This window comes from Micropterus salmoides, unplaced genomic scaffold, assembly GCF_014851395.1.
Source record: "Micropterus salmoides isolate LMB-PRFRI ecotype aquatic unplaced genomic scaffold, ASM1485139v1 Ms_hic_scaffold_1, whole genome shotgun sequence".
NCBI lineage: Eukaryota > Metazoa > Chordata > Actinopteri > Centrarchiformes > Centrarchidae > Micropterus > Micropterus salmoides.
The window spans coordinates 45,778,992-45,848,726 of record NW_024040040.1 but is presented as its reverse complement, the minus strand read 5'-3'; the positions used below and the strand labels follow the sequence as shown (position 1 = coordinate 45,848,726).

At 38.8% G+C, this 69,735-nt stretch overlaps 1 protein-coding gene and 1 long non-coding RNA gene across 3 annotated transcripts; one reads left to right on the top strand and one right to left on the bottom strand.

Annotated features, from left to right (window-relative positions):
* The first annotated feature begins 18,687 nt into the window (after positions 1-18,687).
* Positions 18,688-19,046, top strand: LOC119899826. The gene is made up of 2 exons (XR_005443923.1): positions 18,688-18,758; positions 18,868-19,046. It is a non-coding gene; the product is annotated as an uncharacterized LOC119899826 (long non-coding RNA).
* A 7,257-nt stretch (positions 19,047-26,303) lies between these two features.
* Positions 26,304-47,098, bottom strand: cdh19 (cadherin 19, type 2). 2 transcript variants are annotated; one of them, XM_038730961.1, is made up of 12 exons: positions 46,951-47,098; positions 42,404-42,775; positions 41,980-42,274; positions 40,612-40,731; positions 38,821-38,988; positions 37,510-37,700; positions 34,989-35,242; positions 33,514-33,650; positions 32,208-32,329; positions 31,300-31,417; positions 30,474-30,725; positions 26,304-28,337 (listed from the first exon to the last, which is right to left on the bottom strand). In XM_038730961.1, the coding sequence occupies exons 2-12, from the start codon at positions 42,647-42,649 to the stop codon at positions 27,823-27,825; spliced, it is 2,418 nt and encodes an 805-aa protein (XP_038586889.1). In that variant the 5' UTR covers positions 42,650-42,775; positions 46,951-47,098; the 3' UTR covers positions 26,304-27,822. The 2 variants fall into 2 exon arrangements, with proteins under 2 accessions (XP_038586889.1, XP_038586896.1); XM_038730968.1 differs by lacking the exon at positions 26,304-28,337 and adding an exon at positions 28,355-28,966.
* Positions 47,099-69,735: the final 22,637 nt, after the last annotated feature.

The window sequence follows — 69,735 nt, the reverse complement described above, 5'->3', positions numbered from 1 at the left end:
TCAAGGTTTAACAACTATTTTATACTCCAAATACTCCAGATTGATTGGCCTGGGGGTGATAGGCTTAATCAGCATTGTGCAGACCATCCTCGCAAGATTATTATATTGTTTATTACAACCCATATTTAAGTTTTTGAGTTTAGCTGTGACCTCTAGTGGCAGAAGATGTTGTAGAGCGACATAGTGCGTGAAAGGAGGGTCAAGTAAACTCAGAACTTTCACTAAGGAGAACGAGGTTCTCATTTGAAAGATAATCAAAGTTAACGTGTTTTGTCATGTGACTTACTACTTACAACACAAGGCTTATGTAATGATTAATTTCAACCTAAACCACAATCTTTTCTTAAACCTAACCAAGTAGTTCTGTTATGTAAACCTAAACAAAGTTACGGGACTTATGTAACGTACTGAAGATCCAGTAAGCCTGTTGCTGGACTAGTACTTACCAACACTTTTACATGCTGTTTTGGAAAACAGTTTTGGGACACTTTTTTTCATTTAGGAATGAGGCCAGGATGCATTGTATTAACTCATTTGACAAGGGCTTCAATGTAACGGATGGTCATTCATTTATAAAAGTCCATCTACTCTAGCTTTAAAAATCTTGTGCTGAAACTCCACTTTTGCTACTATAACAATACTTTAGGATTTTAGCTAATCACTGACCAATTGTTAGCCTTTAGCAATAACTGCCACGTGCAGCCACAGTAGTCGCTAATATTACATAATCTCGCTTTAAAACGTATATTCTACATATGTAGTGCTGAAACCATAGGCTGAAACTTTACTTGTGCTACTGTAACACTATGCTAGCATTTTTGCGAAAGACTGAAACGTTATTTAGCATTTAGCATTAACCCGTAACTGTTCAGCACTTTAAAACTTATAGTCAATACCTATATACTAAAAAAAATATTGTGAAATTCTCTTTTGTTTCCTCCAAAGCCATTTGTTTTCTGAGTTTTATGAAAAAGTTCGACTTGTAAACCCAATACATATTTTAATGATATTGTAGCAGCTGGTAGATCACATCTCTTATATCTAAGTAGATTGACAGTGGCTCGAACACAGGCATCTGATGTAAATTCCAACACTGATAACGGTTGCGACCAGATGATGATTTGGATTGACCAGCTGTCAATCAAAATCAGCAGAAAGTCTCTTAAATGCCTGATGCCTGGGGGTACTTATGAGCAATCAGGGACCATCTGCTATCAGGGGCTCTATCTGCACCTCGGCTGATTACACGTGTAGGCCCAGCGCCTTGGCTTAGGAGGCCCTGGGCAGTTACAGACTCTTCACTCAATTGTTATCATAACCAGGCATCATCAACAATTGCCCCGACAAAGAGGTGCCCATTTTCAGAGACTCTCCACTAGATGAGGAACATGCTTTTCCTCAGATTGTCTACTGGAACATTGCTAATAGAGTTTGACCTCTTGGCTGCCTGTTAAAGAAATAATTTTTTGCAGTAGCTTTTTTGGTTCCACGTGTAGCACAGGTGTCTGAGATCATTTATCATGCAATTACTCTCATCTATTTATAGTGTAGTGTGAATAGCAGCAATATTAACACCTTTATGTGATTAGCAGCATAATTTCTTTAATTATGTCTGTGTAGTTTTAAACCTTAAGGAAGAAAAGATTAGGAGCACGTGTGATGTTTGTGTTTGTGCCAGAATGTAACGTGTTAACTAAACAACCACAAACAGAAGCATTTTGATTTGTGGAAGTTAATCATGAGAAGAATACATTGTAGATATTAAGGTGAAAAAAATGTGCTTTAGGTACATCTTTCTGTCAGGGTTAAAGACGTTTACCTCAAGTATAAGTTGCCCTGCTCTCTAGCACAGAGGCTGAGAAATGAGATGAAATATAAGCTTAACTTTAAGCCAACTGGGGACTTAGTCCTCGCATATTTATTCATGCGGGTGAATATTTATTTCTGCGATTACCCAGCATGAAACAAAACTCCAAAGAAAGTCTGGCTCCGTTTTCTCACTCTCAGACAGAACAAAAATAAAAATAAATAATCCGCTGGCCGTCCATCCTGGGGTGCCTGTTGGTGGCAGAGCAATGGGGCCCCTGCTCAGGCATCAGCTGGACGACTCCTCACTGGTCCTTTGAAAAAGAGAAAAGGGGGGAAAGGAAGATCAAAGGCCATTGCAGCGCCATGTTTTATTCTCTGTCTTTCTCAGCAGCGCTCACAGTTCGCCTTGCCTTCAGCAAGAAAAAAAATGTCAGACCTGAGGTTTGTGTATTCTATAGTTCCACACAAATTAGACTGGTCCCAGACCTGGGCTATATAAATAATTCTCTTGGGAGGTATGTGTGTGAGTAGGAGTGCAACAGCTTGCTCCTTGAACGCCTGGGGAACGCAAGGAGCCGAGAAGTAGGTCAAAGTGGCAAGATTAGGGTAATAGGGTGTAAAAGAAGAGAAATTTAGGATAATAACTGGAAAATAACTCACGGTGGATCCATCATTCACACATTCATGTCCAACGGAATGCGCCAGAGGTATAGTATATAACTAGCCAGTGGAGCAAAATTTGACAGAGAAAATATGAACTATGATCATCAGGATGAGCAAATCGTCCAGCCTTCAAAGGCTGCCATTTTCCTCGCCTCAGAAAGGTCAAAACAACAACATAATTGTGAAAACAGGCAACTCATTCAAAATTCACTCATGTTAGAGGCAAGGTTTACTCAGCTTCATAAAAATGTAACTGCACGTTTAATAGCTTGACACACCATAGACATATGCTACAGTTCCAAGGATATGGATTGTGTTTGATCCTTGAAAAATAACATTTAGTTTAATCTAGTTTTCTTTCTCTCTTTTTGCTATCTGCCTCTCTGACTATTTTTTTTTTTTTTTTTTTACATTTTTAACCTTTGAAATCTCACCCTTGAAAGAAAGAAACCTCAAACTTATTACATCAGCAAATGTCTTTGGCTTGGATGCGTTGAAAGAAAATCTTTTAGCGCAATGTCTCATACAAAATACAATAAGAAAGAGAGGACAGTCAACTCTCTGCACAACACACAAGCCATGGTTTTCATTCATTTCGGGTCACTTTTTCCCTAATTCTCATTTAAACACATTTAAAATGTGACCACAGAGCCCATACGAACATGCTTAGAGCATCAGTACAATGATGAATTAAAGTAATTAGAAAATGATGCACAGGAGTCCTCTCCAGTGATGACTGGCAAAACATGTCAGGGCAACATCAGCATTAATGAGCCATAATCGAAATAGGCCTAATTAGCAGCACTTTGTACTTTTACATAGGTTTATCATCATTAGCCAAGCTTGATATAGCGCTGAATGTGTGGGTGGCATAAGTGTTTGTTTATCATGTAGACACAGAAAATAGTTACATGCTACAACAGCCTCAGTAGAGGGGAGGGGAAGGGTTGGTTTCTGTAGGACTACATCTGCCACCAGGAGGGGCTTCAGGGCTAATTAGATCTCAAAAAACTCTGGAAACTGTGGAAGGAACAGATCTACTGGAGGTGTTTGGGGGGGGCTTTTAGTCATCTTCAGCTGAATTATAAATTTAAATCAAGATGACTAATAAATCGTCTATCAGAGGGACCATTACAGCCCATCAACACAGGTTTAACACCACTTCTGTGCAGTTAAGTACTACCATTGTATTTAAATCTAGACTACCTTGAGCTGATATTTGTAAATTGTGAGTCCAAGACGTAAATGGTCACGAGTCTCAATCCTCTGTGGAAAGTTGCTTCCTGGCATGTCTCTCTCTGCTGATCTTACACTGTTTTTCTGACATAATTGATGAAAATATTCATCGATCATGTCTTCTGCCATCCACTAATTTACATATTTTTACATGAAGCAAATAAGCCAGGAGCCGACTCCTGATTAATAATTCACTGGCTGTTTTCCCCCTTTCTATTGTCATTTCAAGGTGTGAGCACGCCAGGTTTATTTTCCTAATAAAACCGAATGGCACAATGAGAGGATGGAATTATCCTGGTTGTATTTAATTGAGTTTGACCAGGTCCCTGCTCGGTGTCGGTCTAATCTCCCTGCAGCACAGTAGTCTCTCTCCCAGGGAGACAGGGGAGGCCGATAAACTTTGAAGCTTGCGCTGAGAACCTGCTCGCTGCACCCTCTGCATTATTCATGATGCAGGAACTAGAGCATCTTCAAATGGCCTGTCATTTCCTTTTACCCTCCATCACAATGGCCATATGCTGCACACACTAGAGGAGGGGATGGGGACACATTAGAGGAGGGGATGGGGAAAAGCAATCTCCAGCTAAGCCTAGCCAAACAGGAACACATACATACTAACAGATACATTCACAGGTAAACCCACAAAAAAAAGGGGATTGTACAAGTGGGAAAGCTTGGGAATTCAAAATCTGCTATGGCATGTTCAAATCTTGTGCCATTCAAAACTAACCTCCTCCCACTGCTTCCACCCCACGCAGCTACTGCTACTGAAGTAAACATAATGATATTCCCGTGTTCCTGCCAAACCCGAGTCTGCATCAGTGGCAGAAAAGTTACGAAAGGACAAACAAAGGGAATACTCAAAAGTTTCCTGCAATATTTTCAAAGAGCCCTCCAAGTTTTATGACATTTTTGGAAAGACAAAAAGTGCACCGTTTATAATTGTTCTCATAGAAGAGGAAGGGTGTAAATCTCTCATGATGAGGTGAAGTTAATTATTTCAATTTTTTCAGAGCAAAGGCGTAATCATTGTTGGAGTATAAGTTGCATGGTCTCCAGTTCCTCTATTCTTCTCTCAGATCAATGACATTTTGTCAACCACCCTTGAGTCCTTTCAGCCAATGTTCCGCACTTTATTTGTGTTTGCTGAGTTTGTTTGCGTGACAAAACCACACAAGGCATGTCCCTCCGAGGTAATTGGGACTGCCGTCATTTGGCTTCCCTAATGTCTGCCATTCAGCATTAACATATCATTAGCTCTTTCTGGGACCGTTCACTCAGAAAATTAGAGGTCTCTGTAGACCCCGTGGCTCCATCAATATGGCAAAACCAGTTGACACCTTCTCTTTGTAGTTCTCAGGAGAGAAAAGCGAAATGAAAATAAGCGCAGGAGTAATGATGGTGTTTCAGGTGGTTCTTTATTATATTCATTTGTAAAACTTTGTATTTGTGGCTGCAGTCGGTGGAACATAATTTGCTGTTCATAAAGAATATAACTGGCGCTTTTTTTCTGACCTTAACCTTGAAGTATAAAAGATGGTGCTGACAGATTGTGGAACGTGATAAAATTGCATATATGGTTCCCGAGGGCTGACATGGATTCTCCTAAAATAACATCAGCCTTAAAGTGATTCGTTAAATGCTATTGTAAAAACCCTGTCCTTGTTGAATGGTGAAGATGACTGCGCTGCCTTGATACCCTAATGACAAAACATCTGGTAGATTGTTCCTGCACTGTGATGGAATTGCTGTAGCTCCAGCATTTAGTCTTAGTAAATACCTTGTTTTGACATCTATAATGGCATGAAAGTTGTTTTTGTTGTTGTCTCACACCCTAAATAGGTAGCTTCTGTAAAGTGAAGCTGTTCTTCTCCAGGGTAATTAGAGGTTAACATTAAATCAAAATACAAATATGCAGCGCCACAAATTACTCTGTCTAACAGGAGAACGGTGGCTCAAAAAAAGTGCATTTGCCTGCAAGGTCACTGTTTGGTTGATGACCATCATCTTTTTTTCACATTTCTCATGCACATAATTATTTGTGTACATTATTGTACTAGTGAAAATAGTAAATAAACACATTAAAGAAGCCCATAAATAATCCTCACATCGTTTCATTTGGTTTTCACTTTATTGCAATGTATTATTTTGCATATGTAGTAAACTTGAAAGACCTTTTTGCTTCTGGCTGATAGATGGATATACTGGGGTTTCCCATAACACAGCAATTGTATTTTTGAAATACCAAGTAAGCATAACTTGGAATACAAAGGAGCATCCTAATGCTATGATGTATATATTATTATATGTTGTATTCATATATCATATAGCCTACTGTTTTTCACTGCACATATTGAGACATATGAGAATTAGATAGATTACATTTTAACCTTGAATCTCAATTAACAATGCCAGAAACACAAAAAAAAGAGTTGATAACATTATTTTTTATTTTTGTAATTTAGGTTCACATTTACCACTTGTATTGTAAAATCTGAACTTGACAGTCAAAACGTAAGACTGTAAACAAAATGTTTCCTCTCTGCCTTTTCTTCCACTCTGGGATAAATAGTTGAAGTGGGAAGGTAATAAAAGAAAAACATTTTGTGATTAGCATTAAAATGGTCATTTATAATTTTTTGTTGTTTTTTTAATAGAGAGTTTAGAGGAAGAGAAATGCTTTTTTATTTGTAGATATTTGTTATTTTTTGTAAGTGATATTAGAAAATGAATTCATTATTTAAAAATGCCAAACATTTGCTACTTCCAGCTTCTTACAGTAAATGCCAGGATTTACTTTGAATATATTTGGTGTTAGGGGGCTGTTGGCTAGTAATTTTCACTGTTTTCTACAATTTTTTTTAACTGAACCATTAATCAATTAACACTTGTGTTTTATGGATATTGGCTTTACTTACTCACTCATCCCACTGCTCTATGTGTAAAAATGATAATGAAAAAATCTGCTATATTGTCCCTTACAAAGTTGCACTGCTCTAACCTTATTAAATTACTATATGTAAGATAGTATTGAAGTGGTAATGCTACTATCTTGTACATTTGATGAAGGTGTCACTATATAGAAAGGACAATAAAGTTATGTAATGTGTTATGTAATATGTAAGAAAATATTTCATGTTTATGTAAGAAAGAAAATATATATATATATATGTTATCCTCCAAAGTGACGTTACTTATGTTTGGGGTCAATTAGACCTGACACACAGAAAGTCCTTGTTAGATTTCTTATAAATAAACTTTTACATATAAACAGACAAAATTGGGAGAGGTAGTACTGTATAAAAAGTACTGTCAACACCAATATAGACAGATATAAAACTATAGTATAGAACACATGAAAACTGATTGTATTTAACCATGTTTTACAGATGGAGTTGATGAAACTTCAAACACAAGCAACATCATCATGTTACTTTACATACTCATGTATAGTATCAAGGTGACAAAACAATGTTAAGCACGAGCCATTAAGCCAAATACAACATAGGGTAAATTGTACACTTAAGGAGTGGGCAATAAGGATAAACTTTGATCATTATAAATGTAAATTTATATTGTGACTGATGTGATTGGTCCGGAAAATAAATTGAAAAGTTGTTGTTTGTGGATAAAATAAACAGACAGGAAGGATAGTCCATGACAGTAATGCAAACATCTACATCTCCAATAAAAAAAGTCCTGCTCATTGATTGCAACATTGTCCATAATAGTCTAATGCACCCCCAAATAGAAGAAGATAAAATACCTCAGTCTAAACAATGTGATGATATGACTTCTCACACTGTATGTATCCTCATATCAACTAGCCTTAGTGAAAAGCATTGCCACATGCTACAGACCCAGTAGTATTATTTTTACATTGTACTGCCATTATCATAAACCAGATACCTAACACAGTCAGAAAGAAAAGTTTGGGCTGCTTGTATCAATCAAATAAGGGAAATATTGTCCAGGTTGCCACATAGCTGGCAGCTAAATAAAGCTATCTGGCCAGGGGACATGTTTTGGCTTCTAATGGGCATATCAACACGTGCGGGACAGTGAGTAAATATTTCCCGTGGACGGCCATTAGAAAGTCACTGTTCAACGGTAAAGGCTTTCTAATCCCTGCTGGTATGTGTTTCAAATTCAGCAGACAGAAGGAAGCTGATCCAATTCCCTGCATCCTGCAGGACACAGATCTGCATTTCCTCTGCACTTTGATGAAACAGCAGCCAAGCTGTCCGCCTCCATTAACAGCCCCTCTGATTTTACACTGTGCTCTGACAACTCTGTGTGTGTGTGTGTGTGTGTGTGTGTGTGTGTGTGTGTATTTGCCTCCACATGCATGTGTGTCTGTGGGTGCATATAATAAATATGTTTGCGTGAGTAAGTCTGTGATGTATGTCTTGGGATGTGTATGTTTACATTGCTTTATAGCAAAGAGCTTGAGGTGTCACGACCGGGAAAGTCTGTGTTTATTTTTAGAAAATGTGGACAGCCTGAAATCTGTGGGGAGACTCCAAAGATATATTTATATATATTTATATATGTAACGCTTTAGACCACAGCCGCAAGATACAGCATAACTCTTCCCAATATACAGTGTATTTTCTTGTAATAACAGTGTACTAGTGCAGTACATATGAAGGTACATGGGAACAAGATGTGAAGTTAAGGAATAAGGAGGAAACAATCTGGGAATGTATTTATACTGGATGTTGTGGGCCGTAAAGTGTTACCATAAATCTTTTATAGATTATAAAACATAAGGTTTATATAGTTGTTTTAAGCTCTTAAATCAGAAGCTGTTTTTGCTTGTTTTCACCGCCTTTATTTTTTTAGGCTGCTCAGAAATGCTATTACTTCTCAGTATTACTAAACATATACTATTAAAAAAGTGGTTTGATGTAATTTGTATTCAGAAGACTCAATGGGTTAAATCACATGTTGTTATATTTACATTATCAAACCATATACGTTGTATACAAACTTCTAAAATTATATACAGAAATATCTTTTTAATATTTACAAATAAATATTTCTCAGCAAGAAGGTTGAGGGTTCAAACCCCAGCTGCCCCGGCCTTTCTGTGTGGAGTTTGCATGTTCTCCCCATGTCTGTGTGGGTTCTCTCTGGGTGCTCCAGCTTCCACCCAATGTCCAAAGACATGTGGGCTAGGTTAATTGGTGACCCTAAATTGACTTTAGGCGTGAGTGGTTGTTTGTCTATATGTGGCCCTGCGATGTACTGGCAACCTGTCCAGGGGGTACCCTGCCTTTCGCCTGATGTCATCTGGGATAGGCTCCAGCCCCCCACAACCCTATACGCAGGATAAGCGGTTGACGATGGATGGATGTTTACATTTGAAAATATTTATATATTCAATCGTGTGACTCATGTCATTGCTAAATTTGGAGAAAATCTATCATATTTATTGTGTAAACCAGCCCCAGTGCTTTCTTCACAGTAATACTTTCTAAGTCACTTCCTTTTAACACTGTATAAGTCCGAACATGGCTGGTGGCTCGACTCTTCAGACTCAAGGGTCTTCTAAATGCCACGCAGGCTCGTCACAGTTATGCAGAACAATGATCCACATAGCTTGAAGGGCAGGACAAAAAAAAAACAGCGCATATTTTTGTTCCACCTCCGTGATGACGTGTATACACAGGATGGTTAAGTACGATAAATTGGCTAGAAATTGGCCAATGAGTTCAGACGCGCTTATAATGTGGCTTAAATTGCATGCCCTTTCAGGCAGGGGAACAAACCTCCTCAATGTCAGAGCTCTCTCCCACATGTTGAGTGCTTAGTTTGCCATGCAGTACAAGATCTCCAGGCCTGTTTAGTATTCACCCACTTGAGTTTCCTAAAGGTTACCAAACCTAATTAGACATTTATGCAGGATCTTCAAAGGTCCCTCCGTTATTAATGATGTGCTACTTCTGAGGACTGCATCGATGGCTTTTTTTTCTGACTCACACTCCTCACAATATGTGCATACACAATGGAGACACACAGACAGCCAAAATACAAGAACAGACTGGTGGCTGGCCTGGTAGTTATTACCAAAATTGCTTGCTTGGAGTACTACACTAAAATGCTCACACACACACATGTGCACACTGTACACATTATATTCTTATGCTGTGGTTTAATACAGGGTCAAATACACTAAAGAAAGACTGTTCTACATGAGCCACCTGTACGTAACAACCCCCCTTCAAAATAAAAGCACACAAAGAGAAAAACTGCTAATAAAGGACAATAATTATGTAAAATTTGGGTCAACAACCGTCGATTATTTTCTTCATCGTTTAATCTGCAGATTGTTTTCTCAATTAACTGATAATTGATAATTGATCGTCATCCAAAACCCAATGATACTATTGACAGAGACAGAAGAAGTATTCCAATACTTTACTTAAGTAAAAGTACTTTGTTACAAGTAAAAATCTTTTGTTCTCTTATGCACACTAGTTATTATCTTGTGTATTAAATATATAGTAAAGTGCAAGTACCTCAAAATTGTGGTACAGTGTAGTACTTGAGTAAATTTAGTTACTTTCCACAACTATCGTATCAGACAACAAAAATAGAACTTTCTCACAATTTGGACTCTGGAACGAGGTCACTGCCATCATTTTTGCTTTTAAGAAATTACTTTAATGATTATTCAATTGCTGATACATTTTATCTCAATCGACTACTGGGGTAATTGACTAATTGAGTCAGCTTTATCACATATAATACTTTCTCTTTTTTTATTACAAACAACACAGCAAACGTTACATCACGCATAAGGAGAAACAGAGGAAATGAGAAATACCCTCAGTATAATTGTTGGTAATGTTTCTGCATTCTTCTCAGGAAGAAGTAAAAGATGCCACAAAAAAGTCAAGTCAAGATCCGTTAAGTGTCCGATTTAAGGTGCTGCTTTCAGAGCAAGACCAGGACCCTGGTCCATCCTCTCCTCATGTCCTGAATTTGGAATTAGAAGACTAATGAAAAATGTGTGAAGACTAAAAAAACAACCTGCTCCAAAGCCAAGTGACACCTCTAGCCTCACGTTGCCCTTTAACATGATTAGGTAAATCTGATTATGAAGCATGTTTACATAAAGTCTCAGCAGGGCCCAAGGTAAATGTAGTTGACACGACACCCTAAATAAAATTCAATTTCCATTTATTATTTACATTCGGACTTTAATCAATTATGAATGACAGCTAATTAGTGGTGTGCAGGGGCCATCACTCTCTGCAGTGTCAGAGTCTCCTAAATGTACTGTATGTCATGGAGTGTGGACATTGACAAAAAACCTCTCACCACTTTACAGATTTGGGTGTCTTTTTGCTGAGGAGACTTCACTAATCATCTGTGAAAGTGCATGCAGTGTGAGTGCGTGCATGTGTGCGCATGTGCGTATGTGTGAATGTGGGGTGCATGTGTTTGATAATAATAAGGCAAGTGAAAATGAAGAGGAGCTAAACTGTGTAAGTCATTTCTCATTTCCTTGCTTCAGTGCCTGTCAGAAGAAAGCCCTGCATTTTGAGTGATGGCTCAGACAACAAAAAGTGAACAACAAACCCTGTGGCTCTGAGGAGAGAAATGGAGGAAGGAAAAGTAAGAAAGAAAGGAAGAAAGAAAGAAGTAAGGAAAGAACGGAAGAAAGAAAGAAGTAAGGCAAGACCGGAAGAAAGAAAGAATCACGCATCAATGACAAATACACAGTTTTTAAAAAATGACCAAACCAACAAACAAACAAAGCAAAATCCCAATATCAATGCCTTGATAATGCCACTGAACATGCCCTGAAAGTGAAACATAATAGAGAAAAAAATTACCTATACAGTTGGCACTCATACACTTTTGGAAGGACCTTTCAAGGGGCTGATTTAATGTGAGAGCATCAATCCTTTAGCAGCACAGGGCCTTGACAGCAAGTGAAAGTAATCTCTTCTTTATTAATGGGACTTTTCACTTTGGACCCGAGGCCTTTGGTATTCCATAATAGTAGTTTCATACTACAGACCTAAGGAAAGAACAATATGAAATCAGATCAAGTGGATGTGTTATGTATGATAAGTGGAAAGTATTTCTTTCAAAATTCAGCAGCAGCCTTCCAGAAGAAGAAGAAGAAGAAGAAAAAGATGAGATGTAAGAAGCCAAACTCTTAAAATAGCGTCTAGTACTCTGTGTATTTTGATTCAATGGAACAGTCTCATGGCAAGTGTGGAGAGGGAAAACCTGTCTTGTGACAACAAAGAAAAACATTATTTAGTTGCTTCTTTTAAAAAAATTTAAATTAGTGGTTAATTTAATTTGTGTATTGTGTCAGTTTGATGAATTCAATAATCTTGCCTAAGAATCTGTTCAGAGGCCTTGTTCTTCATGAGATAACTGCTAAGGTATAACTGTAAAGCTAACCTGCATTCACACCCCACCGATTTAACTCTTAATGTGACGTTTCGTATATCACAAAATGAAACAAACAAAAAATATGTAAACCCATTGTTCAGCCACAGAAGAAGCCTACTATTTGCTTTAATGTATGTCTCATGGGCACACAAAAAGAAACAACATGTTGGGCAAAGTCCTCTTCCTTACACACTGGTGCTGGAAATATTGACCTTCTATCCAGATACACTGGTAAAGAAACTCGATAATAATGTCAAAATATTAATCAAGTTTATACACGTGCTACCATGCAACCTAAGTATTAAAGCCCCTGAAACGTGGCTTTAAATCTTAAAGCTGCCATAATCAATACTTATAATCAAAACTGTGGCTCAAATTATTGTGTGTAATATGAAAGGTATTGCTCATAGTGAAGGAACCACAGGCACTGCAGTTCCTATCATTTCTATAGAGTGTCTTTCAGCTCATTGTTTTGGATTTCTGCAGGCAGCTCCAAAAACCTGCTGTATGATACCTGATCAGCACCAAACGGCAGACAGACACAACTAGAGACTAGCTGGTGAACACAGTGGAGCATTTGGCAGCTTCAGAGCAAGATATTCCCCTCAGGCGGCAAAAACAGAACTACAAGTAGAGTGAATATTGGACTTACTTTCATCAGGTGGACAGGAACACAACCACAAATGAAAGATCATGTTGCTCCATATCCGTTGTGTGGGTGTTTTTTGATCAGATTTAATTGACAGTGACCAAACAAGTCAGCTACTGCTGTCAGATTAACATGTTGCTAAATCCAGTTCAAACCACTGAAAAGAGCATAGGGAATTAAATGGAAATACAGTAATATCTCGTAAACTAACCAACATTTTTAACTTTTGGCAGAAATAGTGTGTTAATAGGAGCTGACATCCTATAACTCAGACTATAGGAAGAAACTGACTGGGTGTTCAGGGCATTTAATGAACAAAAACCAAATCAGCAATGGCAAGCTCAAACATCTTTGATGAATTCAGTCATCTCATTAACATCAATAGAACTTTTTAGGCATTGTCAGCACAGCTAGGATAGTTCCATTTATTTGTATCTTTTATCAGAGGACGAGGTCAGTTAACTTTGCAACAAAAATGTGCATCTGAACAAATAAAAGACAAACAGGAAATTACAGAATTGCAGTAAGTTCCAAGTGCACTTTGTCAGCAATTATGATGGCTGTGATGGGGACTGAAGTGTTTTTGGTTAAAGGATGAACTCTCCATAACGGCAGTCCATTGCCTCATGTGTAGCTCTCTGTTCAGCTTTTTCATGAATGGGTGAATTGCAATCTGATTTGTCAAAAGAAATGGCAGGGTATGATTTTATGTTGAGTCCAAATCATGATTAGCGATTAGCAACAGGCTCACTAACTCTTCAATCACACACACAATCACTGTCTGTCCTGCTGGGGTCAGTAATCGGGCTGGTGCTTGGGAATGGCTGCCTCCTAAATTTACATCATCATTAGTAGGCTATTATATTATAAAGCTGGAAATACCTAACCTTAAGTATATGTTGCACTGTGGTATGTTCAATGAGGCCAACAAAAACAGTATTTGATGCTTTGTTGATGATTGTATGTTGTTCCTCAAATGGAGGAATATGGATAAAAGCGTCTGCCAAATGAGTAAATATAAATGTAACATTAGCTCCGGGAAGTACTTGAACATTAGCCCCTGAAGAGTCAGAGTGTGAATTGTTCATCAGAACTGCTTTTGAGTTCCCTTGCATTAAGTTTTACATTCCCCCGATCCATAGGAACAGTTGTGTGATTGAGCAGCCGATGACTGATACTATCTTCAGTGTCCATATGCTGTCCCTGGAAGAGTGTTATGATTGGAAGAAAGTTTGGAAGGAGTTATGCTGCGTTCAAGACCGGTCGGAACTGGAATATTTCCCAGTTGAAACTTCCGATTTCCCATATCAAAGCATTCCAGGTGCATGGTGGCGCATGATGCCGAAAGTGAACGAAAAGGTCAGATATTCCAACTTCAGCAATGCAAATGAAAACTGTTGTTTGATAATGTTATCATTAGCCAGAAGCTAGCCATAGACACCGTGAGAAGTGACTTTCCCCTTGTCAGTGGTGTAAAATATGTAGTTGGATTGTTTCACATAACTTAGTTCTTCTCCCTCGCTGTGTTATGGCTTTGCTATGTGGGGATAAATGTGCTGGTTATGTTCATGACACAGTCAGCTGATTAGTATTATTGACCGCAAAACAGTAACGTTAGCCTACAGCATAACAGCTCATATTAGCTTGCTAAACTTTTACTACCCTGTTATAAAAAATATGTAGTTGGATAGTTTTATGTGGTTCTTCTCCCTCGCTGTGTTATGGCTTTGCTATACGGGGAGAAATGTGCTGGTTATGTTCGTGAGACAATCAGCTGATTAGTATTATTGACCACAAAACAGTAACGTTAGCCTACAGCATAACAGCTCATATTAGCTAGCTAAACTTTTACTACCCTGTTAGAAAAAATATGTAGTTGGATAGTTTCATGTGGTTCTTCTCCCTCGCTGTGTTACGACTTTGCTATACGGGGAGAAATGTGCTGGTTATGTTCGTGAGACAATCAGCTGATTAGTATTATTGTCCGTAAAACAGTAAGTTAGCCTACAGCATAACAGCTCATATTAGCCAGCTAAACTGTGACTACCCAGTTAGAAGAAATATGTAACGTTACTTGGATTGTTATTTCGAAGGTTGTTCTCCAGCGCTTTGGCTTCGTTTAGTGGACAGAAATGTGTCTTTTGTGTTTGTGAGACAATCATCTGATGATTACAATTAGCTATAAAACCGTAACATTGCATGGACCATGGTGGCTCAGATTAGCAAGCTAAATGTTTACTGCCCTGGTGGAAAACATTTATTTTTACTGCTAACAGCATTACGATAACAACACTGTGTGCCTATCAAGTGACTAATTATGCTTATTGTCAGAATTTGCATTAGAAACAACATATTTGTTTGTATTGCTTCTACGGTGGATACAAAGGTTACTACAAACTCAAATTATGGCTGTCAGTACTTATTAGTGTTATATTGTAGAGCACCTTTGATCCTCACCTGATGATGGCTTTGTAAACTTTTTCCATGATGTGGTTTATAATGGACTGTGGTACAGAAACAGTGACATTTTTAAACACTCTTCGCTTACATTTTCCATGTTTTCTGTCGGTGATCATACTTGCACTAAATGTGATTTAGAAGGTTTTGGGATGTTCAGTTTATTAGGCCAGATGAGCAAACCCTACCAAGATGTAACACATTGTGGATTACAGTACAGTAATGTATTACAGTCGTATGCGACTGTGTCATGTAGCACTTCATTTATTGATGCTGCTGTTGTTTCTCCAGCTACGAGACAGGTCCTGCAACATCGACTCCCTTGAAGAGAAAACCTGCAAGTCCCAGCTCCAGCATTGTCTAGCATTGGTGCTTCTAGTGGAACAGACCGGTAAGTCATGCATAACAATATATTAATTTTGTCCTAATAGCTTTGATTAGAAACATGAACTTTATGATTAGTGTGTAATTTTATATCATTTTTGGTCTATATCTACTGCTGAATGAGCATATGTGGGATATACACAACTTGCTCTGGTTATTCTTTACAGAGATGAGCATCTTGATGTCATTCCAGAAGCCACAGAAATACAGGGCCTTGAACACAGGTAACATGTACACATCATAACTTTTAGCCCTGTATTGCTTTTCTCCAAATGTTCATAATATATATTTGTAATATGTTTTTTCCAGCTTACATGACATGAGCATTGTTAAGGAGGACTTGGAGGAAAATGTTTTCAATGACCCAATGAACAGTATGTAAGTAGTACTTCCTAATTACATGCATTATTTTTCTGTGATAGTATTTGAGAACTTGTTTTTATCGGAAAGTTGTCATTATGTACAGAATTGATTGGGCAGATGAAGCTTCCCCTTAGTCCCTTGACAGAGATGATGGACAGAATGGTTTCAGCTCTGATGAAGAGTATCCTCCACTGATTTCTATACGGTGTGCTATTTGTCAGTCTCAATTTGCAATTGTTTTGTGGTGTCTGTTTACTACAGATTTTTGTGCCTCAACAGACTGGGTGGAGCACTGAAGAAAGCACACTCTATCTATGGACTTCCTGTTATTGGAATCAACGAGACTGTGCATGATCTGCCTGCACATGAAGAACCTACTGATGAGCCTTCTCCCTGTGATCATGACCCTGTTTTCCCAGAACCACAGAATGTCCTTTATGAAGATGACATCATAGGTGTCAGAGTCTCCATAGTGTACGAGAACTGCTTAAGACAACTGGCTACATTTCTGATCCTGCCTGTGGATAAATGCACTGGCCTTCTGAGGACTGGTGCGCCGTGCAACTCTGTTGCACCCTTTGAGATCAACATCACCACCAAGGGCACAGCAGCTACTATCGAATGGGTAAGTCCAGACACTCACAGAATATCACAACTTTAAATTAGTATAAAATGAAAGGTTATACTAAAAGCCAGTGCTGTACATGACAAAAGCAAATGTTTCTTCTCTGTGACTTTTAGATTTGTCCTAATGGACACAGCTTGTGGAGGTGGAATTCCCACCCTGTGATGAACATTGGGATGCAAGCTGGAGAACAACTACGCAAAGGTTGCCCTCTTGTTCAAATTCATGAACATGGGGATGAGGAACAGGAACACCTTCTTCTCCATTCAGGACACTTACTGCGTCAATCCAATAAAGGACTTCTGAGAGAGAAGAAAGAAGGACAGGGATTTTTTGTTGCCTTCAAGGGAAAGAGATTGGTGTCCTAGGTGTGTAGTTGATACTGTATTATGTAACATAGCTATTGAATACACTAAGCAATGACAGTATGGAAACAACTAATTACTGTTTTTCAGTTGAATTATATCTTTTAAAAATTCAGCGCATGGCAGAAATGACTCTCCTGGTCACTGTGCATAATACTGCAGCTACACCACCATGGAGAATGACACCAAGGAGATCATTCATGTTGCCACCATAGACAAGCGGCAAACATCATGGAACTCTGTCGTCAAGGAGGGTTTCATCCAGACTGTGGACAAGCTTATATCAGAGATAAAGCTAGTGGAGATCTGCACAGATGCTCATGCCCAGATCGGTGCCCTTATGAGTAAGTATTTATGTGATATATTGTATGAATGCATGTGTATAACAGCAATATAAATATTATAGTAACATGACATTATTTACCACTTCATAGACCCAGACAAAGGCAAATACATTAAGGCCCTAGGAATTCATCACAGTAATAACTGGCTGATGTTGTGAAACATTTATTAACCACAAGGTTACTATTCTGTACATCAGGGTTATTGAACTATGTGCAGTTGATGGATGACAGTATGGAAGTTTTCATTGCACTCAAAGACAACAGCTTTTGTTTGCTTTCCTCTGCCAGAAGGTGTGTTACTCATTCTAACCTCACCTCTACACACAGACTATAGTAGAATGCCTGTATTTTATTGTAATATTTATTTTTCTCTTTTCGAGGCAGCAAAGATAAAAGGACAGTCCATCCTCTTCAACTGGCTGAAGGACATAGTCAACCATTTTTGGTGGTGTTGCAAGACTGCCGACACACATGGGCAGTTTCCTGTAAGCACACAATTTTATTATATCTTTGAGTAATTTAATTAATTGCTATATTAAGGACATATTTATAGTGCATTTTTATGTTTTGCAGGCATTATGGGTTGGCATCCTTCACCATGTCTGCAGCATTCACACCTGGACTATGGGAAGCTGCAAACATGGCACCTTGAATCGGAGCAAATGCGGAGAAAGATGTGGATCCAGAGAGACTCCCTGTGCCACAAAGCTTTGGTGGATATAGTTCTCAATAAGAGGTGGCAGAAAGATGTACAAATCAGGTAGTGTGGCTATACTTTTTCACACTGATGTATATCAGTAATATTTGTGCTTACTGCTCATGTACACAGAAGTATGTATTTGTTTGTTCTATCAGATCGACTGCAGACCTAGAGTCATTCCAGAATCATATCCTGATGTATGCCAGCAAGCGCTATACTTTCAGACCCCCAGTTTATGAGGCAAGAGTTCTGCTTGCTGCTTTGGAATACAATTTCCACCGGAACCGACCAACAATGGAAACGTTGGACGGCAAAGAGATGGACGTTTTACACTTATATAATATTCCCATTCATAGTACAATATTCAGCCAATGTTTTATATGCAATTGATTGTATTACACCCAAGGTTTTCTTTTGTTCTACTTACAAACTGACATTAAATGGTTGTAATTTGTGTAATTTCAGTTTCAAAAGATTGTATAAGAAGAACACTAGAAGATAACGCTGTATCTTCTAGCGTTCTTCTTATACAATCTTTGCCTTGAAATCTGAAAAAACCTACGGATACATTTCCGAGTAGGATTGTGAAGAACAGACTCATAAGTGGAGTGGGGATGCCTAGAAGGAGGAGCCTTCGACCAGATGACCCCAGACAGCTTGGTTTGGTGCCCCCCGTACCTACACCAGCCACATCAGACTTGTTGCAGAGACTTGTTGCAGAGACAAGTCAGAAGAGGTCTAGGTAAATTACACAAATTTGTTGTCTATGTTGTACCATATTACATGTCACTGAATGATATTTACATTACAATATAGTCTGTAACTATGTTTGATGGCACTGTCTTCAACAGGACCGTTATTCCAACCAGCATCTGATGTGGAAGGATCCCCATAGGAGATCACCTTGCATGAGTCCTGGTTCTTGTCAGGCAGGATCACAAGGGAAAGAACTTCAGTTCACTGACAAAGTCATAGCTTTTACTCTTCAAAAAGAGAAATTTATTAACATTAAATTCTGTTCCTACCCTCCTCCAGTGGTTATTTCATGTTTTTCCATTTTGTACACGTTTCATCTTATTCTGCTAAGTACACTGTGACCAGCGAATATTATTTTCAGTAGGTAGCCTAAATTACAGTTTACAATTTTGAACAGTAATGATAAGTAAGGCTACAGCTGTCTCCTATTATGTAAATATAAATAACTAAAATTGGTATTGGAAATGTTATGGCAAAGTTTGAAATTGTCATACTTTTCTAAACACATGTATAAATGTATATAATAAAAATAAAAATACCATGTGCTTCTATTTCTTACCTTTTGTTTTTTCAATACCATAGAACTGCAGTTGAACAACTATAGCACAATATATAACTATAAAACATACATCAAATTTAAATAAAGAGGGGAGAAATATCAATAAATATATATAGAAATGTAATAATAAATCCGCTCACACAGTTCGCTTTCTCCTGGCCACAGCATTTCCTCTCCTGGTCTGTAGGCATTTCCCTACAGTTACCACAAGTACACCAAGGTACTCCTGGCACTCCGGCAGAAGGTGGGGCACCATGTCTGTGCTGATGCATCATCAAGGCATCAAAGACCAGGCCTGGCTGCCTCTCCAGCAGAAGGATGGAGAGCTCTCTGTGTTCTTCAAGGGTCATCTCCTGAAGAAGTCTCTGAAGAAAGAGGACACATAGGGAAAAATACTCAATATGCAATATTCTCTGCTTCAATACTCTGGTTACTCTGTCTCAATAATGTTGTTTTTAAGATTGAATCCATTCCAAATGAACTATACCAGTACTCATTATTACTATTAGTATATAATGCACTACTACTATTTATCATTACACTTCTGTTGATGCTGTAAATTACTTTACATGTCCACATTACCTTTATTTAGATTTAGATTTTATAATTTGTATATTTAATTATATTTCCTACTTACCTGCTTTATATAGTTATTTCTTTTCCTTAGTATCTTGACATGCAAGCTTAGCAATTGTGACCAAGAAATTCCCCTCGGGTATCAATAAAGAATTTCTGATTCTGATAAAATAAGGCTTTGTAAGTTGCATGATTAGGGTTTGCAGGCTGGCCAGTGTTTGCTCAACTTCGTCCCCTCTTGAGCCATCACTCCGGGTAGGTCCTCTGTCTCTCCTTGCCCTGACTGCACCTCCAACACCTCTGCCTCTCCGCCCTCTCCCTCTACCTCTCCCTTTTCCAGTTACCTCCGGTAAATGAACTTCTGCATTTAGATCACATTGACATGTGCTGGTTCTCTCTAACGTTAGCTTCTACTTCCTTCTTCTTCTTCTTTTTCTTCTTCCTCCTTGTGCTTTTATTGTCAGTTGGCAAACAACGAATTGGTGCGTTACCGCCACCAACTGGTATGGAGTGTGGATCAGACCTTTATACATCTCTGATCATGGAGAGAAATACTTCTCTGAGTGATTAGTAGGACTTAGTGGGTGGGACACAACACATTGATTGACAGTTAAGGAAGAGGAAGGAAAAAGCAATACACGTAGGTCTCTAAGGGAAAAGCAATGACAATAGGTCTGCTTGGGGAAAGGCAAAAGCAAATGTATGTATGTAGTCTTTTATTCATTCATTCTTTCTTTGATATCTTTCTGTATTTATTTATTTATTTATTCTTTTATTCATTCATTCTTTCTTTGATATATTTCTGTATTTATTTATTTATTTATTCTTTTATTCATTCTTTCTTTCTTGCATATATTTCCCCATTTATTTATTTATTCTTTCATTTAATTCTGACACTTTGGATGTTCCATACAGGAGAGAAGATGTGGGGCTTACACAATGCAATGAAGCTATGGCTGTAGATATGGTAATTGCTCAAACTACTAATATACGATGATGATGCTATGGATATGGCTATGGTAGCTGTACTGTGAGTACTGTGTAGCCCACTGCTCCTACAGTAGAAAGCACTTTTAATCCACACAGGATTTGAAGCCACGGCACTGCTTTCACATGAAGTATGTGTTATATACAATACAATTGTATATAATACAAATACATATACAATATACAATACAAATACAAATGTGTTATATACAATCCTGTGGTGTATACAGTACACCACAATCAATAGCACAATCATGTCAATGGTCAATCACAGAAGCAGCCAACATTATGTCATCCAGTGGCTATAGTCATAATCACAGCTACAGCCTGTCTCAATCAGCCTCAGTAGCAGATTCAGCATCCTTCCACACAGTGGATGTACCAGTCGTGAATGGAGTGTTTTTTACTGTAACCTGTAAAATTACAAACGCCTAGCTATGATGCTTCTTTACCTTGGACTTTAGGTAACAAGCTAATTAGCCAGACATGCTAAGGATTACCATTTAAATTAGACTCAACATGTGAAAAACACACTGCAAACACACTTCAAAGTTTTGACACACCTGCCGTACCCAGTTGCTATATTATTGAACAATCGCTGTTGGGGGAGGGGTTTAGCAAATAGTCAATTTGCTATTTAGAACAGTTTCTTCAGCTATATTTATCCACCCAAAACAAAATTCAGCTTGAGCATGAATTGTCTTGATACTAATCCAGTTTCCTCAGGCGAGATATGCTCTATCAACTGTCTTGGAAAGGGGGTCACATATTACCCCCCAAAACAGCCACCAATTAGCCTCTATTGAGCAACAAAACAAGTTTCCAAAGTTTTTGCATGTCATTATTACATACTAATTTCATTTCAAAGTCTGACAATCCCCAAGTCTCATCACAATGAGGCAAAGCTCATTAATGGACGAGAATAGCAAAGGCTCACATGGAATAACTTGCAGGAAATGTATTCTGTAAATCCTAAAATATTAAAGTTTGCATAATCTTTTAACACATTTGCTGTCAGATTTTATTCCAGCACACATGCTGGGTGAAAACAGCCTGTTTATGTGTAAAGGATCACACATGAAAGTAATTTCAGCCAGTCAGTTTGCTTAAATATAGTAGTGTAGTAAGAGTAGCTTAATATTGATTATTGATGTTTAGGCTTACCATCTTTCTGCCTACAAAACATGTTCAAAAGATTACATTAACATTAGGATTTTAGACATTTTGGTGCCCTTGGCCAGATATTCACTGGCCCACTTGAGAGGATTGATGTTTTCATTTTCATTAATAATTTTATTACTTTAGTTTAAATAAACTTTTCTAATTTACTCGACATCTGTTATGTGTCCTGTCATCAACATCACATGTCAATTAGTATATTTACATGCACACTAACGTCCCACTCATGACTAATGCAGGTCTTAATTATATTCAGGAAATGACGTGGAGGATTTTAACATTCAAGACAGTCTCTATCATTTTCACTGTATTACACATATACACATTAGAACTTATAGCACACACTTCACTGCATTCAACTTTGTGAATTCAATGCAAAATTTTCTTTGCATTAAGAAAACAGCTTTCCATAGAGGGATTTATATATTATTTTGTATTTTTGTTGTGCATTGTGGTATTAGAAAGAGAATGTTAATGTGGATCTGTTGTGCAAAGAAGGTATGGACAGGATTTTGTAATATAGTCAAACCTATGGTTTATTTGCTCTGGTCTGAATCAGTGGATGAGTTGGTAAACTTGTTGCTTTTTCCCTTCAGCTTGGTTTCTTTTCACACAGAAAAATATCAAGCAAACCACAAAGTGTCACTAAAAGCTACAAGAATGTTCACTCTGCTCATTGGTTAGAAAGAGTAAACACAAGAATAAGGTCCTGAAGAAGTCCTAAAAAGTGAACAAGAGCATTGTTCACTTTTTGTGCCATATCCTTAATTGAAACTGCTGCAAATATGAACAATACATGTGATATTTCATTTTTTATCTATCACCTGTCCATTTGCACTGAGAATATAGCAGCATTCATTCCACTATCCATCAGTGAGTTTTAGACACATAAACTGATGCACCATTGTCATGCCTAGAATCACGTCCAAATCTTAATCTTTATAGTCTATAATTATGTTCACATTACCCAATTGCACATGAATGATTTGATCTCTCTTCAGCCAAACCTTAAGGCATATGTTTCTAATGATTTTCTTTTTTAAAAATGGGCCGCAAAATCCTTTCAGGCATCTTTTCAATCAACTCACTGTCTGCCAAATGAGAGCCCCTTTCAAAGACCCTCTAGTGAGCATTGTGGCGCTTTGTGATGAGTTTGGCTCTGGGTTTGAAAAGAAGAGCTGAATCTATAACCTGTGCAGGAGACCAGAGGACAGAGACGGTTGACGGAGTGAAATTCTTCACATTGCTGTAATGGGTATAATTACACAAAGAAAAGGGCTGTTAGGTTAAATTACCCGTGATATTCACCATGGGTAATGACAGAAATTCAGAAGGTTAAATGACACCAGGAGCTGAATGACTTTTGACATTAAGGTACTTTTGAAAAAGGAATTAGAACAGAGCCTTTATTGGCAATTCCAAAACCCCTACATGTTGGGACTGTGGAGATTGGTTTGAAAGGACTTTAAAAAAGGCCCCTTTTTTGTGAACACCTGTGTCTTTAGAAGCCATTGCGAGACAATGATTTAGTCTAAAAAGCACTGGCCGAATAGATTGTTTCCAACCGTGGAAGCTATTTGAAGCTCACTTTGAGTTGCAGGGATGTCTGGAAATTGTCCTGCTGAGTGGTGCACCTACTCATACAAGCACCCATGGCAGGAAAGGAAAAGCTGAAGAGATTCAAGTAATTAGTTGTTTCCCTTATATTGTCTCTTATCTCCAGACATTCTAACTTCTCTCCAAATAGGGTTGTGTATGAAATTCTTTCAGTTTTTTCTTTAGGTAGAACTATATTCTCTCTGGTCCAAACACTGACCTTCACAGACAGCAAACAGCCCAATTAGTGGATGAGAAGGTGAAGGGGGCTGGACCTCATCCCCATGCAATTACCTCAAGTCACCCCTCGAGCAGCCACCCACACAACTAAGAGTGAGCGTCTAGTGTTTGCCGATAATGCTGTAAATGACCATGAAGAAATGAGAGAGCCAGGCACTGTATATTATGTACTATTTTCCCACAGCACTCCAGCTGTTGTGTTTCTCAAGAGTTTCACTTCCTTTAAACATTTCAAATCAAGCCTCGTCGAATATTTTCTCTTCTCACAACCTTACTTTGCTGGAGTTTTGATGCCAGTCACCCATATAGACTCTCCGCTGCTGATTGGCTGGGAGGGTTATTTTAAAAATGTAATCCAGTACAATTACTAATTTCTTGTTTAAAAATGTAATCAGTAATGTAATCCAAGTACCACAAAATAAAACTTTTGGATTACTTCAATGCCAAAAAGGCAAATGAAGGCAAGAGAAGAATCAATGATGCTTTTTCTGCTCATTGTTTTTTAGAGAAACATACAATAACTAAGATCTCCTATTACCAAAATCCATGTTTAAATGTTTTTGTATGATATGCTTTGCACTGTCATCCCTTTGGCAGTATCTGGCTCGCCAATGACAAAAAATGTTGTTTTGTAGGTATTCTGTGAAATTTAAGTTAGTCATTTGGAAAATCATTTTAAAATGTTGATGACTCATTCTGCACTTGTATTAATTTAGCATCCATTGAAAAGATTCTCGATATGACCCTGCTAAAGCATAGTGTTTCTGGGACCGGGCCCAACTGATTACTGTACAAAAACACAATGTTTTTCACTGATTTTGGTGAAACTGGATCATATTTAATGGAGAAATATTAGAAATATAGAGAAAATTTTTTTCTAGTTTTCTCTCTGATGTCCACCTGCTGCTCTGCCTCAACTCTGTGATTCACAGAGTTTCCTGATGGACAGATAGCTTTACTTCTTGCTGAAGTTAGTTAACAGCTAACTTGCTAGTGTTATTAGCTCAGTTAGCTGTGCAACAACTGGTCAAATTAGCTCACTCTGCCCGTAATAGGAGCTCGGAGCACCGGAGGAGTGTTACCATAGACTGTATAAAGGTGTTTAAGTTACACGGGGTGTGGTGCCTGATTGGGAATGCTGGGCGAGCGGAGAAGGGTCCGGCTGCGGACTGTAGCTCAGGGGGCTTGGCGTGACACTAGAAGGCAGGATTTGAAGAAGAAGACGATAACATAAAGTAATGGCACTGCAGAAGCAGCAGGTAGGTAATCACAGCTCAGTGCAGCAAAAGTTGAACTTCTGATGTTATTGGACAAATAAGTATAATTTTTTTTTTTTTTTAATAAAAGTTATTCATTTCAGCTGTTTAGCGTTGTTAATCTTCATAGTACAGTACTGTAGTATTAATGGAATGGATTCATATTTTTTGTCAATAGTGCTATTGGGCTTCTGTCAACTACAATGTCCACACATGTGTGGTACAAATTAGGCGGGAATAAGTATGCGCATGTGCAGAACAGACCATACAGAAAGGTGTTGCAGCTACAGTCCATCATAACAGACTATACCGCGAGGGGGCGTGGTGTGAGCGAAGGGCATGGCATGAGTGGTGCTACAGCACTTGCAGCCGGACGTTATTGGGCGAGCGGGCAGCGAAACCTCACTCAGCAGCTTCCCAGTAACATGGCATGAACAGAACCGAAAGCAGCCTCAAAGTCCAACAGGGAATCCAGTACTGAGATGATTTACACTGAGCTTCTTGATGGACAACTTTACTTTTTACTAAATCGCTAACTGTAGCCTATCTGCCTGTATCTGTGGCTAGTTAGCTTGGTGCTGCTAGCGGTGCTATTAGCTTACTCAACCCCGGAGTGCCAAGAGCTAAACCTGGCAAGAAAGCCACCTCGGTACTGGATTCCCAGTAGTCAAACTGGCCTCTGTCGGTCTCGGAGGCTGTGCTCAGTCCCGGTCCAGCTGCCGTTCACTCACTGAGAGCTGGAACCAGTTCGCACAGAGTCTGCATGAAGGGGAGGGGCGGCAGTGGAAACACATATTTGGTGCTACTGGTGACTGTAAACGCCAATCAATGTCTGCAACACGTCTTTGTTTAGCTTTGTGTTTTATAAAAAACACACGGAGGCAAATAGCACTGCGTTTTCTGTTTCATGGAAACTTTCTGCCTAAAGTAATCCCTGTGAGTAATCCCAGATTTTTCAAAATGTACCTGTAGTCTGATTACATTTTTATTTTCTGTACTGTATGGGTTACAGTTACTTTTCTTTGGTATCCTGATTACATAACGCTGTTACACGCAATCCGTTACTCCCCAACCCTGGTAGAGTGATGTGCTCTCTGGCAACTCAGCAAAAAGCAGCAAGTCACATCATACAAAATAATACATGTCAAACAGTTGATATTTAATGGATACTCTTCTGTATATAAACTATAATTTCTGTGAGAATAAGGCTTATCAGGAAACAAAATCTCTACTTAGAAAAATATGTTGTCATACACATACCCAAGGGAAGTATACATTAATTTAACTTCACAATGCAAAATATAAATACGCATGAACTGTACTGGCAAAATGCCAAATATAAAAGTAAAATTATAAGAACTGAATAATATTACAAATAGTATCAGAAGTTTCATAGGTCAGTAATACTGTTGGTGTTATACAGAGGAATATTGTCACACTGTAATTACTAAAAGCATGAATCACACTGTGGCCTGTCTTTAAGAAGCCCCCTTCCGGTTGCATACGCTTTCCATGTTCAAATGTAAATGACAGTTATGTCAATACAGTGATGACCTTTTTGGTGTACCCACTTTCTTCAAATATATTTTTTTCTACTTGTACTTAAGAATAACCTGTGCACTCACTAGTGACTAATTATAAGTGTGGGTGAAGCAAGGAAACAGTACAGAGACCGACTCTAAATAAAAGAAAGCAAGAGTTCACCCAGCCAAGAGAAAGTGAAGATTTACGGGCAGTCTTCTGGCTGGATCACATTATGGTCTACTGAAGTAAAAGTACTTGGTTAAAGCTGCAGGAATGAATATTATTTTATGAATGAAATGACTATGTGCAATGCTAAGGAGTCACAGTGATACTCCAACATAGAGTTGTCACCAACTTTGCATTTCCCTTCAGCTTGAAGAGTGCTTCAGTCTCTTTAAACTCATTGTTCTGGTCTTTCAGCCGACAAAGAGTGCAGCAACCTATTTTCCAGCTGCAGCAGGAAGCTGTTTTCAGCCAATAACTCTATTAAACCCACTGTTCACTACCCAGCACAATGCAAAAGATAGACAAAGCTCCTAACTAAATATAGTGGCCATATCATTTCTTTCAGAAGCTGGTGGAGTACAAAATAGAGCTAAGAGAGCAAATTTTGTACTTAGACATTTATAGTTATAAATGCTCACAAACTCACAAAATACAGCAAACAAAAATGGGTTCATATATGCAAGGCATTTGTGAAACTATATAAGGGTTGATTTTGTCGTTAAAGGAATAATAGTTCAAATAGAATTGAATTGTTAAAAATTTTGAATACACTTCGCTTTGTTGCTGAGTTACATGAGAATATGATACAATACGATAATATGAAGCTAGAGCCAGCAGGCAGTTAGCTTAGCTTAGCATAAAGATTGGAAATGGGGAGGGGGAGAGCTAAGCCATGTTAACCCCTGGCTGTAGCTTTATATTTACTATACAGATATAAGATTGGTATTGATCATCTCATCTAATTGGACAATAAGTATTTTCCAAAACGCTGAACCTTTCCTTTAAGTGCAATGCTTGAAACACCATTTTTATTTTTTCATTTTCATGTCACTGATGAGTGTTCATTGGGAATGCACTGGTCCATTATGCAAAAATTAAAAGATAGCCATTTAAGGTGAAAAAGCCCATCAGAAGGTGGTGTCTTCCCCTCCTACCCCATACCAAGGCGTAAGTCTAACCAAGTAGGGTCTGGGATTACAAACAGGTTGATCAAGTTCAAGCTCTGAACTAGAAGACTCCAGTGAGCTCAGGGACCCAGTGGGAGACCCTGATCCCTCATATGCATATGTTCTTAGGCAGTCAAATGGGGGTACGTAAGGATCCTGATCAGCCTCTGCCAGCCTGTCCAGAATAAACTGCCTGAAGACCTCATCATCCGGCCCGATGAGGTGGGACTCTCGGAGGGACATACGTATGCTGGCCCTGATGTCCTCCCTCCGCAGCCTCCTATCCCTCCTTCTTGGGTGGGGTCGCAGCGGGACAACGGGCTGGCAGAAGTTCAGATCTGCTCCTCGACCTTCTCCGTAATACAGCACCTTCTGTGACACAGTCTCAGGAAGCTCCAGCTCCTTCCCCTCCACCTTCAGTCCCTCCTGCTGCTTCCGCCTGTGCCTCCTCACCATCAACATTAGAATTGACAGCACTGGTAGGAGATCATTACAGTCAAAAACCAGGGCATGAGCTTAGTGAGAAAAAAACATCAACATCTAGGGTTCCTGGTGGAGCATGCACACAGAATACACAAGTGCAACGAAAACAATAGCAGCGAGATTTGTTTTTCTGCAACCTGTTGTGGATGCAAAAATCAAAATGTGGGTAAATTAGACTATAAATAATTTTTTTTTAATTTCAGCTCACGCATAAAGAAATAATTTGCTCCATGTGGCACAGAATGCCGTGTTTTCACAGGGTATTGTGCTCATCCGACAGAATGTTAGCATAGCAGGTATTGTCATTAATCTTTCATGTGATGGGCAAAGGGAGGACACAAAGCAGCCGAGGTCATAATAAAGCTCTTCACTATGCAAACCCATCAATGTCCCACGGTGGCATTGCTACTGATGTATTGCAACCAATACACTCATTACCTGACATCATTGCTCTGCAAGCTTTCAGCATTTTAAAAGTGTGTGTTAAAGGCACGCTGGTGAGTTTTAAAAAGGGATTCAAATGAAAGTGCAAAATTGTTAATGAAAAATCCTGCTGTTTAACACATGTTTATATACTTGCCAAAATGATGTGTGGTGGAAATGTTCTAGCTCAACAGACCTGCTGAAAAAGAATGGCTTTTTTATAGCATAATATCAGTGAGATTCTCATTGTTTCATAAGCTTTGTAAATTCCAATTTCCTAAAGGAATATTCTGAATTTTTATGATCATTGGTCACCTTAATATCAAATGGCTATGAGGTAAGATATCTAGCACTATACAAAGTTGGTAATGTTTTCTGTCTATCATTAGTGAAAATCTTTGTGAATCTGCAGCGCGAAAACAATCAGCTCTCTAGCACACTACACTCTTCTTGTGTAAACAAAACAAACTATATTTGTAATATGCCTCAGAGAAATATTGTTTAGCCAGACATCTGTCTTGTCAATCTCACTGAGTTTTGGAGAAACTCTTCTCAAGAAATTGGCACAACAAGATCTTTGGTAATCCTGAGGTAGCCCTTTATTTGGCTGTTTGGAAGACGTGCGAAAATGCCAAACCTACCTCAGGATAATTTTCTGTAAAAACTTTGTGATTGTACCCTAGTGCAATTTTATTGGCTTGCTTTGATTACACTTGAATTGCTTCTGTACATAGGAAGGTCTTAAGGGTCTGGAGGATGGAACTCTAGCTAAGCAAATTTACAGGAAGAGGAAGTTCTCCTCCCTCTGAAAGTACACTATTACTGATGCATTTTACATCTATTTCAACATTCTGCATTTAAAAAAATATCTGCCAGGTTTATATTTGGAGCCTCGAAACTGACCAAATGAAGTAGAAGTTTATCAGACAACTCAAAAATATAGCTGAATTCATCACTAAATAATATTGTTCATCAAGTAATGGAGAGTTAACAGAAATAGGAATCAATATGTAAGCTCTTGGAGCAGTTGCTAAATCATGTTAGCCAGTAAGCTAATAAAAAAGGTCTTGGACTATTGTGTCATCCTTGATATTTTGTAGATGTGTCATTTATTGTCTCTTTTGTCAAACAAACTCAACTAAAAACCTCCCAGTAGCATTAGCTAGCTAACTTGTGTTTGCTTGCCAACTGCTGTAGAAACTCTTACTAGAGTTTATCAGTAACACTACAGCAGTATAAAGTACAATATATACTTTTAACATTGTGTGCACTGGCAGATGATGTATTATTAAGAAATTTAGCAAATGTGGTGACAAAAACAAAAGATCAAATTAGTTTTGTTTTTGTTTTTTAAAGCAGCTAGGGAAAGATAGATTAAAGTGGAAATTAATTAATTAAGAAATTAATATAAATCTTTAAAGCTTTATATTTATTTACCTAAAAATATAATTTTTTGATGTATTCAGATATATTTTTGACTAGAATTTGTATATTTAGACATCTTTTCATCATTTAAATGAACTAATCTTCCAGCCTTAATTTTTAATTTCCTCATTTTGAAGACAGATGATTTTGACACCAGATGGCTTAGACTCCAGACTCCAAAAAAGCAAGAGTATTCCTTTAGATGCATCCTTTTTATATCATAGTTTGATATTCTGGAGTGAGGTGGGATGTGAATACAAGGTATGACCATGCTTGCTTACCTGTGAGTGTGACCAGGCAGACCAGAAGCCCTAGCAAGGTTTGCAGGCTGACCCCCATAGACATGGCAAGGGCCTCCACCCCCCCTGTGGGACAATGGCCAGCTGGATGGCAGCTGCACACACTGATGGTCAAAGTGCTGGTGCTGGAGAGAGCTGGAGAGCCACTATCTGTTACCACAACAGGCAAGAGGTACTGGGTTCGATCCTTGCGGGTGAAAGTACTCCTGCGTGCCACAATGCCTGCTGTATTGTCTAAAAATGAAGAGATGTGCATTTTTTTAGTGTGCTTCAAAAAAACATGAGTACCACTTCCAGAGTGAGTGCTGTTATTTTAGGAGAATTCAAAGCTGAATAACAAGTGAACTGACACACATAATGTAATTTAAAATACAATCTAAGCTCTCTGAAAGGCCCAAGCCCTGTCAAATCTAATTTTCAGTGTATACAAAAGTAAATTTGGAAAATCTGTCTCAGCTTTGGGTTCACCTGTAAGACTGAATCAAGACACTTAACAATTACTTTTTGGAAGTCAAATATGACTTGTGCCATATGAAAATGTGTTAAATCTTTATTCGTTATTCATTTCCTGGTTGCTGACTGGACTACTGTGCTTGTATGCCTAAACAGAGCTTCAGAGGTGCTGGTAGACGGACTTTTAGACGAGTTAGACATTTCCCTCTGTCTCCAGTCTTTGTGTTAAGTTAAGCTTACTGTCTGCTGTCTGTAGCTTCATATCTACTGTACAAAAGTGAGAGTATGTGAATCTTGTGTGAAGAAAGCACAAGAGAAGTATCATGTGTGCCTAATTATTTAGTATGAATGTAACCTTGGTTATCTCTGATAGTGAAGTTGGGATTGATGTGCTTCTCGGGGACCATAGAGAAGTAGAAGTGGTGTCCCTCCACAGGGTCATCTGGATCAACAGCACTGAGTAGCTGAATGAGCTTAGAAACACAAAGACACATTACTGAGGAAATGAGCAACACAAGTGCCACCTACCCACAACAGATTTCCTAGGAAGTCTACGTAATCATATACAGCCTTCATATTTGACACTGATTTCTTAAAAATAAGACCTTCTGAATCATAATCAGCAGCTGACAATGTTATAAAATATAATCAGTCAGGGGATGGCCCAGTGCGAGCACCACTGCACTTGTTACTCGTCACCTTGATCATGAAGGTGACAGTACTCCATAGTACAGTAATAGAGTATATTGGCTACAATGTAGTATAGATTTGAGTATTTATATTATATAGTTCAGAGAGTATTAAAAATCCCAAATAACCCAATAGAAGGGTGGCACTGAGAGAAAAAGGCACAATTACAAATCCATCTGCTACTTCAGCACCATGGACAGTTCCATGGATTTATCGATACAAAGCACAGTTAGGCTACTGATCTTTCAGAGCCATGGTTGGGGCCATAGATTCTAACTTGCTCAAACCTAAGTCAGATAAAGGATCAATGAGTCAAGCATACTAGGACCAACATATTACACCATCCCTGCATTATCTCTGCTACTAGGGGATGGCAAGTTAACAAGGGGGATTCATCTCAGTAGTCAAATGGTTCATTGTAAGTCCTTCAATGTTTAAAAGATGTACAGAATAGTAGAGATGTTTTGATGACAAAATGACACAATATGAGAACTTTTACTGTCCATATTCATTGATATTTTCATTGCAACACTATAGTAAATTATGAACATCAGTGTATCATAATATACATACATCTCCCGCCTGCGTTCCCTCACAGATATATGGCTGGTAATCTCTTGTAAGCCTTGGCACGTTGTCATTTATGTCCAGCACTTTGATGAACACCGCCACAGAGGAGGATAAATGGTTCTGCGCTGCAGTAGTAATGATAGACATATGCTGGAGTCCACAGGGTGCATGTATCACAAATGCTTTGTAAAAGTTCTGTCAAAATAATACTTAAGACTGATAAATGTTTCTTCTTCCTGAAACATGACTGTGGAGGGAAAAAATGGACAACGGCGTTTGACTACTTTTTCCAAACCAATATGGACTGAACAATACCAAAAATAAGTAAAAAACAAACTATGGAAATTCCCTGTAGATCACTGGTTCCCAACATAGACATAGTCAGATAAAGCCCTTTATCGACACCACCTGTCATGTTAAATTCATTTTAAACTAGATGTGATTTAGCACTATTACTTGTATATAATAGTAAATTGTTAGCATAGAATAATGTTTTTTTTACAGTTTAACTGTCAATGTTTAGTTTTGGTCAGTGGAGAGGTTTGGTCTTGCAGTGGCTACAGCTACACATTTCATCAATTAATTCAAAACTCTTTTGCAATTTCATATGTTTATCCGTAACATTTAGGTAACCTCAACCATTTATTGCTTTTAGCAGCTATAACAATTTCAAACTTTTAGCAAACTATTTCAACAGGTTATTCACTACATTTGTCTAACTATTTCACAAGTTTAAATTCAGAACTTTTAGCAAACTAGTTCATTACTTTTAACTAACTATTTTCACAAGTTTATGTTCATAACTTTTAGCAAACTATTCCAACAGGTTATTTTTAGCTAACTATTTCACAAGTTTATATTCATAACTTTTAGCAAACTATTCCAACAGGTTACTGTTTGCTAACTATTTTAACCATTTATCCAATCACACTTTTACCTAACTACTTAAACTGTGTATTCATTATTTTGGCATTTAATTAATTTACATGCACTCTTAATCACAACAAGTGTTGTTCAGGTGTTACAGCTTTAAAAAATAAATAAATAAATTGCACTTTCTATGTCCCTTGTGACCCTGTACACAGGATAAGCGGATGACGATGGATGGATGGATGGATGGATGGCACTTTCTATGTTTTAAAGTTATTGCGCCATCTTTAGAACCTCTGACAACTGTATGTTTGGGAATCACTGCTCCAAACAAAGACTTCTCATCAACACAGTGCTTTTCTGGACAGGTTTCATGACTACTGAGTAAGTTGGCCATGTCAAAAAGATGCTATTGAACAAGACATGAAATTATCCTTACTTGTTTCCTTGGCTTCAACAGTCACATTGTGCCAGTCTGAAGTCTCTCGGTCCAAAGCTTTAGCGACAGTTATAGTTCCATTGTTTGGGTCTATTTTGAAAGCTTTTGTGGTATCACTCCTTTTGTCAATTGAATATCTGGAAGAAACATCACGGAGACACACATTTAGCAGGCAAGGTTGTTTTCTGGGCAAACAAAACATTGCGATACCACAGGGAGATTAATTAGGCAAACTGCTCAATTTTTTAATCTGTTGACTGATCTCCAACAAAGAGAGCACTCACACAAGCTCGTGTGACACAGCGACAACAACTCTGTGAAAACAAAGCATCTCACGCAGATGGCATCAACACAATTTTCTGTATTTTTTAGTTATTTTGATTTAATATTATTTTATATATATATATATATATATATATATATATATATATATATATATATATATATATATATATCATATGTGAGAAAATATTATTTAAAAACCGTGAGACTGGGACTCATGTAAACATAGAGAAACAGAAACTTTGTTCAGTCTTTCAAGAATTGATTGAGGTGATGCTGCTGCGGTGACATAATACACACCCCTGTGTCTTGTTTTCTGATAGTGGATCTGCATGTACAAAAAAAATGCTATCACCCACAAACCAAGCAAGCTGAAGTGCTTCTAAAAAACATTTGCTTGTTATTGCACAGGTCTTTGACACCACCATACCTTTAACACTTATTAATATAAGGGATTATAATGCCATGGTGAATTAGGGTACCCAGGAATGAAAACAAACAGTGTAATGAATAATTTCTGGGAGCCACTTTGTTGACAACATGGAAAATAAGCCAATTAGACCAAAGCAAACTTAATCATATTTAGTAGAACTATGGAAACCAGTAAAATGTCAGCCTAAATGTATTAATCAATGAGACACTGTCACCAAAGGGACAGTAATAGACGCTAGGCTGAGGATGATATGCAGCACCTGCCACTCTTAAGCTCTGCTGAGATGGACTACAGGCACCAGTACTGCTGCTGTCTCCTCTGCAACGTGCCCCACTTGCAAATGACTGCAAATCTCAATTCCATATGCCACCTCATATGGTGCTTTATTGCATTCCCACGTCCTAGCCACGTTGCTTTGTGATAATACCACGGCAATAGATAGAAAAGCCCGTGAGGTGTAAAAAAAAAAAAAAAAAAAAGAATCATCATGATTTATTCAGCAGGGCTCATTTCCTACTAAAGTAATATGAGATAAATATGACCATGTACAGGGTATCCAGAGATCAAGGGTAAAAATGGATGCACCGAGCCAGTAACACTATTTGAAATGGAATGATTTTTCACCCTGTGGAGGAAGCTGTCTAAGGCGGGCTGTCTAGGGATGTTACACCCCCACCAGCCTGGGTATCTACCTCGTCATTATCATACTGGCAGTTGGGTGGCAGATGCCATTCTTCCTGGTTTAGATGGTTCACATTACCTGATGGGATTGTTGACTGTGTCAGTGTCTCTGGCACTAACACTGCCAACCACAGTTCCCACTGCGGCATTTTCAGCAACTTTCCACTCGTAGACCCGTGAGAGGAAGACAGGCGGCTCGTCCACATTCTCCACAACAATCTTGAGCGTTGTCCTGTCCCTGAAGTCCTCCAAATTCAGGAAACGAGTGTCCACATGATCATTGACTGCCTCGGCGGCCATGACATAACGTCTTTTAGTTTCATAGTCCAAAGGCTGTGAAGGAAATAACTACCGCTTACAATTCATAAATTTATATTCACATATTTATATTCATATATAATACAGTGGCTATTACAAGAAGAGAGCCACTTGTTCTTTGTCATTAAGAAAGTTAAACAGTAACAGCTGTATTTAAGACAGAGAGCAGGACACGACTGGATGTTAAAATTGTTTAGTCAATGTCAATAAGCTACCAGCTGTGAGTACGCACTTAAATATTGCTGTGTTTTCGATTTACATTATGGTGCTAGTAATTAGAAAACAGCATGCAAACCATTACTATTTTCCCAAAATGATTCAATAATGTTATTTTTTATTTAATTATCACACTAAATTGAAATCTCCTGTGCGATAAAGGAGATGCATTCTGTACTGTATGTGGGAAAACATGAAGTATGAAGCACAGTCCAAGAGTAATCTAAAGTTCTTAACCAACAGAAATACATTTAGGACTTTCTGACTTTTTAAAATCACTGGGTACTACCTGAACACACAGAGCTCAGGCCTTGCTAATCACACAGCTTCTAACACATATATGGTCAAAATATAAATTAATTAATTCAAGTCAGTGTTGCTTTGAGTTTATTATACAACAACACTGTTTAAGCAATAATGAAAATTATACTTAAACATTAACGACACCAGCTCCCCCATGCTATTTTTCCAGTTTGCCAGTATGGAGAAAAATGTGGCTGCTAAAATGAAAGCTTTTCACCAGCTGTGGAGGATGCTGAACATAGATTTTACTAGACAGTTTCCTAAAAGGAATACATGATTTTTGGCCAGTCTACTGCCATCATCAGATTGAAAACTAGATATAAAAATATATGTACAAAATTCATATAGTAGACACTGATAGGTATGTACAGTGAACAAAATTATAAACGCAACACTTTTGTTTTTGCCCCCATTCATCATGAGCTGAACTCAAAGATCTAAGACTTTCTCTATGTACACAAAAGGCCTATTTCTCTCAAATATTGTTCACAAATCTGTCAAAATCTGTGTTAGTGAACACTTCTCCTTTGCCGTGACTATCCATCCACCTCACAGGTGTGGCACATCCAGATGCTGATCAGACAACAAGGTATTGCACAGGTGTGCCTTAGGCTGGCCACAATGAAAAGGCCACTTGAAAATGTGCAGTTCCATCACACAGCACAATGTCTCCAAAGGCGTTTCAGAGAATTTGACAGTACATCCAACCTCAGACCACGTGTTACGACACCAGCCCAGGACCTCCACATCCAGCATCTTCACCTCCAAGATCGACTGAGACCAGCCACCCAGACAGCTGCTGCAACAATCGGTTTGCATAACCAAAGAATTTCTGTACAAACTGTCAGGCACCGTTGCAGGGAAGCTCATCTGCATGCTCGTCGTCCTCATCGGGGTCTCGACCTGACTGGGGAAATCCTCACATTCGATGGCATCTGGCACTTTGGAGAGGAGTTCTCTTCACGGATGAATCCTGGTTTTCACTGTACAGGGCAGATGGCAGACAGCATGTATGGTGTTGTGTTGGTGAGCGGTTTGCTGACATCAGCGTTGTGGATCGAGTGACCCATGGTGGCGGTGGGGTTCTGGTATGGGCAGGCGTGTGTTATGGACAATGAACACAGGTGCATTTTATTGATGGCATTTTGAATGCACAGAGCAATCCTGAGGCCCCTTGTTATGCCATTCATCCTCGACCATCACCTTATGTTGCAGCATGATAATGCATGGCCCCATGTTGAAAGGATCTGTACACAATTCCTGGAAGTTGATACGACAGCGTGTTCCAGGGCCTGCCAATATCCAGCAACTTTGCACAGCCATTGAAGAGGAGTAGATCAACATTCCACAGGCTACAATTAACAACCAGATCAATGTGAAGGAGATGTGTTGCACTGCGTGAGGCAAATGGTGGTCACTCAAGATACTGACTGGTTTCCGGCCCCTCCAGACCACCCCAAATCTGTGAAACGGCACATTTTCGAGAGGACTTTTACTGTGGCCAGCCTAAGGCACACCTGTGCAATACCCACGCTGTCTGATCAGCATCTTGATATGCCACACCTGTGAGGTGGATGGATTATCTCTGCAAAGGAAAAGTGCTCACTAACACAGATTTTGACTGATTAGTGAACAATATTTGAGAGAAATAGGCCTTTTGTGTACATAGAGAAAGTCTTAGATCTTTGAGTTCAGCTCATGATGAATGGGGGCAAACACAAAAGTGTTGCGTTGATAATTTTGTTCAGTGTATATGTATTCACCTTGGCTAGCAGAACCACTCCCTCCTGCGTCACTGGATGTGTTGTGATGATAAAAGTGGAGCTTTCCTCCAGGTCATCCTCTAGACTGTAGGTCATTTTGGCATTAATGCCAATGTCTCCATCCTCTGCCATAATCTTGCCCACTGTGGTGCCCACAGCTGCATTTTCAGGGATGGCGAAGGCATACAGGTCTGAAGAAACAAACTTGTTTTATAAGTCATTCATGCTGATACCATTAGCCTGAGAAGTTGAACGTTGGAATAGAATATCAAAGGGAATACAAGATCTGGATGATACCAAATTGGTACTTTTGCAGCACTTCATGATAACTCATGTTTAGAGGAAAACAACAAATAAAAAAAGTTTCTTTACTAAACCATCGCCTAGAGAGCTTGACAGTAAGTTCTTAATAGCTAGTCACGAGAGTCTACTGGTGTGTAAAATGATAAGAAGAGGGAACATTGTGGTTGAGGGTCAATTTGTGTGAGTCATAGATAAATTGTGGCAACGCCACATAATCCCAGCCTAACTCTAATAAGAAGATGAGAAAATGTGATTGTGTGGGGGACTCTATTTGGGTGGGTGCCACAACTGGGAGGAACTCTACAGCAACCAGCTGCTCCTGAAAAAAAAAAATCCCTGCTGATAATAAATTGCAATTATGTGACAAAACAGAGGGCACAGGTCAAAGTGAAGTGTGGCCATACAATATTAATAAGGCCTTTTGACTGAACATAGAATCAATGGGATACAGTAGCACCTGCCATGAATGTGAATGCGACATTAATAGTTAAAAGTATCATCTCTGCTGCCTCATTTCTACAAAATTGATTTCTTCCTTGGGCATTCGTTTAGTGAGGTTTATCACTGAGAAGGCTGGGTTTGTTTCCAAAGGTCATGACAAATGTCCTTTCATGTGTGAATGATTAAATTCATCCAGTGGGCGACACATGTACGTGTGCACACGCAGATGAACAGAACATCCACATCTCCTTTCCCATTTCTTTCACTCTCTCTCTCTCTCTCTCTCTCTCTCTCTCTCTCTCTCTCTCTCTCGCTCTGTCTCATTCATCGACTTTCTCCTTTTAATTTTGGCTGCCGCTGAATAACAAGATGTGTACAGCCGAGTGCAGTGCTGGCAGCACAAACCACCCACCCGAACAGGAGAAGTGTGATCAAATAAATACCTCTTAGGTATAATATTAAACATGTCCTCGCAGTCTGCAACACTTTGTACTCTTTCATTCTTTCCCAGAGCGTGCATGGCCTGGTGTTTGCATCACTATGAGTCAAACCGTATAAGTGACTCACGGTGCTGGAAAGTGGGCCCATTGTCGTTGACATCAGTCAGGCTGACGGTGACTGTGGTGGAAGAGGAGTAACTGCCGCTGAGGCCAAGCATATCCTTCACCTGCACCACCACCAGGTACTGCTCTCTGGCTTCACGGTCCATGTTTGGCCAAGATGTTACAATAATCCCTGCAGATAGAGGAGGCAGACAGAGAGGAGGTGTACAAGAGGCAAGTTGAGTTCATTAAGACAGCATCAAGTGTATCTGTGGGTGGTTTTCTATCTTTTTTCTTAAACCAAATGTTAGTAAACAAACTTTGCCTCAAGTGGTCTTGGAGAGCACTGTGCACTATGTGCAGTAAAACTGCACCACAATAGAGTGAAAAATCTGCGAATCATAGCAGTACACAAGTAAATATTAAGAGCTTCCTCTGTCTGGCCAAAGTGGAGGCTGTGGGCAACAGTAAACAGATAAACACTTTGAATCAAGAGAATTAGATGGACCTGGCAAATGTAAATGTTTTTCCTTGGAAGTCATCATTTCAACCACTGAGTCATCTAATCTTCTGTTTAGATGACAAGCTTTTCAGCTGCCATTCACTAACTACAATATCCAGTTGCTCTGTAAATCTGACTTGTGCTGAACATTCAGTAACTGATAGAGATCTGTAAGCCACCTGGCCAGGTAACAGTGGCAAAAAAATGGCCTTTTTGATTTCAAGGATGAGGCGGGTGTTTTTCTTCATTTTTCCCTATGAAAAGAACAAAATAAACAGTTGTTAGTCTGTCTTTCTATACTTTCATGTATGTCAGTCTCAAGACCTCTCACTCCAATCTCCTGAAAAATGAGTATATAGTAAATATATATAGTGTCACTAAAACAAAACTGTAGTTTTTAGAAAACATTATGCAAACAGGAGTAAATAGCACATTTGTTGGGGGATATTTTTCAGCTGTTGATTAATACACAATTACTGTGGAGTATTACATCTACATTATCAGGATTGGCAAAATGAAATTGACTCACTGCACGTGTTCTCACAATGAAGGAACATGTCAACGCAGTGCACCTGTGAGGCCCATTGATGTGTTGTTATTAAGTTAACGGCAACAACGGAGATTTTCGGCAAAGAGAAATGAGGTATATCAGACTTTGGCAACGCAGACAATACTAGTCTGTAGGATCAATTCATTGGTGGTTTTGGTCTTTGCTGACACTGAGAAAAATATATAAAATATCTCCAGACTTATCCTTACAGGTTAACTGAAGCCATGAGCAAAACTACAACTTAGTGGTTTGGAGTCAACTGCTGCCCACTCCTCAATGAAAACTAACAACTGATTCCCTAAAAAGTCAGATTTACCCTTTTACAGTTAGCATTCATTTGAATTTTTTTACATCAATAATGGCCTCCCCCCACTTTTCATAGTTTGAGGTCAACAATGTGTGTGGGAAGTGCTGCAACTGACCTGTGTTACACATTAAATAGTGTAAATGTACATGCATTGACATCAGTTGAACCAGTTTCCTGGTGTAAACGCTCACATTTTTTCCAGTGGTCTGAGTAACTAAATCTGTCAATAGTTGTTTTAAGAGACAAAGCTGCCTGGGGAATTTTTACAATTCTCAAAGTGAGAAATTGTGTCTGACTTGTCAAAAGTAAATAAGACCAGAGAGACAAAGCCCAAAGACAAGACGGTTTCCTGTCGCAACAGAAATTGGAAACATCTCAGCCCTTCTGTCTTTTTACAGCCCACTAGTCATAAAATGTATAAAGAGTTCGCCTCCAAAATAGCCTCTGTCAGTGGTACCCGTCTTTGGCTCCACTGAGAAGTAGGGCTCCCCCTGCAGGATGGAGTAGATGAGCTTGGCGTTGTTTCCAAACATGGGATCATCAGCATCTGTGGCTGTCACCTGGGCCACTGTGGTCCCTGTGGGGGGAGGGGGATCACACAGTCAGAGTTAGCTCTCAGGCAGCAGTTCCAGTCGACGGGGAAATAAAGTGATTATGCCACAGTCCCGCAGGGTCTGTCTGTCTGGCTCAGAGGGGGAGCAGTGGAAATGGAAGAGAGGAGGGGGTGAGGTTGAGGTAGGGTTAGAGGAGGGATGCTGACAAAGGGGCGGGGGTCGGGAGGTGGGGGTGGGGAGCAGCACTGGCCTTTCACAATTCAGTAAGACGGTGCAGGTGTGTGTGACAGCCTCTCCAGGCCTATAGCAACATCTCTCTCAATATCCACCAGCCCCTCCTTTTCTCTCCTCCACACTCTGATTCAGTTTCACCTCTCTATCTTTCACACTTACTACCCTTTTCTCCACTGACCATATCCTACTCCTCACCTTGCTTTCTAGATGATCTTTCCCTCCCTCAGTCCTCTTGTTTATCTCATTCTTTATTTTCCCAGAGAGCGGTCTTTCTTTCTCACAGGCAGGGATTTACCGGAGCATTTCTTATTTTCAGTTGCCCGCACTCCAACCTTCCCCCTCTCTTTCCGAGACCAATGCATTATGATTTATTACGAGTGAGATATTATGCTGCAAAAGCAGATTACATATAAATTGAAATGGTAATGTTTGTGGTATGAAAGGGCAGTGGTTATAATAACATTACTTAAGAAATATATCCATAAAGGCATCGAAGCTATGATACAGAATCCAATACTTTTAACTTCCTGAATGGGGACAGATGACAGACATTCATATAACCTTTTGTTCATTGTCTTCAGTCAAGATTTAATTTAAGAAAATTAATTTATATAAGTATATCCTTTGAAAAAATAATGCCAAAAGCAAGTTTTTATCTGTTCAATGGAAAATGTTTAACTTTTATTAAACTAATAACTTGTCTGTATGAATAATATCTTAAATAAATGATACTCTGAAACATAGAAATATAGCTACATGTTTGATCTAGAATAATGCCATTGTTTAGCCTATTTTAAATATTAGCACACCATCTGTTCGACGAACTGTATTTGAGGTGGTGGCAGAATATCAGAGACAAATGTCTGAGCAGATACCAGAAAAACTACCTACATGGCAGGATACTGTACCACTAAAGGTAAGTGACAAATATGTTTTGCTTTTGGAATTTTGGAGAACTGACCCTTTAAATTTCATTTAGTATATCTGTACTTTCAACTCTTACTGTTAAAGGGGTGACTTATCTTTCTTTAACATACCGGTTGGACACATCTCAGGGATGCTGGACACATACGGTTCGTTCTGGAACTGGGGGACATTGTCATTGATGTCCTCAACCTTAATGATGAACTCTGATTCGGGTTCCTCTGGTTCATTGGACCTCCTGTTTATAGCCTGTGCTTGAAGGACGTAGAAGGCCTTTTCCTCACGGTCAAGCTTCTTCAGTGTCCGGATCTCACCAGAATACTCATCTATCTCAAACACATCTCCGGCGCCTTCTCCTGACAATACATACTTGATAGAAAACTCCCCTCTGTCAGAGTCAGATTTGAGCTGCAGAAAGAGGAGAGGGTACATGAAAGTTAGATTTTTTCAAACCATTTTTCAGAGGTAACAAGACATGCCTTTCCAAAGTTTAGTATCGTATCAAGGACATGGAGGACATTCAGTCTGAAGCGGTACCTGGCCAATAACGCGAGGAGTGGGATCTTCCTCGAGGACAAACAGCTGTTTCCAGATCCAGGCTCTCTTCAGGCGACGGTGCAGATGAGTGGCCCCCTGGGCCAATTGTTGGGCTTCCAGACCCCGAGTATCTCTCATATCACTCAGCACCCCGCCAGGAATCATAGAAAAGACCATAACCATGGCCAAAACACTCGGCATACTCATTTTTACTGTCCAACCGTGCATTTCCACTGCACTTCCCATGGTTAGTGGACAGAAGATAGTTGGTCCAGTGCTACCGATTCTTCATTCGACAGCACAGTAATTTACGATCCCGGCAGTGCTGTATCCCATCTTGTTATGATGTGGTTTGTATGCATGATCATGTCTCTGAAAAGTTAACAATTTAATTAAGCAGTGCACAGAGATTGCAATTAGGGAATTGAAATCTGTAGTGTTTAATTTCACAAAGCTATAAATGCATACATGAAGCATTTGGGGGTTTTTTAAATTACAAAGCAACATTTACGAGCTGTCTATATCTATCCGAAATTGAAAAGTGAATTTTAAGAACTGGAAGGCAAATCTAACTTGACGAGTTTACATGCTGTAAAAAAAGAGTTGACTTTTAGATGTCTGATTACCAACTATTTCTGTAACCTAACCAAACTGCCACATTATTGTAGGCTAACAATGTACACTTTTATAGAATTAATAGTGTTGAATAACATCTAACATGATTATGAAGGGGTAGGTCTTACAAAAAAGGTTCGGACTGTTCAAAATGAGACCTATGATGGTATTATCCTTTTTTGTTCATCTGAAAAGAATAAATCCATTACACACCAACTTAGATTTTAAACAAATTCATGCATGAATTCCAGAGCAGAATTGCATTTTACAAGATAAAGACAAACCCTTTGTCCAAGCTCCCTTTTTTCTGTCTTGCATCCTGCAGGCGCCTGAAAACAGCCCTCTGTTTTGAATTCAGACAAGGCCTTGTATTGTGTTTCATGGGGGAGAGCAGGGCCTGAACATCATTCCTTAAGCATGACACTGCACTCTGCAGCTGACTAATGAAGACTTCTAATTAGATCAACGTCTCCCCAGACATGGAAAACAGAGACACACATGCCTCTGACAAACTATGAGTCGAATCGATGCACCAATTATAATGTGCACCAAGATTAGGGTCAAGAGTGTAAGGACAATGAAAGTCAAACAGCAAATTAGTTAGGACCATACAAATAAAACATCTTGAACTGACAACCCTGCCAACCTTAACAGACTTTACCTTTAACAAATTATTCAGTTTCCTTTATATACATGGATTAACTGCGGTGTCTTTCTCATATTATTTCTACGAGCAACAATAACCATCCACTGTCAACATGTCCTTGTCAAAAATACCAAAATATCACACCACAGATTTGTCATCCTATGTTACCAAGGGTGATCATTGTTGTCCATGCTTGTTTGAATTGGTAACCTCTTCTTTTCTCTAAGTAAATGATCAATTTCTCCTGTGAAATGACAATATGTACCCCGTTGGGTTTTTTTATTCTCTGGAGCGTATGTCTGTTCAAAATTGCGGATGTTCTTTCTCATTTTAGACCTCTGTCTTGAAGTCGTTTACTCTGAAAAGCAACACAAATTATTTGTCTAGACGTGAAACCCTAAACTCAACTTTATTGCTCTCCAGTCAAGCAGCAAACCATACATCAGCACTCAGTGGGATCAGTTGATATTAAGGTCTAGAAGTCACAACAGCCATAATTCTAAACCATTTTAATAGAGTTTTTTTGACACTGTAATATCAGCACGTAACATATACAGTCCCACAATGTGTATTCTTCAATCCAAAGTGCTGCACAGGAACACAAGTGCATGCATTTCTAGCATGGGTGGTCCCAGAGGAAATTTGAAATATAGACTATACGGCAGGAAGTTGTTTCAGCAGTTAGAGTAGTTGCAGTATTAATGCCTTAACAGCTCATAATGTTCGTATTTAATCTTGTAAAAGTAAATTAGCTGTCAAGGCCTATTTGTAATGAGCTGGTAAAATCAATTACTGATGCAGGCTTTTATTTCTGAAATTCAATTTCAATACAGAATGTGAATGAGAATATGTGTTTGTGCTTATGTATGTCTTTACCGCCCGTATTCATATCTCCACGCATTGCGGAGTGACATTACAATTAGTGGCTAGTGAATCGTGAGCTGTTGCGGTCTTTCATAGGGCTGCCAAGCACGCGTCCAAACTGAACGCCTTGAGCCAAAGCTAGACAACAGCCCTCAATGATGTTACTCTGAGCAACACCTCAGCTGCCAACATGCCAAGGAGTCTGCTTAAAAATCTTCCTGGGGGTGTTAGCCTTTACTGATGTGGCTGGAATAGTGCACAGGTCAACAGATGTTTGGGTGCCAATTTAACAAGATGGGCCTTTCTAGAAATAAGTGATGAAATTCTGGGAAAATAATGGGTATGCCAAAATAACTCCCAGCTCCGGGTCTGTAAATAGCTAAGGTATTAGGGAGTAAGTAAAACACATGTCCTTGGGTGACAGCTATCTTGATAGTGCTTGATAATAATGATGGCCTTGGCAAAGTCTGATTTTAAACGTATCATATATAGTGATAGATCCACTCCATATGAGCTATACACAATACAAAGCTATTAGTTATCATTTACAGGTGTATAAGTTCTGAGAAAAATCTAAAGAAACTAAAATGTTAAGAAACGCAGTTGAACTCTAGGGTCAATTTTCTCCTTTCAAAAGAAAGTCACATTTCTACATGACATGCAGTACATGCAGAATGCCCTGTGGATGACAGCCATTCATTACCTCTAATAGGCCTTCTTCCCATTTCCAGCAGACCTCCTGTAGCCTGTATGTACAGTACGCTACTCTACCACATGACAGAATGACAACGAGCTGCAGTCTCACAATGTTAAGCACTAGATGCGCTGAGACCGTCACATTATTTTCCTATATGGTGATGTGCTCTAGCTAATAAAATGTCGCTCTGTTGTAGAAATGGTTCCGGGATGCTGTTAAAATGTGTCTAATGTGCCAACGCAAATGTTGAAATGCAGCAATAAAGAAAAAGCAGCTTCTACTTGACATTGAAGATGACACATCAATATGCACTGCCAACGCTAACTGCTAAGCGATGCTAACTTGCATCAATCTTCTTACTTGGTCTTGTGTATGATCATTAAAAAAAGAAATGGAAACGTGAAGAATATGAAAATGTGCGAAGCTGAAAACAAAAGATCCAAATATAGACTCAGACCTCTCATTTCACCACAATCTTGCAATCTCCTTCTGTTAAGCCTCACTTCTTTAAGATCATCCTTCCAAGACAAATTGTCCTTAATTGGTCATTTGGGAGCTTATCACGGGACTTTTTGTTTACTGTTCAGCTCTGTAAAACAATAACTCTGACATGTAGTTTATGTTTCCTAAATCAGGACCTCAAATGACTCAAGAGACTGAGCTAGAACAACAGGGGAATGTCAAGCCATCATGTACTTGCATGTAAGTAATTTGTTTGATTTTGTTATGTGCACAAGTGGAAATCATTACTGCTGAACAAAGTGTCATAACATTTCCACTGACATTTATCAGCGAAAGGACTACATCCTATGATTTGTCTCCTTTCTTTTTCAATGTGAACAATTAACTGATGCTGTCAAAAATATTAATAAAGAATAAAAAAGAGGGATGTGGATTTAAACTACAGGCAATTATCTATAAAGACTTAATTATGGCCATAAAAAGAAGTTTGAGACAAATGTTTTTACAGTCAAATTATCTATGGGCCTATGGCTAGGAAGCCACATCATGTAAGCATTTTCCACACGTCATTGTCTTGCCAAGGTTTTTTTATGTACTCCTGTACTGTTCTGCAGTTACAGATGGCGTATATTGTGCATCAATGTTTACTGCCCTTGAATGCTTTCACTAACATGTCACTGAGAATATGTCTAAACTTTCACTGAGAACATGTCTAAAATTACCCACCTAAAGAAAGGTCATGGAAACTGAACAATAATAATTTAGTAATGTCAGATTGAGAAGGATCTCCGAATGAAATTTGTACTCCAAAGCAATCTCCAAAGCTCGGGTTTTTACTAAATATATAGGCAAGTACACAGAGATCAGTTACTCAATATGGAATGAAAAAAGTGCTTATTTCAATGAAATAATCTCTTTACATTATCTGTACGTAGGCCTCAAAAAATGTTTTACACAACTACATCACTTTTTTACACTTAGTTAAATTCACTTTAAAGTTATGTCTTCAGCGATTTTAAACATTGTTGGTTATTTCAGAATGTACAACACTAGGAAAAAGCCAGCAAAAGACTCATTTAAGATTCATTGTGTTCAGTTATTATGAATTTCAGCCGTTCTGCTGCTGCTTTTATGTTAAAAACGTCTTTACGCTTTGTATTCTTCTATACATCTTTCCCTAGATAATACATAAAATTATATCCAATTATCTTAGGACAAAAGCTCAGCTCTTATAGCATGTATAATGTCCACCAACTCACCCACCTGTTTGTGTGATGCTGCTGTCCCCCAAGCCACTTGTCACCAACCGCCGTCAAGAGAGATCATCACGGGGTGTAAAGAAACACAATCTGCTTGACTAAATACCCTGGTACTGGAAAGTAATTCAGTCACCACAATAGCAGAAGCGAATGCGCGTGGTTCTCACAATGCGTAATCCCCTCTGTTGACGACCTCCCCTTTTCTTCTTCTTCTCGCCCCTTTTCTGCCCTTCTCAAACTTCCCGGGGAAGAACAAACACAGGCCCTATTGTCTGGGACTCACATCTGAGCAGTGCAGAACACTCATAGCCTTCATTGCCATGCAAATAGTCACAGCCTAGACTTACAAATGGATTTCTATCTTTTCACCCTCTCTGTTTTTTTCTCCCCATTTTTGTGAACAATCCGGCGCTTATTAGAGTTGAGCTGGAGCATGGAGGGGATGGTAATTCATCCACTGTACGACCACTATTTCTGCTAGTGATAGGAAGGCAACAGTCTGTTTTTTGACATTCAAGCCGAGGGAGCATGCTGTTCCTGTATGCCCTGTCCTGATATGGTCAAATTAAAAAATTGACCGATCACTTGGGATGTTGTTTGTCTGTCTTCCAGTTGTTTACATGTACTTGTAAGGATGTGACAATTTTATTAGTGTCTTTTCATGACTGATGTAATGTAACCAAACCTTTGATAGCATAAGAACACAATCATTTAAATAAAGTTGTTGAGTAGGTTGAGTGTTTTTTTAATAGGCTCAATACTAAACTTGTGTTTTGAATTTAGTCAGTGCTTGAAGTGTGCCGGTACTGTTTGGTGTACCATGACTTTTTCTTGTGCACTGGCACTTCTCACAAGCTGCCGGCACTCTTCTCTGCCCTCTCCATATCAGGTTCTCTGGCCAATTCATAATGGCCCTAAATAAACTGTATTACCCAGGGGCTATTACGTTGCGCTCACCTGTTCCCGTTCTCGCCTGCTTGCTTTTCTCTGTAAGGTAGTCAAAGTAACTTCACATAAACATTACAAAGCCTGGGTCCAGGGCTGGTACTGTATCAGTTTCTCTCTCTTTTTCTCCTTCAACTTTCTTCTTGATTCCGGAATCACCAATTACATCCTGTGTTTCTTCCCTGCCTCTGTCCATTCATTGGTATGTAGCTGCAAAGGTTACTGAGTAACATCTGTGCTAAATTAAACTGCAGTACAAAACTGGATGGTTAAAATAACACTAGCCTACTATAACACGCTACTGCTCAACACTGAATGTCACATGTCGATCCTCTATTGACATGAGGACACAGCTTTTCAGAGGAGCACAGAATAGATACAACTTGAATTTACAACAGAAACTGCGGGGGGAGCCCTGTTTCAGCACTCTAGTGTATGGTATGCTTCTGAGTAAAGATTATTTCAAAATACGAGAGGTGGGTAAACAGAGTTTACAAGCATTTACCCTCCACTACAGCCCTGCTGGTAATTGTGGTCATTCCAATTACCAAAAGTCGAAAGTTTGTCATTCATGAGTAATTTTTGATTTTACGACAAAATAACCTTTTGGATAAAATACCCAAAGAGCCTTCATTACATGCTTCTCGTAAACATGCTAAAGCCCTCCGAGGGCTAATTACAAACCTGAACAATGCTAATAGATTTGATAATTAGAATGCTCTACAAGGGTCATGCTAGCATTGCTGGGTGTAAATGTCTCCAAAGTGGCCGCACCAGCCTTCCCACACAGCTTTATGACAGGGTGGAATTTGTTATTTCGGAAGTTGAGATTAGTTCTTCCTGTGAACTCCGCCGCTCCTGTTCTGATTCCATATCAAACAGAGAAATGTCAGGACCTGCACTGTGACATTTCAAATCCCCATTGTAGACCTTGTCTAATTGAACCACCCTCATTATAATGATGGAGTGTGGACCGACCAGTGCAAAAGAACATCAGAGATGAAAGCTATGGTTTGGTGCCAGCAAGAATTATTTACATTCCCGGTCTTTTCTTCTCTTGGAACGCAGCAGTGAATCCAACTATCTCTCAGTCTCCGGTGACATTTCAGGGCTGTCAAATAATGGGTGCAGAGTAATGGTCAGCATATTTGCAACAAGATAAAGGTGAGTCTGGTCAAATCAGCATTCACCAGGATGCCATGATATAAATAATGTAAGCTGTAATAGGAATATATGCCTTGCTTATATCCTGTATTATTCACTATCAGTGAAGATGTCATTCTTTTGACAGGAGGCACAGAGAAGATAATGTGACTCTGACATTGAACTGTTGATTTTACACATTCGTACATTGTTGTTTTTCACATTTTCCCCACTAGTGTGCTCTTCTGATGGAGGCTTTTCTCCCTGAAAAACAAGTTATTCCATAATCAAACATTACACCAATGTCAAAATAAAGGTCACAAGTTCAGGCTCACAACAGATGAAGTGCTGAACTGTTCAGGCTTCGTCATGTTAGAGGCAGATGTGCCCTTCACGGCTTACATTCATACTGTTGCATCGTCTCACTGTAATTGGAGGAAGAATAAAGCGTCATTGGCATTCTGCTCAGTCCACTGTGGTGAATTTGATGAGAATGTCACATTAAAAATGCATGTTCCTCGTACGTTCTTTGGCCTTTGTCTTTAGCCATGGGAAACAGCAGACACTTATGACAAATAAGGACGGAGCTGACGCTGCCTGAGGTGGATCTCTTATTCGACAGGAAATATCAGCGTCTTCTCCCAGTGTCTGCCTCCTCCACATGAGACCACGCATTTGTCAACCGCCTGGGCTGATGGAGGGGAAAAGAAATTGGGTCACGATAGAAAAGTTGCATAGACATATAAAAATTATTCTAATAAATAAAATCACAAACAGCACAAACATAATTCTTTACCTGATAAATGATGATCGTGTTACATAAATCCTGGTCACTTTCTCAGGAAATGCTCAACTAAATCAAGCTTCATACATCACTGTTCATCTATATTTTTGTAGTAGTTTGTAGTAATGAATCAACAGCTCAGACAGACGACTGATGGCCGTCAGCCAACTGTCGACCAGCTGCTGGACGATCACTTGTGAGACACATCAGGTGTCCCAGATCCTCCACAAATGAGCACTAACTCTGCACTCCGGGCAGCAAGGGAAATCTCCTGGAACCAGACAGCAATGTTTAGCTCACATAAACATTTAAAGTGGTTCTGTCCATAAAATTTATAGCTCAAGCTGAAAGGTAATTAAAAGCCTATGATCAAGTACACTAAAGGTTTCATTTCCATTACTTAACTTGTGCAACTTTATGCCTATACACAGTATATACAGTACTGTGCAGAAGTTTTAGGCAGGTGTAGATAAATGCTGTAAAGTAAGAATGCTGTCAAAAATAGACTTTAATAGATTACATTTATCACTTAACAAAATGCAGAAACTACCCTCAGTCCTTATGTGGATTTAGGCAGCCTCATTTGCTTCTCTCTCTTCATGTAATCCCAGACAGACTTGACGATGTTGATATAACAGGGCTCTTTGGGGACTATACCATCACGTCCAGGACTCCTTGTTGTTCTTTATGTGGAAAATAGTTCTTAATGACTTTCGCTGTATGTTTGCTGTAGTCAGTCCAGAGCAACCAGCTGCCATTTTTCTGCACCTCAGTTCTCGTGTTTCTATGCAAAGTTGAGCCACTTGGCCTTGTTTCCATGTTGGAGGTATGGCTTTTTGCCCTCAAGTCTTCCATGAATGCTACTTCTAACCAGACTTCTCCAGACTGTAGATGGGTGTAGCAGGGCCCAACTGTCATCTGCTGATGGCACTGTTGGACATTTTCCGATTGTGAAGGGAAGTAAGCATGATGTGTCTTTCATCTGCTTTCATTAAGTTTTCTTGGCCGACCACTGCGTCTACGGTCCTCAGCATTGCATGTCATACTTCTTTAAAAGAGCTTGGACAGCACATCTGGAAACCCATTGTCTGCCTTGAAATGTCTGCCAGGGAGAGACCGTGCTGATCCAGTATAACTGCCTTGTGTCTTGCTGTGTTCAGTCTTGCCATGGTAAATGACTTTTGACAATGAACTGTCTTCAGCAACATCACCTGTTCCGCTTAGTTTTGCTGTTCCTCACCCAGTTGTATTCCTACTACACAGCTGTTTCTGTTTCAGTAAATGATTGTGTTCCAACTTACATACTGAATTAATGATCATTAGCACCTGTTTGGTATAATTGTTTAATCACACATCAGACAATATCCCAACAAAATCCCTGACTTTGTGCAAGTGTACCTAGAAGAATTGATACTGTTTTGTCCTGTGGCTCAGCAGATAGAGCGGGTCACCCATTTATCAGAAGACTGGTAGTTTGATCCCGGGCTGTACCTGTTGTGTGTGAATATGTGTGTATGTACACCTTGGCATGATACATACACTGCCATCGGTGTGTGAATGGGTTAATGTGACATGTAGCATAAGGCGCTTTGAGTGGTCAGAAGATTAGAAAGTACAGTCTGTTTGTGTCAGGTCAAATACAAAAGCCACAACACTACAGATTTTTTCAATTATTAAGATGCAATGGTCAAAACTGAATCCACTTTTTCAAAACTCTTAACACAGTCTGCATTACCAACATGTATCTTGACCAAACAGTTAATCTCACCTCCAAAAGTCACTCAAACCCCCAAAACACTTTTCATACAAGTCTGAAAATAAACTTGTTCAACCAAAACACTGGCAACAATTTTCACTCAGAAAGCATATGATATTACTCATATTACACTGATCAACAAAACACTAACAACAGGAAGCATTATATAAATATAATGAATGTTTATCTTTGAAATGTCACTGATTTATTTATATAAATCAGTATTTCATATGGTACAGTTGTTCTCAGTCACGTTGGTACATTTCTCAGATCAGAATTTAAATTGTACTTGTTCAACCTCCACATCATCTAGTCACTTGTGCACATAGCAATTTCTCAGTCTTTTGAGAAATAGCAAATTGCAAATGCTTTGACACATTTATGCAAATCATTATGTACAATTGTCTGCTGTTTCCTACGTTATCAATTTCTTATGTCATGTTGATCACAATGTATTACAGCTTTCAATTGCTAAGAGGCAATGGTCAAAACTGAAGCCACTTTTTCAAAACTCTTCACACAGTCTGCTTTACCAACATGCATCCTGGCCAAACAATTAATCTCACCTCCAAAAGTCACTCAAACCACCAAAGCACTTCAACAATTTTCACTCAGAAAGCATACAATCTCAGTCATATCAAAACACTAACAAATCGGAGCATTTCATAAATGTAATGAACTTTTATTTTTGAAATGTGACTGCTTTTTTCACATAAATCAGTATTTCATATGGAATACAGTTGTTCTCAGTCACGTTGGTACATTTCTCAGATCAGAATTGAGATTCTACTTCAACCTCCACATCATCAAGTCACTTGTGTACATAGCTCAGTCTTTTGAGAAATTGCTAATTGCTTTGACACATTTATGCAAATGATTATGTACAATTGTCTGCTGTTTCCTACATTATCAATTGCTTACTGTATGTCAAGTTGATCACAATGTATTACAGTATACTGGTTCTCTGTCGAGTCGTCTTACCCCCCAAAACATCTAGTCATAAGTTCATTGAGTCAGTCACATGCAAAATGGCTGAACACATCAAAATCTGCAAAGCATTTTTTCTACATGTCTATTTTGTAAATGTGTGCTACAGTAAATTGATAAAGATATCTGTTAAGAATAAGAATCTGTGGCCCAATAGACAGGAATGTCAACCTAAGGGGGGCTTTCCATGTTTCCATTTCTATTTTTGTAATTGTTTCTGTTATGCTATGTAGTGCTGTAAAATAGTCTTGTCTTTTTCTTTTCTCCATCACAATGCTCTGTCAACAAATTACAGTGCATACAGTAAAGGTGTAACTGTGAATCCTGTCCAATCCCCTGCTATGTATAACTCTGTACTGTTGAAATTGATCTATGTCATACAGAAAAAGTGCAGCCTTGTGCATTTTCAATCATTGTCATCTAAACCTTAGGTATAGTTTACCAATACAAATTGGTATGATTCTAGAAATGTACCAAAGCAACTGAGGAAAAACCACATTCCGCAATTTACTTGTGAAATAGAAGTTACTGAAATTTCAGTGCTGCAATACAGTTGTTTACACAGTAACAAGCCTGAGACAAAATGACCACAACCTGTAATTGATGTACCAACCCCTTGAACCAATTATGTTAAATACAACCACATTTTATGCATTACACTTAGCTTGCAGTTTTACAGTAAAGCCACAAAAAGTCACCTTTGTATTTGTGTTGTGAGTTTTGTATTTGTGTTGTGGCTTTTGTATTTGGCCTGACACCTCTGGGCCATCGTAAAAGTCACACCAAATTGATTTGATTTAAATTTTCCTTCTGTTCACTCACTTTGCATTTTGTTAATTGAATAACAAAAAATATATTGAAATTCTTTGTTGTTACAGATACTCATTTGCACATCAAGGCACAAAGGAATAGAAATAGAAATAATAGTATAAGTTGTTAAGTAGAGAATATAAGAAAGTACAAAAATCTAAGAATATAATTTATTGCATTTTTCAACACCTAAAACTTTTGCACATTACTGTATATACATACACAGTGAAAACCACATATTGACCATGATTACAGCAATCAACTGCTTACAAAAATCAAGTAGTCTGCTTACAGTGCTCATTTCATGTCTTTTAATAGATGACAACATAAGAGAGAGGGGCATTACCAGGACCACACCAAGCGCCATGTGTTCTCGCATCTTTAATGAACAAAGTGTTTCAAAGTTTTGCACATTCTTTCAGAGCCATAGCCAACACCTGTCTGATTCCAACACCAACAATCTGGTTGTATCACTTCAATCATATCTGCTTGTTGTCACTAAATATTACTGCTCCTGAAAACAGAAATCCAGTCTCCATGTCCATTACCTCAGTTGGGTTAAAGTGATTACAGAGGACTTACGTAAAACAAATCCTACTTTTTTCACTTGGAGAGTGGCCATATGTGCAATAATACATGCCAAACTTTATTGTAAAAATGTAAATGTAAAAACTAATAGGTAAGATGCTGGGAAAGACTGCTACAAGGTGATGCACATGGCAGTGTGGAGCGTCTTTGTATTTTGCAGATTACAGCCTCTGTAAGAAGAGAGTGAGGGGTGATAAGTCTGATTTGGTATTAGCCACCGATACAAGACACCTTGAGTTCTTGAGACACGCCACATCAAAATGATCTCAAACGGGTGAATTGTTTGATTTGTTGTTTTGGACTGTATAACTCTTTGGAAGTTTCCCATTCAGCTTTTACTCATAACAGAAACTCCAAACTGCCTGTATCAAGAGAAGAAATGACCGACCGAGGACAAGGAAACAACACACTCAAACAGGAACATTTCAAAATTGTACCACGCAGGCTCTTGGGGACACATTAAATGGAAGGTAGACGTAAAACTTCCATGCATACCACAAGAAAACATTAGTGTGTTACCGTCACAAATGTCGTGATGTTATTCTTCTCTATCTTCTGTAGTCTATTTACTTCCTTAGTGACAATTATAATGCATCTTCTTGAGATTTGTCTACACGATGTTAAGATCTCAAGTTGGCTAAAAGTAAAGCCACCTACACCAGCTGCTGCGGTAGGAAAGTCATATCACTGTTTTTCTATTTTATGTCAGCGAAGTTTCATCTTCTGAGAGTGAGAACTGACAGCATTTCTCAAAGGAGTCACTGAAGACCAAGCAGACTCCTCTCTGTTCTCCGGGGAAATATAGGTTTGAGTTGAACGTGCAGTATCCATCATACCAATGAAATGCATAATTAATTCTCATCATTCTCATAATCCTTCTCTAGACTTGACCGCAAAGATGAAAATTAAAAGCCGGAGCCCATGTCAGCAGGCTGGGTGATATCTATTGTAGTTTTCTCACTCAGTGGCAAAGAAATGCAGATGATAAATCGGCAAGGTTACAAAGTATTTACACAAATAAGTTGAAAACAATCGATCCAGTGCACCACACTGTCATACCCTTAGGGATGTGGTTCCCCTGGAAGAATGCACAATCCCCCTGGCCTGGGTTCATTTGAGACGCAGATTGTGTCTGATTGATCAATGAGAACCACTGCTGAGCCATCAATCTAACAGGAGTGGAATAGGAAAAAGGGAGCATTAACATGTATAAGCTGCCGTGTCCCGGCAACGTCCTCTACCTTGAGTTGGTGGGAAAGCAGCCACCTCTGGGGACATGAACAAAAGTGGTAAGTCTAAGACCTGCAAGAGGAATGTGTTATATAAGGACAACAGGGACGATGTCAACATCTCAGCTTTTTTGTGATCTCATCTCTGTCACACAGCAGAGGCTCCTTATACCTGTATCTTACCAAAAAATATATCTACCATGAAGCCGCTGATACTCCTGCACAGGTTGGGGAGTTAATAATCCCTGAATTGTGTCAAACTTGAATATCACCTTCAGACGCCCTACAGGTAATCATCACTGTAGGCCGCTAATGAAAGCATAAAATTGCTGGCACCTTTTGGCTAACCTCTGCGCTGCAGTATTTAAGACAAACAGGTGATTAATGAGTGATTTGTGCTGGTTTTGCTGGTAGACAGCTGTTCCATATTGCAGCAATCATTGGGCGGAGCACTTATGAAGTGTGCATCAAGGTCTTTCTTTAAGGTTGCATTGCTTCTGAGAACATGTTGTGCTACAGACTTTGACAGTTTTTATACAATCACAGCACAGCATGCAACAACAAAGGCTACACAGCATGCAAAAATATGAACTATAATGATACTGCAGCTATTGTGCAGAGTTTTCCATTTTTCAACAGAGGATAAAGGTTTTTGGACTATATTTGTGGAAATAGCCTCTGTTGAGTGGAAATAGCTTCTGTTGAGTAAAAACAAGTGGTGTATAAGTGCCAGCGCCAAATTGAAAAAACTAGTGGCACCATCCCTAAAAGCTGCAGTGTCACATTTTGCACTTCAAAAAATAAAAGAAATGTTTATGATTTCTTCCCCAAAGAGCAAAGGACAGTAAAAGAAGAGATCAGTGGCTACTATGGGTACGTCTGTGGCAAATACTTCGTCACAGGTTAGCTAATGATGTTACTAAGTAAATGACATGCGAACTGATTGTGCCTGTAGATCAAAGCGAAATCAGAAAAGAGGCTAGGTGATGGTGTAAGTAAAGTTTTTACTGTGTGTTTTGTTTAACAGTCTGTCCAGTTGAAAGACCACTGGTGGCAAAGAGAATTTTAAAATTAATAATTTACACAAATTGAGTTGACCTACCCTCTAATAATGAACGTTGTAAACAGTTTAAAGTAACGTCGGACATGGGGCTAAAACAGACCTCTTTTCTACTTCTCGGCTTGTAATAAAAGTTTGCGTAATAAGCACAAATGGCTATCAAAATCTAGATTGCGGTTCCACTTTGCTAGTGTTGTGTCGTTCAAAGAACAAATTGAGTAGTTCAGGACTCTCAACTGTGGGTCTCTAGGTTTGAGTCGTTCATTTGTCACGTGACATCTGTGGAGCAAGAATGAACTGTTCGTTCATCACTCAATCAGTCTTTCATTCATTCAGCAGCCTGAGTTACTGCCAGCGCTGGAGAATGAGAACCAAGTCGGTTGTAGGTATCAGTCACTGGACTGACATTATCTATTTTGTTAATTATGTGACATTTTATAAAGTTTAACGTTATTACAGTGCAGTGATGTTGTGCTATAGTTTTAACACAGCCTACCGTAACTTTAGTCCTGCTGTTTACAGCTAACAGCTGATCAGAGTTGTTCTGGGTCCGCTCCACTTCAGAGCCCTGACAGGGTTCTACCGGGAGCCGAATTACCTCCGAGGTCGTCTCCTCTCCAAAACAAACGGACCCGGTCATTAAAACATTAAAACACAGCCACATAGCCGCGTTAGCGTTAGCCCTGTTGTGTGTTTACAGCTAACAGCTGATCCGGGTCCACCAGAGAACGCAACATAACATTTCCTTTTTATTTATCAACAGAGCCGTGCTGTTGTTTCACAGCTCTTGACTGGTGAACAACCTGGCAGCGTTTGAGAGCGATGTGTTCATGTTTGTGTCTCTCTGTCTGCAGAATCCAGACCTGATGTGGCCTATTCTGCGTCCAGACGTGCCAAACTGCTGCGTTTATTTCTTTGTTCCTCTCTCTGTGCTGGAGTTCTTTTAAGAAGTTGGTGGCTTTATCCAGATTATTATTATATTGGTTGAATTTTTTAATAAGAGTGTGTTTTATTCATCTAGTAACCTAGTCTAGTGTCAAGTTTATTACTTCACCATATTCCCAGAAAATCTGATGTTAATATATAGATTTTACTCACTTGTGGACCCATGGGGGTTTATAAAGCAATGATAGAGAAAGATCAAGAGGTGAATTTGTGCATTATACTTTGTCAATTAAAGCAAGCCAGGCAGCCTTCTGTGTTTCAGAACTGCGCTGTTTTTTAATCACCCTCTAGAGGGCTGCAGTGTTCAAATGAACGAAATGACAAAAAAAGATTAGTTAATTTAAATGAACAAGATTTGATGAGTAACTTTTCCCATCACTACACTCCGCCAGTGAAGTAATTAGTTTACATTTTTAATGTCAGATTGGACAAACTACCAAAACAGCAAAATAAAGTGACAAATGTCAGATAAACATTACCTAAAGATTCAATAAGGCAGTTGTATGTGTCACTTTGTCTACTTTGACAAAGGCAGACTGGAAGGACCCTTATTTCTGTAAAAAAAAAAAAAAAATATATATATATATATATATATATATATATAAAGACACAAATTGTTGGCAATGACATTGTTTGCGTTACTGGCCATAGGATTTGGGCCGCTAATAGCTAAATAGTAATATTGTTTTCATATTTTATACTATGAAATTAGCCTCGGAGACATAAAACGGGAAGAATATTTACATTTTAATCCAATCAAAGAGTGAATACATAATGAATCTACCTTGCTGTCTGCTGTTGTTATTTCCTTGCTAATGCCGACTTCGGTAACACAAAGGCGTAGAAGATGATTGGAATGTCTCCAACTGGACAACTCTTATATGTGTGCACTTATCATTTTACCTTGAATGGCTTTCTCAATGTGGATCAGTCATGTTACAAAACAGGATTTGCTTTAAAACTGAAGCTTAAATATAGATCGATACTGACTCCAAACTTGGAACCTAAATGTTTTGTCATTTTTGTGTTGCTTTACTGTTTTCTTTAAAGGTTAAACTTGGCATTAGCATGTGCTGTGGCTAACGTGGCTAGCATCTATTGTATTTAGTATTCAGTACTGAGGGACAGCCAAGAGAAATTGGTGAACGTTAAGCATAATTTAAGGCCAGTTACCATAATAGGTTGGTTGTGGGGAAACTTTTTCATGTTGCTGGTGGCACTACCATGGAAGTAAAATAAATAAACATGAAGCATAGCGTTAGTTCAGGCAGGCAACAAAGTCAAGTTCAGCTCATTCCAGCATATCAGCTGATAGCACCTTGGGGCGGCTGTGGCTCAGGAGGTAGAGCAGGTTGGCCGTTAATCGGAAGGTCAGCGTTTCAATCCCTGGCTCCCCCTGGTTGCGTGTCGAAGTGTCCTTGGGCAAGATACTGAACCCCGAATTGCCCCTGGCGGCTATTGGCGGTGAGTGTGAATGTTAGTTTCCGTTTGAGCACTTATGCTCAGTGTATGAATGTGTGTGACTGGTGGATGTAGTGTAGCACTTTGAGTGGTCAAAAAGACTAGAAAGGCACTATACAATGTGTATTGACAAAGTTTTCTTTTACCCTTGAGGTTTTATTGCACATACTACAGTAACGAAGGTAGCTGTCGTCAACTCAAGTAGCTTAGAGCTACCTTCACTTCAACATGTCCACGGCCTATCTCTGCACTTGCCATTATTTGTGCATGTGAGCCCACATGTGGTTGTGTTCGTGTTCAAAAGGCGACACAGAGCAGCAGAAGCTGCAGCCTGATAATAAACAGTACGGTCTTTAGCCCCAGGCATGTTTAACACCATGCTTCAATGCCCATCTAGTATCTGATTAAACATGTAAATCATATATGCCTGCTCTGTTCTGTACAGGGGTTCTGCTGCTCTCTGCCTCAGGCTTTCCATGTATGCACATGGATGGGCAGGGAGGTGCTCTCCCTACCTTATGGCTTTTCCACGTAGGCATGTGGAAGGGCAGAGAGGTGTGCTCTCAAACAGAGCCATACTGCCAAATATAACTACAATGCCGCAATATCAGTCTTTGATGAAGGTTTTCCTGACTGAACTTACATTTGTTCTCTTTTGTAAATTTTGACCAAATAACCACACAAATCAAAACAAACACCAAGGATAATGCACTTGATGTCTTAGCAAAAATGTACTTTAAAGAACATTATTAAGCCAAACCCAGAGAACCAGGTACAGAGGGACAGACAGTTGCAAACTAAACCTTTTGTTACAGCCACAAGCGGCTCATCTGAGGATACTGGAAGTTAAAGTGCTTGCCAAAGGGCGTCTTGACACAAGTTGACAACTGGTGAGAACAGCATGTCTTGTTAACTTTTGCCACCCTGATTTTTGCACCTAATCTTGGAGGTTGAGTAGGTGACATTCCAGTTGCTTATCCAATCATTCTGCCATTTTACACAGCCTGAAAAGACAGCATTTTGTTTCATTACACACTGCACATTCAAAAACAATATTAGCACAAATAATGTGCAGATATGTTGGTACACCAAGAAGTTTATTGCTCTGGCTCTATGATAAATAATAGATGAGTTTACAAATTACTCCAGATTCTCACATTATTTTTATAAGCCACAAAATATCTGCGGGGTGAACAAATGTCAGTACTGGGAATATACAGTATAAGCATAAATATTGACATTCAGATTGCTGCAGAGTCAGTCCTTAAAGTAGCCAGTCACAGTAATGCTCAGCTTGTGGCATTATTCATTCAGTCCTCCAGTCATGCATTGGCACAGTAGCTAATCTCTGCCCCCAAGGCACTTCAGCAGTAATGAACCTGTTAAAAAAAATCCCCATCCATGTCATTCTGAATTGTAAAAAAGATTAGCTAATATTTTGGAGGGATTTATTGGACACTTGTGTGTTTCTCTGGCTGGAAGTCTGCACTGTCACTCAGTTGATTCCACCGCAGTTTTTTCGAAAAATGGTAAAGCTGCCAAAACTGTTGCTAAAATGATAGTCTGTGTTTTGCTGTAAAAATACCAAAAGCAATCTCTACCGAGACATCTTTCTAGAATTGTCCACGTTTTAATTTAAACTGATGACAGTGTGAGTGCTGGAAACACTCTTAGTGGTGCGAGAAAGTCTTTCAAAAGCCATTACGTGGCCTAGAGTCACAGGGCTGCATCTTGCTGTCTCATCTATTTTAGGCATGCACCTATTTTTGGCACACTTCTTTTCTGTTCAAACAGCAGGATTGGTCAAGAGTATCATTTCTGACTGGTTTTGCATATATAAACACGAGCACCTGGTTTTAGTGCCTGACACTTAACCATACTTATGTTGTCATGCACAGATGTAACAGAAACAAAGCACCTGAGTGCACTGAATATTTTGGAGATATGTGAATCCTTAAAGCAGGAGATCAAAAGAAAAAATATTAAATTAATCCACACAGCATAACATTTTCCCTTAAGAGTTTTTTTTTGTACTTCTGACATTATGTAAACTGCAAATCGGCACCTGTAAAATGTTATCATCAGGGAAACACTTGACTCTGTTTCTCAGTTTGAAGCCCCACTAATCTTTCCATCACAAATCAGCTATCCCTCAGGCATTTGTCGTTTCTTTTACATTTTTAGAGCTGCTATAATGTGTAAGCATCGAAATAAATCATTTCAAATTGAAGTGAATCAAATTGAATCATGGGCAGAATGTCAGATTTTAAGATGCACAGCATCTCTTAAAAGAACTGAAATTGAATTGAAACACTGTTGTTGTTATTAATAACAACAATATTAATACACCTCTAATACCTACAGATAGGCTGTTGCTTCCATTTTAACAAATGTGGTAAATTGTTCACTAAATAAATACTAAAGAGTTATTCTTTTGTTTCTAAATCATTAATTTAAGTATATTTATCAGACAAATGATCAGTACATCGCCAAAAAGGTGAAAATCTAGTTAGAAATTAATATTTGTAACTTTTTACTATTGAATAAAACCATTTAGGTTGCTGAAAGTATACTTAGACCAGCTATGGTAATGTTATATCAAGAAAGGTTTTAGTCAACTTAGAACAAGTTAACCTAAGACAAACTGTTGTTGCACAATAAATAATAAATATTTGTCAGGAAACCTTAGAAGATTAAGTTAACACTAGGAACTATTTTTATTTTTCAAATTAAAGTAATATCTCTATATTTCACACTGCACATACAAAAGGTGGTGGATTTAATTAATAAATTTTTTTTGACTCATTTTTTTAACTCTGTGCCCTTGGAATAACTTCAATGAAGTACATATGAATTCCTAATTTTCCCATTACAAGGATACTTTTTCCCCCTCAACCTTACAAGTTGACAAGAATAAAAAAAAACTATAAACCTATTACAACCATAAGCAGCTCTATGGATGCTGTTGGAGGCTAAGTCACTTACAAAAGGACACCTTGACACAAGGTAACAAGTGTGGGGAAGAGCAGCTCTTGTTAACGCTTTTCACTTCACCAAACAGAACTGATAAATGTGAAATGGAGTCCAGGTAACTACACAGCAAAATAGCCACAGAAAGAACTCTAAGGTAGAGTTGTGAGACATTGTTTTTGGAAAGTGTAGCTAGGTAACATCTCACAAATGTCAACTAGATAAAACAATCAACTTTAGCAACATTAGTACAACATCATTTCCTTATTATCATCATTTTGTCCACCATTAAAAAACCTATTTGAAGATGCTAACATGGCAACACAGTTATTCACTGTTTGAAAGTAAGACAGTGAAAACCTGTAACCTCCTTGGTAACTAAATCCCAATTTTAGAATGTCCTAAAACAAACATAAGGTATGATATGATAGAGTGATCCCATTCACAAAAGGGATCTTTGCTGTCTTTGTGTCATGAGATAAGATGGACAGATTAAACCTCCTGGTGTAGAAATATCAGCACATTATTGCAAAAGCTCATTTGGGTGTGATAGCTCAAACAAATGTTGAATACAGACTCAGTCCCCAGTGAATTACAGTTAATTGCCAAGGAGGTAACTCCAGGATTGCCATGCTAACAGTGTGAGTGAGGATAACAATGTTGCTTTGTTGGTCAGTGCACGACTTTGGTCTAGACTGAAATATCTCAACAGTTATTGAATGGATTGCCATTGAATCTGGTATAGATATCCATAAGTACCAGCATGTTTTCATAGAAATAAATACAACAGCCACACATTTTCACAATAGAACAACAAGATAAAATAGTAAAAGACACAAAGGGCTATAACACCTCAAGGGATAAGATGGGGTGGCATAGTGGCTCAGTGTTTACCTCGCAGCAAGAAGGTCCTCTGTTCAGAGCTGAGTTGTCTGCATGTCATTCCTTTGATAGACTGGCAACCCGTCCGTGATGTATTTTGCCTCTTGCACAATGCATGCTGGGATAGACACAAGCCTCCTGCAACCCTGAAGAGGATCAGCAATAAGACAGAGAAATGAATGGGGTAAATGGACAGACATTTTAAAGCTATACTCACTCATTTTTAGTGATAATGTTCTTTTTTATAATAGCCTATGTAATATAAAATTGTCTCACCACATCCAGAACTCTGGCATTGCATCTCTGGTCAGAGTGCTCTACAACTTTGCTGTTTAGAGTGAATTTTTCCTTGGCCATGACAATGCTGCCAGGCCTAACACTGAATGTCAGTCTGGACAATTGATACGATAAACCCAATTGAAACTTTCAATCTCTCTCCCGCTGATAAGAACAGAGGGAGTCTGCGAGGGGAGCGAAGGAGGGGGACTTTATTTTCTTGACGGCCTAGTGTCAGTAACAGCAGAATCTCCATTAGACTGGCGAGGGAAACAACATTTGGGAGCACATCACCTGCAGTTCAGCTCAATACATTTTCCACAGCAATATGGTTTCAGTTCAGAAAGGTGAAGAGGGGAAACCTTGGTGATTTAATGTGTTTTTGTGAAAACTGCTTGATATTATGTATGCAGTTCAAAATGTGCTAAGAGAATACAATATATAGCTTCTTAGGATAAGGTAACTCTCCACTCCACATCAATGTAATAGATAATGAAATCCCAATGGTGGAACAATCATTCATTCATTCATTATTCAATATTTTACTTAAAGGGCCACATGTCAAAAAATCAAGTTGCAAATAAACGGGCTACACGTTTATATCAGGAAGCCTTAAGATTTTAAAAGACATAGGCATTTCCCTGGCTTGGACGCTATTGCATTATGGGAAGTGTAGGATCCAGTGGGGGTTTTTTTTTGGAGCTTCACCTGTGTTAAGTACAAAAAGTCAGGATATCTTGGCTTGGATCTTTTTTCTGTCTTTTGCAAGTCTCCAAAGTACAAAATGCAATACTAAATTTCTGTATTCTTTCAAATAAATGTATCACTAGCAGGCCTATAATTAGGAAATACAATATTACAAGTAAAATCACTGTATTGAAAATCTTACTTAATGAAGTGTTATCAGTAGAATGTGTTTAAATATAACTCAAGTAATAATTCAATGTGCAGAATGGCCTAATTTATATTACTACAAACACTGCATAGTCAAAAGTATGTGGACACCATTTATGCTAGCGTTTATATAGAGGCAGGCAGGGACAGTTCAGTGATTTATTAACAGAAGAAAAGATACAAAAGCTCACAGGCAAGTTCAAACAGCTCAAAGAGACGTTGTATTAAGTCCATGGGACAGCAGGAAAGGGACAGAGACAGGGAAATGTGCAGGTGAGAGAGTGGACAGGGAAGGTCAGGTAACTGTAGGGCAGGAGGGAGTGTACATCAAAATTGTACTTATGTGATATAATTTCGCACCAATGTGAAATCCTGATATAAGAAGTACACACTAGATACATTGTTATTTTGGCTGATATGGGAGTTCAAGCACAGACTGTTTGCCGGAGATGTTCAGTCGAGGTCCAACGTGATGATGAGCAAATCCTCTAAGAACACAACACATGAAAAGTGTCTGGGACTACATAACCACACTGCCTCTGTCACTGTGTCCATCAGCGTATTGATCCAAAGACCTTATCAAGCAGTGTATCTGAAGCTAACAGGGTACTAGGGATTGACTTTGCAAATCTCTGCCCCTTCTAACTTTCCTTTTGATCTGAGCATGGCCTCTTTGGTCTGTGTTTCATAATCAGCCAAGTTGAACCTGTCTACATCTTAGTTTTTATCTACAAGTTAAGATGGGAGTGGAGCCAGTCTCTTCAGAGTTGCCAAGTGCCACCTCAAATTTCTTTTACCTGATTCTGTCAGTCTGTGATGTGTCTGGTTGGAGAAAGAGAGCATCTTAAGTAAATTTTCAAACCATTTAAAAAATTTAAGTCAGCAAATCAGCATATTCATATGTCACACAGCTTGTTGGCTTTTACATTTGTGTAATGTTTTATTGATGTACCTTGTGTAAGTATTGCATCATAGATTACAAAGAATAAAAGTGTGGGAACATCAGTATCATCAGAATAAATTGAATAATTGCAATAGTTGCACTGCCTCTGGTTATTTCACGATGACAAGAGAAGCATACATCATGTCTCACTTCCTCACAGATATCCAAAGATGACACAGAGCGATAACAAATACAGGCAGTTCCCATTGAATGCAGGGCTAACATCCTTCAAGTGGAAGACTAATCCGAGGCAGTAAGCAATGCTGATGTACTGACTGCATGTCCAGTAATGTGCACCATCAAAGACATAGAATTGTATTTTAAAGTTGTCAACACCCGTTAATGCAAATGGTCAATTTACTGACAGTTAGCTTAGCAACCTTATCTATGCACTGCAGGTCTGTCAAGCTTTAGAGTTCTCCACATGTTCAAGCAGTGTGCATTGGGTTGTTATAAATGCGTGAAGTGGACGGTGCTGTTTGTATAGAATTGATTAAACTGTGTGTTAATCTGCTCTAGCTAATGTAAACTGCAAACATCGACATGCCCAGCTAACTAGCTAGTAAGTTACTATTTAATGAAGTGATAGTATTTTCACCAGACAACAGTGTTTCAATGCTCTTTTTACCTGTCTCACTGACATTAACATCTGGATGAGTGAAACAGTTATTTAAAAGAAATGAGCAGAAAACTGAAATTCAACTCGCTGGTCCCAAAGCAGAAAGAGTCAGTGTTTGAACACTCAGATCTTCCACTGCCTTTTTTCAGAACATCCTAAATTGTACCACAAGAAATCTGCTGAGGCTGCTTTCTGTTTTTATGGTCTAAACTGTGGAACCCCATTCGATCTTAGAACAGCAATCTCCCTTTGTGTTTTTAAAAAGAAATTATAGACTTATGTTTGGCATTTAATTTGGGTTGACTTTGCTGGTGTTGTTTTTTATGTTTTTCTATTGCCTTTGCTATTAATTATTGCCATTTTTTGCTATTCTTATTGTTTGTTTGTTTATTGATATGTAATAGGCTAGTGCAGGGGTATTCAGTTAAAATTCAAAGAGGTCCAGTTAGAGATGTTTTCCTAAAGCAAAGTACTGAAACATCATAACTTGTGTTATCATTCAGTACCATAACGTAGTTGTATCAACATCTTAAGACTAAAAATGGGTGTCAAATCAATACAATATTTACTGTCAGTTTTCACATCAAACTGGAGGGATAATAAAAATAACTACTCTAATAATACATTCTTAATTTAAATAAACTAAAGGCTGCATTTGAAAAAAATACATAAGAGTTTTTTAAACAAAAATAAAAGTGTAGCTTGAAGTGATTGAAGTGTAGACTCAACCTATTTTATAATTAACACTCAACACTTCTTAACAATTTAACAGCTTTAATACCGCCTCTTCTATTTCATTCCCTCTTATATACCACTTCCCTAGTTTCTCTTGAGAAACATGAGCTGTGGCTTGTCCTGCCAGTTAGGATTGTATTTTCTGTTCCCTCAGTTCGGATTTGAGTGGATACGTTTGCTCAAAAGATTTGTGCTTTGTCTCGTAATGGTGCCTCACATTGCTGCTTTTAATAACCGTGACAGTCTAGGATCACATGAGATATTCTGGTTTTGAACTACCAGCGGGAAGAATGTACATGTAAGAATCTGTACATTCTTGATTAAAAGCCATGTGAAGTCTCTCTTCTCTGTTCTCTCCTCTCTTTGTCTGTGTATGTCACTCGCAATGTTTATCGGAATGCACAGATTTGATTGGCTGAGCAGCATCACAAGAGACGATTGGAACACATGCAAGTGGTCTGTGAAGCTGATGATCCACGGGGCAACTTTTTGAGCAATGTTGCTGGGCAATCTTGCTAGTGGCAAGTCCCACTATGTTTTTTTAACGGATAGCGGCGGTGCGGGGTGGGTGGCAGAGTGGTGGGGGAAGGGGATTAGTGTATTAATCTTTACTCATTACCATTGACGGCAACGTTGCCCAGCACGATTGCTCTAAAAGTTGCTTGTGTATCATCAGCTTAAGTTTCCTGTGCCGCTAAACCAGTACAGTAAATTCTAGAGAAGCTGCGCGGGTTAAAAATGAAACGCTCCACCATGAGTTAGTAATTCTCCATAATAGATCGAATGCAGATCGGGGGTTCGGATCTGGACCGTGGCCCGCCTATTAGTAACCTCTGGGCTAGTGGATCAGAGTTGAGAGCAGTGGTCCTGACAGTTTTCCGTGAGAGCCAGTCTGGCAGGACAAAGTCAATAGGAGAGTCACTTTTACCATGAAACACCAAAAGCCACCCCAAGCACTATTTTGTCATGCTACAATATGTAATGCAGCCCACAATCCTAATTAAAAAATTTAGAAGCAGGCATGCATTTCCTTAAATTTCTTCATGTTATATTTGTAATGTTTTGCTGCAAGCCTTATAAGGCATTGAAGATGTGCATTTGTGCACTGATGATTGTTTCCTCTTGATAGTGTTCAAGATTGAATCGCATTTGTATGTAATCACATAAAAAAAGTATTTTCAAAGTGTGAGAATTTGCATCAGACACCAAACTCCAGAATGAATTAAATCTCGGTCCGGTATATACAGGGCAGTTATTTTGTTCTGGGATGCTCTGATTGCATTCAGCATGTTGCTGGTAAGCTTATCTCTCCATTGAAGCTGTAAGTTCAGAGCGTTCAGGTGAATGGTGATGCCTGTCAGAAGGGACAGCTGTATGATCCAGCGTTGGTCTACAAACTCTGGATTGTGTTTTTTCCCTTGCTGTCCAGGAAAGCACAAACCGTTCGATCAACTTTCCGCCGAACCACTATCTCTAAGCCAATAATTCATCACTAATTCACCGCACTCTGTCTTATAGTCTTTATTTAACTGCTAGAACTGTGTCTGGTTTAGTGCTCTGGAGACAATGAAATTCACCAACCATCAACCTGTTTGAAACCATACCTCCTGATGTAGGCTATGAGTAAGTAAGCACAACATTTCTTGTGCTTTTGTCCACCACAATGTTGCATTGCATGGCGCACATAATTGGTCACTTGTGTTTTTGGCAGTATATTCCATCCACTTTGTAATATGAGGTGGTGAGGGGGCAGTGGAGAAGACACTTAACCCCTAGTTGCTCCACAGTCGTGCGACCTCTGACATATATAGCAATGAAATTCGCTTTGGATAAAAGCGTCTGCTAAATGAATAAATAGACATTTGTTATTGCTTTATTTGCTTTAAAATAGGGATGCACCGAATGTTCGGTGCCAAAGTGAATTGGCTGAAAATAGTAAAAATAGCACTTTCGGTGTTCGGACTAATGAGTTGACATGACAGCAGTGTGGAAGCATTTTAAAGTGTCTGAGAAAGACGCAATAATCGCAGTTTGCAGACACTGTTCTGCTGAATTGTCTCTTAGCACATCCACTCCATCTGTGGCTGACTTCTTAGAAAAGACAACAAACGGTCTGACCAGCTTTGAGTGTTTCTGTCACTCGTTTCTGAGAAGACGATTAGGCTAGCCACACCAGCATTTGGAGTGCACACGTATTTAAGCCTTTATGGTAAATGAAACGGACCAGAGCGAGCTGACAGGCAGGTTAGCAACTTTATCCTGTCATTTTCTCACTTTACAAGACAAGTATTGCAGTATGAGAGTCCTACCTGAAGAGAGGCTACGCGATACGAGAACCACATACACATTTTTTATCAAATTGGGTCAGACTTGGTGAATTTATTGCGAAGATACAAATGTGACAACATCCAGTTTTCAAAATAAGGTGTCTGTATAGGATGGAAATAAGATTAAGTGGATTATATTCACAGAAAGTACAAAACATATTACATGTGTAGATTAAGATTTAGACCCACCCACCATACTCTCTCCAAATCCTGTGGGAAACACTGAGTAAAAAGGGTATTTTGACTATTTAATTTATGTAATGGTAAAAAAAAAAGTGAATGTACTGGTTCGGTATTCGGCAAATATTTTCATTTTATTTGGTTTCGGCTTCAGCCAAGAATTTTCATTTCGGTTCATACCTACTTTAAAATTGCTATCTAAAAATCAGCCTAAGACAGAGTTTACAACTAACTATTTTAGTTTTCTAATTATCTCACGACAGCTAGCTACAGCTGATAAAATCGATAGAATCGTTTAGAAGAACCTCTCTTTAAAAAAATAACTACGAATTTCAAGTTGTAAGTCTGCAACTCTTATCAGTGTGATCATATGTGCCGTGCCAGAACAAAAAGCTTGACAGGCATAGAAACAGTAGGCATCAAGGCTTAGCTGATGGTAAATTGACAAAATTGTCTATAAATTTAATTAGAATTGTGTTTGCACAGCTGAAATTTGTATTGACTACAATAATCTACAATTACTTGGAATATAAATATCACAATATCGTTAACAGATTCAAAACCATCCAATTAAACTATGTAAGCATTGCACAGCAATCTGTAGAATGTGACTATGTTTACATAGGCAAAGCTTTTCCTTCTAAAACACAAGGTATTAACCCTATTAGATTGAGTCATACTGTTGCTTAATACAGTAGAAAGGAAATTATGATTCCAGTGTTAGCGGTGTAATCCTCTGGGCACTAAGACAAACAGACAGGAGAAGTAAGAGTAAGATTTTTCCTCTAAAACTAAAGTATATTGATCGCTGACTGGCTGTACGATTGTTGTTATACTTTGCTTCTCTGTATTTAGCTCCAGGAAAAAGTGAATGTAGTTCAGCATTCTCCCCAAGCAGTGATACTGTTCAATGCTCCATGCTGGAGGTCTCTTTCCCAGCGAAGCTGGATTTAAGCTTTATATTGCTACATTATGCATATTGCATTAGAGGAGTATTAAGGGCTTTAGAACCAGGAGAAAACACGGATTTAGATTAGATGTTCTTTGACTGCAATTTATTCAAATCAAACAAATATTCAATTTGCCAGATATCACAACTAACCAAATGCATCTAATGAATTTTAATTTATGATGATATTATAAGTCAAACATAACACTGCTATCACTGTCCCTTTGATGTTACAGTTGACCTTTAATGAAATCAGTCACAGGACACTGCAATGCATTTTGGTAGTGGGTTTGGTCTCTAGCTCTG

Bases quoted from the DNA above. Each gene is read 5' to 3' on its own strand.
- cdh19 (XM_038730961.1), bottom strand. From the start codon at position 42,649: ATGGGAAGTGCAGTGGAAATGCACGGTTGGACAGTAAAAATGAGTATG. The intron at 37,701-38,820 runs GTGAGTCACTTA...TTGTTTCTTCAG, and splicing joins TGGGCCCACTTTCCAGCACC to ACCTGTATGCCTTCGCCATC. The intron at 35,243-37,509 runs GTGAATACATAT...TTTCCTTCACAG, and splicing joins GAGTGGTTCTGCTAGCCAAG to CCTTTGGACTATGAAACTAA.